The sequence below is a fragment of the Urtica dioica genome, chromosome 10, assembly GCF_054948205.1.
Source record: "Urtica dioica subsp. dioica isolate 48M chromosome 10, U.dioica_male_clone48M_v1_H2, whole genome shotgun sequence".
NCBI classification, from domain to species: Eukaryota; Viridiplantae; Streptophyta; class Magnoliopsida; order Rosales; family Urticaceae; genus Urtica; species Urtica dioica.
The window spans coordinates 6,575,890-6,636,837 of NC_142765.1; the positions used below are offsets into that span (position 1 = coordinate 6,575,890).

At 39.4% G+C, this 60,948-nt stretch overlaps 3 protein-coding genes and 1 pseudogene across 5 annotated transcripts; 1 reads left to right on the forward strand and 3 right to left on the reverse strand.

Moving 5' to 3' along the window:
* The first annotated feature begins 28,950 nt into the window (after nucleotides 1-28,950).
* CYP94B1 (cytochrome P450, family 94, subfamily B, polypeptide 1) lies at nucleotides 28,951-30,687 on the forward strand. Its single transcript, XM_089629069.1, has 2 exons — nucleotides 28,951-29,947; nucleotides 30,151-30,687. Exons 1-2 carry the CDS (start codon nucleotides 28,994-28,996, stop codon nucleotides 30,610-30,612), a joined length of 1,416 nt encoding a protein of 471 aa, XP_089485195.1. The 5' UTR covers nucleotides 28,951-28,993; the 3' UTR covers nucleotides 30,613-30,687.
* A 1,819-nt stretch (nucleotides 30,688-32,506) lies between these two features.
* Nucleotides 32,507-33,396, reverse strand: LOC149383288 (late embryogenesis abundant protein At1g64065-like). Its single transcript, XM_089627736.1, has 3 exons — nucleotides 33,384-33,396; nucleotides 32,679-33,042; nucleotides 32,507-32,633 (listed from the first exon to the last, which is right to left on the reverse strand). Exons 1-3 carry the CDS (start codon nucleotides 33,394-33,396, stop codon nucleotides 32,507-32,509), a joined length of 504 nt encoding a protein of 167 aa, XP_089483862.1.
* Nucleotides 33,397-34,636: 1,240 nt separating this feature from the next.
* Nucleotides 34,637-37,819, reverse strand: LOC149383289 (SWI/SNF complex component SNF12 homolog). Of its 2 annotated transcripts, XM_089628270.1 has the most exons (5): nucleotides 37,671-37,819; nucleotides 36,810-37,542; nucleotides 35,464-36,404; nucleotides 34,884-34,958; nucleotides 34,637-34,801 (listed from the first exon to the last, which is right to left on the reverse strand). In XM_089628270.1, the coding sequence occupies exons 2-4, from the start codon at nucleotides 37,305-37,307 to the stop codon at nucleotides 34,898-34,900; spliced, it is 1,500 nt and encodes a 499-aa protein (XP_089484396.1). In that variant the 5' UTR covers nucleotides 37,308-37,542; nucleotides 37,671-37,819; the 3' UTR covers nucleotides 34,637-34,801; nucleotides 34,884-34,897. The 2 variants fall into 2 exon arrangements, with proteins under 2 accessions (XP_089484396.1, XP_089484395.1); XM_089628269.1 differs by having other exon boundaries at nucleotides 34,637-34,958.
* Nucleotides 37,820-38,432: 613 nt separating this feature from the next.
* On the reverse strand, nucleotides 38,433-41,901 carry LOC149383290 (elongation factor 1-delta-like; annotated as a pseudogene). The gene is made up of 7 exons (XR_016301642.1): nucleotides 41,789-41,901; nucleotides 39,994-40,113; nucleotides 39,748-39,864; nucleotides 39,533-39,626; nucleotides 38,937-39,063; nucleotides 38,737-38,850; nucleotides 38,433-38,598 (listed from the first exon to the last, which is right to left on the reverse strand). The product of XR_016301642.1 is annotated as an elongation factor 1-delta-like (transcript).
* Nucleotides 41,902-60,948: the final 19,047 nt, after the last annotated feature.

Here is a 60,948-nt window from a genome sequence, read left to right on the forward strand (position 1 = left end):
AAACATTTCGCGCCGGTCGGACTTCGCCGGCCGGACCACCCAACGGGCCCCGACCAGTGCACGCACCGGGCCCGCGCACACCTAGCACTCCCGGCCAACCGGGCCAGTACGCCCTAGCGCCCCCGGACCACTGGGCCCACGCGCGCGCCCTCGGCCCTCCGGCCCGCGCGCGCCCCAGCGCACCCGGCCCACGCGCCCCAGTGCCCCTGGCCAACGCGCGCCCCTGCGCCACCGGCCCTCTGGCCCGCGCGCGCCCTCGCGCCCTTGGCCCTCTGGCCCGTGTGCATCCTGCGCCCGCACACGCCCAGCTCCCTCTCGCGCGCGCCCTTCTCGCTTGCTTGCACGCGCCCGGCCCTCTGGCCGAGCGCCCAGCTGCCTCGATCGAGCGCCCCAGCACCGACCGAGCCCCCATCAGTCGGCCAGGCCTCCCTCGGAGAGCACCGGCGCTCCTCTGCTGGTACGCCGGCCAGACATCGCTCTCGGCTGGTCTCCAAGCCCCGGCACGCCCCGTGCCTAGCAGGGCCTCACGCCCGCGCGCGCCCTGCGCCCGACCGGGTGTCACGCATCGCACGCCCTGCGTCCCGTGCGCACGCCGTGCCCCGTGTCCTGCCATCCGGTGGGCCTCAAGGGGGCCGACCCAAGGCTTCCTCCAAGCCTATAAATACCCCCCTCATTACCACTTGAGGGGGACCTTGATCTTGAACCTTTTGGAGAAACTCTTCTCTCCTCTCTCACCACGCCCTTGTGACATTCCAAGAGCGCGCTCTCCTCCTTTTCCGGCTCGGCTAAGAAATCTGGGAACCCCCCTCGATGAGAGGGAGCGCGTTCCCATTCTGCGACTCGAGTCTCCACAGTGCGCCTCTGCGCCCCCTTGGCCCTCTGGCCCGTGCGCATCCTGCGCCCGCGCGCGTCGAGCACCTCGCCCCCGCGCGCCCTCCAGTGCACGCCCAACTCCTTCCCGCACGCGCCCTTCTCCCTCACCCGCGCGCGCCCGGGTTCCTCGGCCGAGCGCCCCAGCACCGGCCAAGCCCCCATCTGCCGGCCGGGCCTCCCTCGGTGAGGACCGGCTCTCCTCTGCCGGGACGCCAACCAGACAACGCTCCCGGTCGGGCTCCAAGCCCCGGTACGCCCCGCGCCTGGCAGGGCCTCACGCCCGCGCGTGCTTCGCGCCCGACCGGGTGTCACGCCTCACGCACACCGCTCCCTGTGCGCACGCCGTACCCCGCGCCCTGCCATCCCGTGGCCCTCAAGGGGGCCGGCCCAAGGCTTCCTCCAAGCCTATAAATACCCCCCTCATTACCACTTGAGGGGGACCTTGATCTTGAACCTTTTGGAGAAACTCTTCTCTCCTCTCTCACCACGCCCTTGTGACATTCCAAGAGCGCACTCTCCTCCTTTCCTGGCTCGGCTTTGAAATCCGAGAACCCCCCTTGACGAGAGGGAACGCGTTCCCATTCAGCGACCCGAGTCTCCACATCGCACAAGCTGCGCCTCCGCTCCTTGGCCCTTGAGTTAGAACTATGAGCTACGAGTTAAGCGACCACGCTAAAGTCTTCACTAGAAGCTACGAGCCAGTTCCTTCTCTAAAGCCTTGGATTCTCAACCTCCGAGCCCAAGATAGCCCCCACACTCACATTGAACTACGTTCTGACCTGATCTCGGACGACGGGTACGTAGGCAGCCAGCCTTTGGCACGATCACGCCCTCCAACACACACCTCTGGGTCTGGAGGGCGCAACTCGGCCTTCGAGTTCACATTTTTTGTCCGGGTGAGGTCACTTGGTCTGGCCTTAGACTGAACCGCCCGAGGTACTAAATCGTTGTTCATTTTCATGTGACAACAGAATCTAGCCTTCCTAAAAGAAGGTAAATCTTCTCTCACCTAAGGGTTATTTCCAGAACCGATAGATTACCGGCACTCTCGAAGTAAGTAACGTTCGAGAGAATCTTTAGCTGGGAAAGCAACAATGCTTAGGGCTTATATGTATGAGAAAGGTATAACGGAATAATTGACATATTCTCGATACAGGTTGAACCTGGAGGATCTTGATCACGTACTGACTATATATTGTCAATGGTTCCCACAAGAAGAGTAATAGTATTTACTTATGTACATTTGATGTAATAAAGTCTCACGAAGACTCTTGCTTGTAACTGCCGAATCATTAATTAAAGTTGAAACGTTCATTCATTCTCCCTTGTCTGTTTGAAGCTTTATGATAAACTATAGTCTTTAGTCCTTAAACAAACCTAACAAGATATGAAGAGACAAATGTAGATTTGCGTGAACAAACTCTTCATGGTTTGCGTAAAACAATATATTCACAATCTAAGGATCAAAGGACTATTGATCTCAGTACGATTGTTAGGATAATCTATGATGTCTGGTTATCGGGCATAGAGAGTTGGAGACTCTATAGTTCTTCTAGGTATCTTCTGAAGGTATTGAATTGACCAGTGCACTTCTAGAGACAGAATAAGAATAAACCATTTAACCTTTTATGTCTCGAAGTCACTACGTATGAATTGCATCATGCTTACCTCAATCCTGAAATGAGACATGTCATTTCATAGCTTACGTATTCTCATTTGAGAAAGTTAGAGTTCGGACTCACTATGTGATTCTGAACAGGACCTATTGGTGAAGTACTAATTTATGAAGATGTCATGAGTAACTTTGTGAAGATCTCATAGAGAATTCATGTACAAGATTGCTGAAATGCAATGTATATCACCTCATGCTTTGTTCCATGGAATGTGAATAAATGAACTAGCCAGTGTCCAAATTGAGCCATGACTCTTTTGGATGAATCAATGTGACTTGTTAGCTCCTCTTCAATACATTGTTTCTAACTTATTCACAAGCGACAAATGAGTTGAGGAAATAACATCTAGAAGGGTAAAATGGTAATTTTGTAAATCCCATCTAGCTGATGATATTCATGAAGGCTAAACATAGATAATATTCAGTGGATCCACTCATCACAATTAAAGTAGAATTCTTGAATAGAAAATAAATTGATTTGAACCGAGAGATTCTCTGTGTCAACTCTTTACTGGAGTCAGTTGACATTAAGCTAAACTTGGAAAATGTTTGTGAAATTTTGAGTCCATGTATGTTAGCTCAAGCTTTATTCATTTGGATCCATGAGGTCACTGTCACAAGTCATTTCGAGTAGGATTAGTTAAACTAGAAGCTAAGCCGAAACAAGAACTAGACAAGTTTTACGAAAATTGTCAAAATGATATTTTTATCTTTTTGGACATAGGATGAAATGAATGTCAATAAATTAGTTTTTTGACATTGTCATATGATGACAAATGAATCAAGTCACTCGGCCATAACAAGTTATTTGGGCCTTGAGGATTAATTTCATTTCATGGAATTTTACTTGAAAATCCTTAATGGGCTTTTCTCATGTTGTCATGAACAAATGAAGAAACATCTAGAAGGTCCTTCTAGAAGCCTTCTACTCGTCCAACCTAAGCAAGAGAAGAGGAATTATTTTGTGCATTGATATATACTTGCCAAAAGAAAAAGAGGAAACAAATTTCCTATACAAGGAAACATGATGGGCGGCCAACAAAGGAGAAAACAAATGAGGAAACAAATCTACGGGCTTCTAGAAGCTTGTCTTGGCCGTGTGACATAAGAGGAAGAGAGGCAAAATTTGCTCATGAATATGTGATATTCTATAAAAGAGGAAACTACCTTTTGAAGGCAATTCTTCTCCTATAAATAGAGCTCTCATTCTCATTGTTTCTCATCCCAAAATTTTAGAGATTGAGAGCTTCTCTCCCTAGAATTGGCCACCCCTTTCTCTCTAACCCCTTTCGTTTTTCTTTTGGCACCTAGGTCCACACTTGACCTACCGTTTTGTTTTAGCTCTTCGACTCTAAGACTTGTTCTTAAGGCGTCGTGTTTAAAAGTGCCCACACACTAATTCCTTCATACCTCGAGTGATTTATGTGATAGAAACTTTCGTGGTTACTCGAGTTCCCGAAGAACAAAGAATGACGAGCTGTGTGGGAAGACGAGCGATACAACCTGCACAAGCTTCTCAACGATCAAGCTACATAAAGGTTAGTAAACGTGTAATTCCTCATAGATAGTTTCAATTTAAAAATAACATGTGCTTCCTCTTTGTCTAGGTTAGTAAAAAATCATTTTTACTTGTTTAAAGAAATTTTTTATTTTTCGCTGCTTGCTAGAAGCGTTAAATTTTTTCTTCATCTTAGATCAATTCCAACACTATATCAATGGACACTCGTCACGATGAGTAAATATAATTCTAGTATTAAAGGAGAGTTCAGTCTTAGCTTAAACGGTGGAGTATTGACTAAGATTAGACGAATCGTTCAAAAAAGAGAAATGACTTTTTTCGTCTTTTTTATCGGATTTGTTAAACTTCAAATACTAGGTCCATAGTCCCCGATTCGGCTTCGATAAAGACGAATAGGAACTTTCTAATAATAATGTTTTTATTATAATCTCACATGTTGTAATATGATTAGCAGCATACATTCGGAAATTTCTTTATTTGTCGAATTAACTATTTATAGTGGAATTAATTATTTGTTGTTGGATCAAGTAAATAATTAATTGAATTTTGAATTGAGCATTATGGGCATTGCAAAATTTGAAATTCCTTGGCCCATGGAGAAGCAATTAATTTGTCCATACCCACACTGGGTATATTGGGAAAACGCCCAAAAACGAAATCCTTTGCTCATGGGCACATGAAATTCGAAATACCCATAGTGGGTATATTGGGAAAACGCCCAATTTTTCTCTTTCATGATTTAAATAAAGAGAGAATAATATTTTAAAGGAAATAAGATATTTGCCTTTATTCTCTCTATATTTAAATTCCTAATATCTAAGAGATAATATTAGATTTGATATTATTTCACTATTTAAAAGGGAATAAGATATTGTCTTTTTAAATAGATTCCTTATTTAAAGGAAGATATTATGGAATAATATATCCTAGATTATGATCTAAGGGTTGAGAGAGAAAGTAGGAATTTAAATAAAGATCTAACGGTTGATCTTTAATTGGAGACTATGGTTTCCTAAAATCTCTACACTCCACAACTATAAATAGGGGTTCAATGGAAGAGAAAATTTAACCTAATCACTCTAGAAATTTCGTCCACCTCCTCTCTGTGGTGGCCAAAATATTTTCTCTTTCCATTTCCCCGGAATTCCGTGATTCCAATCTCATAAACACGGTGAGATCCGAAACACCATTGTTTCGAGATCGAAGTGAGATACAGAAAGCTGCCCACTTAGTTGTCCTATTTGTCTAGGAGATTACGTTTCGGAAGACTGCGGTGTCAGCATCGACGACTCGAAGCTGATCTGGAAGTCTTCTTCATCGATGAATGTTCAAGAACGAAGACGGATTTGACATGGCTTGAAGAATTCGGTTCGTGAGCCGAACCCGGAAGTCTCCTCAAACCTTTATTCTTATCGGTTGCTTGATTGCTTCTTCAACTTTATAGTACAAACTCGTAAAACTAGATCTTGTTTTAAATATACTCAATATTAATTAGCTTAAGATAGCGCAATTAATTTTTTCACATGATTATATATATGGGTTTAATTCTCAACAAGTGGTATCAGAGCTAGTCGTTTTACTTGTTTGTTTGATCCGTTCGTGCTTTTAAATATTTAATGGTTTGAATGAAATTATATATGATTATGTTTTTTATTCGATTCGATATTTGATATGCGAATTGCTTTTGGATTTGATCATAGAATATTTGATTCTCGCTTTATTAGAAAAATTTGTAAACCCGATCATAGAATACTAAATGAGACGTTTCGTCGAAAGACATAATTGATAGAGATATAAATTAAGGTGAGAATCCATAAGATGACAGTCTCAACCCTAATAAAAAATCTGAGCCGTCTGTTGTACGATGGAAAAGCATTAATTACGTGAAGGAATTGCCTTATCTTCTCTGGTCAAAATGGGAGGTTGTTAGAAATATTGCCCACTGAAGATAAATGATTATTGAATTCGATAAGAAGAACACTGTAGCATTTATGATTAGTGGGTTGAATTCTGATACTAATATATAGAATCAATAACAACTATCCACATAGCCTCCGTATTAAAATGGATTACATGTTGGGCATCTAAGTTCGGGCGGTATGCTAAAACATGGTCGATGATTGATACACGCTTGGGAAGCTGTATCTAAAATCCTATATGTGGAACACTAAGTAAGGGCTGATCACTTAGTGAGAGCATTCTACACTTTTGGTAAGTGTATGACCTGGACAGACCTTGCCTGAGATGTAACGTTTAAGCACCGTTACGACACACTAGCCGAGGTCACTATGATGGTCACAGTGAGACTTGATCTAAATCCTGAAGTGTTCATGGACTTCTAGGTCTTGTTACTTAGTTCTTTGATTCATCATGTTAAAGGCCAATTGAGGTTGCATAAACAGATATTTTGGGAACTCGATACTTGATCGTAGAAGAGAAATGTTTCACAGATACGGAATCCAGCATTCCTGAAAAAAGGTAAATGTTCTCTCACTTAAGGGTTGTTTTCAGAACCGATAGATTGCCAGAACTCTCGAAGTAAGTAACGTTCGAGAGAATCTTTCACTGGGGAAGCAACAATGCTTAGGGCTTATATGTATGAGAAAGGTATAACGGAATAATTGACCTTTTCTCGATACGGGTTGAACCTGGAGGATCTTGATCATGTACTGACTATATCAGTAGACAGTCGTCACGATGAGTAAATATAACTCTAGTATTAAAAGAGAGTTCAGCCTTAGCTTACACAGTGGAGTATTGACTAAGATTAGACGAATCGATCGAAAAAGAGAAATGACTTTTTCGTGTTTTTTATCGAATTTGTTAAGCTTCAAATACTAGGTCCATAGTCCCCGATTCGGCGTCGATAAAGACGAATAGGAACTTTCTAATAATAATGTTTTTATTATAATCTCACATGTTGTAATATGATTAGCAGCATACATTCGGAAATTTGTTTATTTGTCGAATTAACTATTTATAGTGAAATTAATTATTTGTTGTTGGACAAAGTAAATAATTAATTGAATTTTGAATTGAGCCTTATGGGAATTGCAAAATTCAAAATTCCTTGGCCCATGGAGAAGCAATTAATTTGTCCATACCCACAGTGGATATATTGGGAAAACGCCCGAAATCGAAATCCTTTGCTCATGGGCACATGAAATTTGAAATACCCATAGTGGGCATATTGGGAAAACGCCCAATTTTTCTCTTTCATGATTTAAATAAAGAGAGAATAATATTTAAAAGGAAATAAGATATTTGCCTGTATTCTCTCTATATTTAAATTCCTAATATCTAAGAGATAATATTAGATTTGATATTATTTCACTATTTAAAAGGGAATAAGATATTGTCTTTTTAAATAGATTCCTTATTTAAAGGAAGATATTATGGAATAATATATCCTAGATTATGATCTAAGGGTTGAGAGAGAAAGTAGGAATTTAAATAAAGATCTAACGGTTGATCTTTAATTGGAGACTATGGTTTCCTAAAACCTCTACACTCCACTACTATAAATAGGGGTTCAAGGGAAGAGAAAATTTAACCTAATCACTCTAGAAATTTCGTCCACCTCCTATCTGTGGTGGCCAAAATATTTTCTCTTTCCCTTTCCCTGGAATTTCGTGATTCCAATCCCATAAACACGGTGAGATCCGAAACACCATTGTTTCGAGATCGAAGTGAGATACAGAAAGCTGCCCACTTAGTTGTCCTATTTGTCTCGGAGATTACGTTTCAGAAGACTGTGGTGTTTTCAAGAACGAAGACGTATCTGACAAGGCTTGAAGAATTCGGTTCGTGAGCCCAACCCGTAAGTCTCCTCGAACCTTTATTCTTATTGGTTGCTTGATTGCTTCTCCAACTTTATACTACAAACTCGTAAAACTATATCTTGTTTTAAATATAATCAATATTAATTAGCTTAAGATAGCATGATTATAGTGCGCATGTGCGCTGAGTGCGCACGTGGTGGACGGTCCAGACGGTCTGGATGGGCCGGGCGCGCACATGGTGGATGGCCTGGATGGTCTGGGCGTGCACGTGATGGATACCCCAGACGGGTTGGGTGGCGTAAGCGGGCCGGATGCGCCCGTAGTAGACGGCCCAGATGGCCATGGATGGGCCGAGTGCGCACGTGGTGGAGGGGCTGGACGATCCCGGCGGCCTAGGTGGGTTGAGTGCGCGCATGGAGGATGGCCGAAACAGCCCAAGCGGGCCGGGCGGCGTTCCAAACTCCGATGGCCCAGGTGAGTTTCTCCACCCCTTGTTTTGGTTGGATGGCCTAGATACCTGCGAGCAATCGTTTGGTCCTTCCTAGGCCGTGCGTTCGGGGTCTGACACGCGTGGCGATTCTCGAGATCATTCTCCTGACGTACTGGCCACTGCCGTTGGCACCACTTATGCGCGCACTCTGACTTCCTGAAAAGAAGACCGGGCCTTGGCTTTCCCCGTCAAAGAATCAGCGATTCGCGGTGGCGTTGGCTGTTCGGGCGTTGACATTCCGAGTTCTCTCTCTCGCCAGCTTTGGGAGACTAAGGAAACAATACGGCATCCCCGAGTCCATATCGCTGCTGCGCCCGTTGCCCGACGATCTTCCTACCCACCCGCTGGAGGGGTATGCTGTCGTTCATGAAGCGAGCCTCCGCGGGGGCCTACGATTACCTTTTCAGCTGATAATCCAAGATTTGTTGGTCCGGTTGAATGTGCACGCGTTCCAGATGTGTCCATCCTTCTACCGTATAGTCACCACGTGTTACATGATGCTCCATCGTGCGAAGAAGAGGGCCGTAACCATCGATGACATCCGAAATCTCGCGTCTGTCCATGGCGTCCCTGAAAAACCCGGTTCCTATAAGATCCAACATCGCAAGCGTTTTTCCATCCTTAGTAGAGTTGCCTCGAAGCATCGATATCCCTGGGTGCGGGTATCCGAGTCTGCGTTTGGGGTGGCATCCCTTGTCTTTGGGCCCATTGCCGACTTACTAGCCGACGACGATGTTGAAAATTCTGAGCTCGCGCTCGTGGTAGAGGCCGTTCTGGATTTGAGGCAACATGGATCGCTCTTCGAGTCCCCGGACCGGATTGCAACCACCGGGTGGTTCATGGCTATCGACCCAACATCTCAGCGATTTTCTTCTCACAACGAGACTTCCTCAGAGTCGGAGTCCGAGGCGGAGGATTCCACTGCCCTTTCTCGAGGCGTGGGTGGTATATGACGTCTCGTGCTATACCATATTTTATTATCGTTATCTTTCATGCCTTGTTCTGTTCTAACCGCTTGATATTTTCCGTGACAGGTGCCATGGCCTGAGAGCATTCTCGTACGAGATTACCGAGAGTCCTGCCCTCTTCCGACGTCGTTGCCACAGCCTGATCCCGGATCGCGGCCCCCCAAGGGAAGTCGCCCGTGAAGGTTCTTCCCCCGACACAGAATGAGGTGTGCTCCTCTAGCAAACGACCCTCGTCGTCCGTGACGCACGACTCGCCTTCCTAATTGAAGCGCCCCCATGTTTCAGCGGTATGGGATGACTCGGAGTCGATGCTTCTAGCAGAAGCGGCCGAGCTGAGGGACCAATGTTCTCGAGGGATTTTGGAGTCCTCTGTGAAGGATTTCAAAGGTCTGCTAATGGTCGGCGACTTGGAGTATTTTCAGCACAGAATCGGCGACACCCGCAAGGTAAGATTTGCCTTTTAGTTCATGGTGTTTGTCATTATTGTCTTTATTGTAGTTGCACTTTCTCACGTTATCCATTGCCTCAGATGCTTGCGCGCTAGGAACCAGGAGATCGCATCCTCCAAGACATGCTGAGGCAGATGTAGAACATGAAGGCCGACATGGAGCGTGCCGCGACCGAGCACGTTGCCGCGCTGGCGAGAGCCTGGCCTGCTTAGGCGTTCGAAGCACTCGAGGAGTAGGTGAAGCGGGCTCGTGAGGACGCAAGTCGCCTGAGCGCAGAGCTGGCGGCCAAGAAAGCGTGTCTAGAGAAGGCTAAACAGTCCGCGGAGACTTTCTTCAGAGAGGCGAAGAAGCTTCAGACGGCGCTCTTAAGTCGGGACGATGAGCTGAAGATCGTCCACGCCCAATTATCTGCCAGCGAGATTTATTCCATCCAGATGGGAAGGGAGCGTGACTATTTGTTGGTGGAGATGCATGCCATCATCGAGGAGAAGGACAATGATGTACGAGCCAAGGCGGACTTGGAGGACGACTGGAACGTTGCCTTGGAGGAGCCCCGGTATGCCACCGCGGTTCGAGTGACGCGACCGCGGAGGAAAACGTGTCTCGTGGAACCATATTTGCCTTCTTCAACGACATGTTTCCCTCTCTGACGACGTACAATAGGTGGATAGCCCGCACGCTCATCTTCTTGATGAAGATGCTCAATTGACGAATCGTCCCCTCGGTGAGGCGTTAGCAGGGAGTCGGGCATTCCCTCACCTGGGGCCGATAAGGAGCAGATCGATTTTGGTTTTGAGTAGTTGGGTTTATTTGTTTTCGCGCATTTGTTTAGCGCCCCCATTTTAACGTACTTTGAACCTTTTGTGATTTCATTTTTCCGATGGATTTTGCTTGAACTTAGTTGAGTTGCATTTCACCTTATCAGGTTTATTTTTTTGGCACGTGTCTTATTTTCTTGATTTACCGATAGAGCTAAACGATTTGTACGATCCGAGCCTTGTGGAGCTGTGGTGTCACGCCGAATGGTTAGGTTTTTCGTTGACGCTGGCCAAACTAGTTATCCGTCATGCAGGCGCAAGCTATTGAACCCAACGAGATTCGTCGCCTGTCGGCGTACGAGTTGGGCGGCAAGCGAGCCACTTTCCCGATAGGCGCGATGCCTGTCGGTGCGCACGTTATGTGTCGGGATGGGCTTGTCGTAGACTTAGTTTCCGGCGAGCGTGGCACCTGGTGGTGCGCGTGTCGCGTATTGGGTTTTGTATGTTGCTTCAGGACTCACTTCCGGTCCGCAGATGTGACGCATGTGGACGCGCGAGTCACCTTTTGTTTTGGGTTGCGTAGACTGCCTTTGTTCCATGCGAGTATGTTGGACAGAGCAAAAACTTTGCATTGTGGATGTCTTATCCCTATTAGCCCCCCGAGTTTTTTGGGTACTAGCAGATGGACCTAAAAATTGTAAACGGGAAAAGAGGAAAATGAAGTGTAAACATGTTGTTAATGGTGCCCACAAGAAGAGTTGTAGTCTTTATTTTGTACATTTGATGTAATAAAGTCTCACGAAGACTCTTGCTTGTAATTGCTTATTCATTAAAAAGTTAAAACGTTCATTCATTCTTCCTTGTATGTTTGAAGCTTTATGATAAAACATTAGTCTTTAGTCCATAAACAAACTTAACGACTTACGAAGAGACAAATGTAGATTTGCATGAACAAACTCTTCGTAGTTTTCTTAAAACGATATATTCGCAATCTAAGGGTCAAAGGACTATTGTGGGGCATTGAGAGTTGGAGACTCTATAGTTCTTCTAGGTATCTTCCGAAGGTACTGAATTGACCAGTGCACTTCTAGAGACAAGATAAGAACAAACCATTTAACCTCTTATGTCTCGAAGTCACTACGTATGAATTGCATCATGCTTATCTTAATCCTGAAATGAGACATGTCATTTCACAACTTACGTATTCTCATTTGAGAAAGTCAGAGTTCGGACTCCCTATGTGATTCTGAACAGGGCCTATTGGTGAAGTACTAAGTTGTGAGAATGTCATGAGTAACTTTGTGAATTTCTCATAGATATGGAATTCATGTACAAGATTGCTGAAATGCAGTGTATATCACCTCATGCTTTGTTCCTTGGAATGTGAATAAATGAACTGGCCAGTGTCCAAATTGAGTCCTGACTCTTTTGGATGAAACAATGTGACTTGTTAGCTCCTCGTCAATACATTGTTTCTAACTTATTCACAAGCGACAAATGAGTTGAGGAAATAACAGCTAGAAAGGTAAAATGGTAATTTTGTAAATCCCGACTAGCTGATGATATTCATGAAGGGTAAACATAGATAATATTCAGTGGATCCGCTCATCATAATTTGGTTGAATTCTTGAGTAGAAAATAAATTCATTTGAACCGATAGATTTTCAGTGTCAACTCTTTAGTGGAGTCAGTTGACATTAAGCTAAACTTGGAAAAGGTTTGTGAACTTTTGAGTCCAAGTGTTTAGCTCAAGCTTTGTTCATTTAGATCCATGAGGTCACTGTCACAAATCACATCGAGTAGGAATAGTTAAACTAGAAGCTAAGTCAAAACAAGCTAAGTCATAACAATAAAAGGATAGGTCCATGCCAACACCAAAAATTAAACAAACTAAAAAACTAAAACTAAAACAAACTAAAAAAAGGCCAACACCCGCACCCAAGATCTACAGCGAGAACGGCCGCGTCGTGAACGTCGATGAGCCACATCTGTTATTCGGCATCAGGCATCGATGGCTCGAACCCGTGGCATGAAGCACCTCCAGCGATTCCATCCAAGAGGGACCAGAAGGATCGGGGTCGACGGGACCACGTCGGAGCTTCGGATCTACACACGAGAGGGTGGGATTCGCTGTGCTCCTTCGAAAAACGCTGGTCCACACCGTCGGGACAGAACCGGTGCCGGGGACGTCGACCGTAGAAGATCTCCGGCTTGGAGAACCCTCGCCGGCGAGGGTGGCTTCCGACGAGGGCGAGTGGGGCGTGAAGGAGCAGAAACCTCCGCTGCATCTTGATAGCTTGTCAACACCCAAGCCACCGAGATCGGTGAGGATTCGCGAGGACCTTCGGTGGAGGGGATTCAAGGCACCGGTGATCTCTCGGAAAGGCTCATCATTCGCTCTCGAGACCTGCAAAAACCAAGACCGGGAGGAGCACCCGAGCAAGACTACACGAGGACGGCCGGAGGAGCAGGCTCTCAGATCGGAGAAAAATGTCGCGGGGTAGCGCCAAGAACGAGAACGGAGATCGGAGGGGGGAAGGAGACGGTTGACCGGAGTTGGTGTCGAATGCCCTAAGGGCAGGGCCCCCCTAGGACTGACGCCGGGGCTAAGAGCACGCCGGCGAGCAGCATCCTGGGGGGGCGGCGGCGACTGCTTCAATGGAGGAGAAGAAGTTTAGGAGAAAACCCTAGTTTTTAGAGAGAGAAAAAAGAGGAGCCCTACATATAATGTATTAAGTTCTCATTTAACGTTGGCAAAAAAGAGGATTAATATTATTTATGATTTGAAAAATGTCCATTTAATTAAACCGGCGCCATTAAAAAAATTAAGCAAATTTTGATACTATTTTTTTGTAAGAAAAGGTCAATAGAGTGCACAAACACAAATTACGTCTGTCCGTTTGGTGAAAATTAGGAACAAAAATTACATCCATTTAAAGGCTGAGATAGATAAATTTCATTCCGGAAATTTAAATTCTAGAATGGGATGAATTTTAGTAGCTTCCATTCCTTCCATTCACTTTTTTAATCTCTATCGTCGGATGGCCTAACTTTTGGAGATCAATTAAGTAGCCAAAAACAATAACATTCGTTTTTTAGTAAATTATTGGTCATGTATAATTTATTTATTTATGCTCATTCTATATTGCTAGCCAATCAGTAGTTCCACTATTACATAATTAACAATGGAATACAATATGAAGATTTAGTCTAGTAATAATCAGGGTTTTAAATGCCGACGAAAATCGGAGAGTTTCGCCGGCGCCGTCGTTGCCGGTGATCTAGCGGTCAACGAATACTGTATTTTTCGTTTTGTCCTAAAATGTCGTTCGATAATCGCCGAAACGATGTGCCGTTTCGTAAAACAAAACAACCGAGCATTTTTTTTGTATGCAAGAGATAAAAACTGCAGAATCTCGGCGTTTTTTTTTTCTCTTACAGTAATACTTGTTTTTTTTTTCGGAGACCGGTTCTTTTGTTGAAGAAATTAACAATGAAAGGCCATTCAAGAAGAAGCAATGAGAGGCCATTTAATTAAGCATTTCACACCTAATGTCTTTAGCGACGGGTTTTTCGGTGCGACGCTGTCGCACCTAATATACTTTTAAGTGCGACATATGAAGTATTCGGTGCGACAATCGTCGCACCGGTTGACGTTTTTTGTCCTAGTGAGAGAGAATAGAAGTTATTAGCTTTTGATATTTTTTAAATAAAAAAATCAATTTTTCTTATGTCTGCTGCCTAGCGAGTGAGGAGATTACTAAGTTGAAATGACCTTTCATTTATTAATTAAAATAAAAATTCATTTGTATTTCCACTTAAATTTAATTATTTATCGTATTGATGAATGTCGCTTAGAGCAGTTCTTTTGTTTCCATCTGGTCTTTAGCTAAAGGCTTTAATTGTTTATCATATTGATGATTCCCACCCATGTACAGGACCGGCTTAACACTATCGGAGGCCTAAAGCGAAAATATAAATTAGACCTTTTTTTTACACACTTTTTTTCACACACAATTGTCACTATGTTTTTTCATTTAGATTGGTCAAATTATATTGATTTAGATTACTTCTATTTCCATTTCAATTTCTTCTTTTTCTTTTAGGATTTCTTCGTCTTTTTCTACCTCACTCTCACTTCCTAAATTACGAAGAAAAAAAATTCTAGATGTTATTTCACTTGAAATAATGACATGTTTCTTTGTGAGAAATTTTTCAAGTGTTCCTCGTTAAGATTGAATCAAGTTTTTTTTTTATTAATATATCATGATTGATATTTTTACTCGACATAATTAGACCAAAAAGCTAAGAAATATTCACAACACACTACAATTCCAAAAAAAAAAAAAAAAAAAAGAGACACACACACCAACTTATTTAAATATAGAAAGCAAGGAAAAAAATATATATAAGAAAATAGAAAGAAAAAAAAGTAGATAAAACTTGATTTTTTTTTAGTTGTATCTTCTTCAATGTAGTAAAAAAAAATAGTCTTCCTATTGTGATAAAAACTTCATATTTGGTGTGATGATCTAAATGCTGGAGAGAAGTTTTCCACAGTTGTTGCTTGTTTTTGCTATGGTACACCATACACTACACTTAGGTTGATGTTTTGTTTTTCTTTTAAAACCCATTGAATGACATAGGCCTGGTCGGATTTTGGAGACTTAAATTGAACTAGGCTGTACGTTACATTGATTATAGACTCTGAGCACATTTCAATTTTTTTTAATAATAAAAGGGATAAAAAAATTTTAGCCTTTTTCAAAATGGGGCTAAAGCAAATGTTGAGCGTTGTTTCAAAGTCTTCAGACTTCAAAATAGAAGATGAACATACATGTTTTTTCATATATTAGTTCATATACGTCTTGTACGTGTATAAAGCGGGATGTCAAGGAATTGGGCTTATACAATACTTATTTATTAATTGAGTGGTGTATATGGGCTTATAGCCTTTTAATTGATGGGAATGGGGAATTAATTATGTGTGGCAGGTGGACCCGGATTCCAACTTTTAAAAGACTTTTCAATTTTTTTCACTGCTACACATTGTACTAATTGAATGTTTTTTTTATTTTGTTTTTTTATATATAAAAGGAAATTTATTTTTTTGTGGGCTTTTTGAGAGTGGGCCTAAAGCTGTTGCTTTAGTTCCCTTGCGGATGGGCCGGGCCTGCCCATGTACTTATTATATGCATGTATTTATCTTATTATAATTGTTGTTTAAATTTTAAGCTAATATACAATATAAAAAAAAATTAAAAAGAAAAAAATAAGAAATTTGTTATATATTATGAATTAAATATAGAAATATTCAAATTTTGGAATATGGACCATATTTACAATTACAAGTACATTTTAATTAGTTTATTTTGCATCATTATTTATGTTCAATTTTTCATCGGCATATCGGTTTTCTATGGAAAACGTCATTTGAAAATGGCATATCAGTTGTCTTTTTCCACATTTTTTCGTTCTATTTTCTATTGACGTGTCGATTTTCCGTAAATTTAGACTCGAAACGGCGTCGAAAACGGAATGTCGAACCTTGGTCTTAACAGTATAGACAAAACAACACTTTATAGTTTATAGTATCCTAGTAGTTTATGAAATGCAAATGAAATATAATAATCATATTAAGTTTGGTCAATGGAAAAATAATTATTATTTATTATGATAATAGTCACCAAATACTCTAAGCGACCGTGTGATGTCAAAATCATTGTTAAATCTGAAAACACTAATTAAAATAAGCAAAAATTGGCCATGATTAATTAGGTCACAAAATAAGTAAGAATTGGTTCGACCATAATATGAAAGCGTAACAAAAATAGGTAACCAAAGCACACGACATTTTATATTTAAGATTTCAAAAAATTTAATGCATCTAATTTTTAATTTGTTTATTTATAATTACATTTTAAAGCAGACGTAGTTTATTGTTTGTTTTACATAAAAAAAACTCATATGTATGTTTATAACCTCAATTAATTAGTTGTATTCTGTTTATATATATAAAAAAGGGATATGAATTAAAGAAATGATTTAACAGACCAGTGTATAGTTTTTGGATAATATTTTGCTTTTACCAATATTTATTAGTTTATAAACAATTTTCATTGATATTCTGTATGTTTCTCATCAAAGGGAAAAAAATTATACGTCCATAAACAAAAAAGAAGGAAGAAATTGTGCTATAGGCGTAAATAAAAGAGGGTACAAAAAAAAAATTGAACCTGCAAAGAGGGAGAAATTAATTTTGAACTAATCTTATTAAGAAATAAATAGCTATCATCAAGTAAATATACTAAACAAATGTTGACAGTTATTTATGCATTGGCTGAAAAAGGAATAATATTGCTAAGTCAACATAAATTAACTACCAAATTTGGTATACAATTAAAATTTCCGTCTTGGCTAGTTATTTATGAAATAATAATAATAATTGAAATTTTGACCAGTTCTTATTTATATTTCTTTTAAAGTGGGCATGGAAGGAGAGAATTCTCTTGTGCTCATAAAAGTGGGGTTTCCACATATTACCAGTTATTGATATGATCTAGACTGTTAAGTTGCCTAACTTTGTCATGATTTCCATTGATAATATTGAATTCCTTTTAAGTTCGTATATCCTGGTGGAAAAATTATTGCATGTTTCTGGAATGTATTCAATTGCCAAATTTCTTTTCAAAATACCATACATCAGTTTTGACCGGAGACAAAACCATATTAACTAGGCTTGAACTAATACTCACGCTGATTTTTCAATTTAGATATGCATTTTTAGAACTATTTAACCGACATTCTTTATATAAATACTTACTTAAGAAACTCATTTTTGTGCAATTTGAATAAACTCGAAAGCAAGCAGAAACAAATACTCTCATATTAAATTCTAGACGCTAGTAGCAAAAGCGAATTAAATCTCCGTCCTTCGAAAAATAATTTCCACGCTTTAAAAAACATAACTGAAACTGAAAGTGGTCGGGCTTTTCTTCAAGTCGTCCATGATATATCTTGAATATGATAAACGTAGATAAATAAAAAAAAAAAAAAAAAAAAAAAAGGTCAACACTATCATTGAGATTCAGTTCAGGATATGATCTGTCAATTCAAAGTAACACTATATCACTAACCGTCCAAATTGCGGCTAAAATAAAAGAATATCCAAGAATAAATCAAATAACCCCCATTTTGACGGCTGTTTTTTGTGAACGGGATTACGTCATTGTCAACGTTTTAATTATGCCACGCCTTCAAACTGGATATTATGAACGAAGAGGTATACATGAATTTATGACCTTTCATGCATATCATTGGTTAGGGTTTTCTACCCAATTTTATGTTTCTAGTCTTATAAATGTATACTCATTTTTCTATCTTAACACTCTTTAACTTATTTAGTTAATTTACGATGTGTTTGATAAAACAAAATGATAATTAATAAATAATAATTTGTAATATAAGAAAAAAATGTCAGGAAGGAAATAAAAAATTGCTTAATAATATGCCATTTTATCCACTGTATTTATTCACGGGTAGTATGTAGAAATATTTACACATTTTTTTTTGTCACATGATCTTCCATCACTGTTTGCACATTTGATATGACATATGACCAATCTCATATCACGTTAGAATTTTATAATGTCATTTTAGAAATATATCAGTTTCTTTTGGTATTGTGGTTATGAGAAAGAGCCTTTAAGGCATGCAATAATTTAAAAGCAAGATTTCGCCCATATTCTTAATATATGCTATAAAATATTTTGAATGATCATTTTCAACTCATCACTCAATGTCGACAAGTGAATTATCACATGGCCACGAGCTGATTGGAAAAATATCACTATTCGAAATTGTATTCTTATCATTTTTTTTTTTGACGGAGTATTCTTTTTTTATAATAGGATGGTACAACAAATTAAAAACATGGAGTAAATTAAGACAAATATGGTTTTTTGGTTCGGACGGATGACTATCGGATGCGACTCGCATTCAATAGTCACATCTAAACGGGTCATCAAAAGACCAAAAAATCTCGGTGAGATTTAAGTGAAATTTTGAGATTAGGATGCGACAAAGTCGCATCTGATAGGTGTGACGCACTTTCAGATGCGACAAAGTCGTATCCGAAAGTTGAAATTCAAAGCGGGTTAAAATTTCTCCCATTTTTTTGTTCATTTAATGACGTGACATTTGCTTTTAATTTCATTGTTTTTATACTTTCTTATGCGACTTGTCGCTTCAATTTAGTGTTTGGAAGTAACTAGTCGCATCCGATAATACATTTTGGATGCGCTTTGTTGCATCCAAAAATTAGGTCAAGTCTTTTTTAACTCATTCTCTCCGCCTTCCTCTTCGAAGAACAGAAACCCATTTCACCAGAAACTACCCCAATTTCTCTCTCTCTCTCTCTCTCTCTCTCTCTCTCTCTCTCTCTCTCTCTCTCTCTCTCTCTCTTCTCTCTCTCTCTCTCTCTCTCTCTCTCTCTCTCTCTCTCTCTCTCTCTCTCTCTATTTATCTTCTCTCCATTTCACTATCTCCGCCCCTCTCTCTCTCCATTTCTCTTTTCTTCGACCACCACCACCATCGTCTCCACTTCCTTCACTCAGAAACCCAAAATCCACGTGCGCTCTGCTCTGTTCCAATTGTTCTCCACCGAAGACCACTGTGCGCTCTACTCTCTGCTCCGATCGTGCTCCACCGAAGACCATTGGCGTCTCTTTTAATTTTGCGCGAGACTATTGGCACTCTCGCTCTTCCACTACAACATATTCAACAATTACCGACGATTTTTTTCATCGGTAATAACCCGATAATCATCGCTAAATGTATTTAGCGACGATTATTATCGTCGCTAAATGTCCGTGCCTAAATATATTTAGCGACGATTTATTCGTCGCTAAATATTTACCGACGATATTAGCGACGATAATTTCGTCCCTAAATGTTGTGACGAGAAGTTTTTTTCATTTTGAAACAGGTAATTAGCGACGATTTTGTCGTCGCTAATTAGCGCGGGAAAATTTCCCGCGTGAATTAGCGACGACAAAGTCGTCGCTAATACCTTCTGTGTAATAATAATTAGCGATTATTATTTTTTATTTATTTTTTTCGTCGTTAATTATTAATTTTTTATGGTTTTTTTATTATGAAATTCTAAAATGAAAAATCAAATAAAAACTAAATTATATTATCCAAATCAAAAAATATATAAAATCCGGTTACGTACGTTTTTGGTTATCGAGAAATATGTAAATAATAATCTACTATACACAAAATATCTAATAAAACACTAGTCGCGACGTTTGCTTTGTCGTCCCGGCGCTCGTTTTCCCCCTCCTCGGCGTGAAACGCTCTTCTGCTGGCGCTGAAACTCTGCAGGCTGCGGCGAAACAATGTGCTGATCAGTAGACTGACTTGGTCCGCCGGGCGTCGTCTGCTGGCTAGCGTCGGGAGTCCTCTGCTGGCCGCCCGTCGGAGTGTGGACGCCGGCCGTCGGAGTTTGCTGGCTGTGGGATGACGGAGCGTGCTACGAACTCGGCGGAAATTGAGGCATAAACGAGCTCAGGTTGAGGCCGGGCACCTGACTCTGTATTGCCTCGGCGAACGAGGCGATGGTCGACGTGAACACCTCCTGGGAGATATATCCTGGATGCGACATCCCAGCCTCCGAACTACCGTAGACTTCGGCGACTTCAGCCGCCATCCGTGCTCCCTGTGGCACCAAACGTCCGACGCCGGTCAAGTGATCAGTCCGTGAACCCATAATATCGCGGATCGCGTGCTGCTCTAGGACGGAAATATCAACGTCCGCTCCTTGTTGCTCAGCCTCCGCTCGCAACGTGTTGAACCTATCGACCAGTCGATCCTGATATAATTAACTAGTTAGTATATATTAATCGAAAAATAAGAAAAATAAATGTAAACTTACATAACGTGCGGAGGCTTCAGGAGTCAGCCATTCGGACTTATCGGACTGATGTTAGCGCTTGTAGTTCGCAAACAAGCTCTCGAAAGCACCTGTCTCGGCGCTCTTCTGCATGTAAACAAAACTTCAAGTGTTAGATAATTTTAACGATTTGATGTATCATATAAACATAAAACTTACGTTCTTCATGCGGTGGGTCGAGAACCCAATCGTCCCCTGTCGAGTCTTCGTCTTCTTCTTCGCGCGATTCGCCTTGTTCTTCGCTTGTATGGCCTGTAATATAAGTAAACGAACACGTAAATAACAAATCGTTTAATAAAAGGGTAAACACATATTTAACGTAAATGATTTGATTACCTTAAACTCATCGCTCGTATATCGTTCTATCAGCGTCTCCCATTCGGTGTCGAGCTTAACGGTCCTCGGTTTCATCGACCGCGCCACCTGTACGCTGCTCTTGCAGTCGATGTCGAACCATGACCGCAAGGTATGCCTCCAATCGCGAAGACGAGTCTTCGGGTCTCGAATGATTACCGCATCAACAATCGCCTTCTTCTTCCCGGTTGCATCACCATCGACTCGAATGTCGTACTTGTCTCGAATCGCTGCTCGGATCTCGGCCTCCTTCGCCGGCCCCACGTTCGCATTCGTCCACCTTGGGACCGTAGGCGAGATCTTGTCTCGGACGACCAACCCGAGCGTGTTCGCGAACGTCGCGAGATCCGGATCCATCTCACGCTCTGGCTGCAAGAACGACTGAAACTCCTCGTTATATATAACGACTTCCTTCACCCCGGGGCGCCGTGCACGCTCAGATCAAAGCCCGACCGTCGGCCCATGCACGGCCGGTTCGATATCCTCGTCTTCTTCTTCGACGCCATCACGTACGGGCGCCGACTGGCAATAATTCGGGAGACGGGCTAAGTAGTCATCCCCGCCTCCACTGCCTCCAGCTCCTGTAGCCGCAGCCATATGAAATTCAAAACAAAATTTATTTAGTTATGCATTCGTAATGATTTAAATCAGTTAATTTAGTAAGTAAATGAAAAACGTTACATACTATCAATCATCTGTTGGTGGATCGAGCGCGCATCGGACGCGAACGATCGCTCCGACGCGCCTCTTTTGAGATGATTCCACCATATAACCATATTAATGCGGAAAAATAATTAATTACGCTGATCATAAGCTAATTAAATTATGGTTATAATTAACAAGATCTAGTTATGTTTAATTAATTTAATTCACGAGAGCATATAAGTCAAGCAACCGATATAGAGCGAAAACGAATACTTACAGTTTTTGGCTCACGTACTGAAAGCTTTCACAATCCGTCTTCGTCTTGAACGTCTTGATGAAGGACTCGAGGATGACACCTTAGTCTTTCGAAACGTAATCTCCGAGGCGAATAAGAAAGATGAGTGGGCACAGTCTTTATCTCACTAGATCGCGAAACTAGGTGTTTCGAGATCTCTCTCTTATTTTACTAAGAATGGAAACAAATTTCCGAGGGGCAGAAGCAGCAAATTTCGCACGGCCAAGAGGGAGGGCCACAAAATTTCTAGGTCAAAATCCTTCATTTTTTTGCCTTCTCATGAACCCCTATTTATAGTAGTAAAAAGGAGATATTCATGGAATCTTCCAGAATATTTTATTTCCTTTTATTGTGTTCACACTAGTGGATTAAATCTAGGCCATTGGATCTCAACAAGTGAATCCTACTTTTTCTCTCATCCATCAAATCAATATCTATGGGATATTTAAATAGAGAATAATTTATTTAGTGAGATAATAAAGGAGAATATATTATTCTCCTAAATTTTCTCCTAAATATTCTCCTAAATACTCTCCTTTAAATAAGGAGAAAATATAGGAAAATATCTTATATTATTCTCTCTCCTTTATTTAAACAACTAAAGAGAAAATATTGGTAAATACCAATATTATAAAAATCGGTTTTTAGGCACACGGCCAAGGGGATTTGCGCAAACCCTAGTGCCAAAACCCTAAATCCGACTTTCATATTTTGTGCAAGGCCCAATTGCTTAAAACCCAATTAATTATTTATTTACTTGGTCCAACAATAAACAAATAATTAATAATTGTTTATTTACTTGATCAAACAATAAATAAACAATTCTACCATAAATATTTATTTAATTCTGCGAATACCCGTTTTCCAGAATTAATGCTGTCAATCACAATTACAGCAAGTGAGATTAATAATGATAAACATTATTATAAGAAAGTTCTTATCCGCCTTTATCAGAGTCGAATCGGGGACTATGGACCTAGTAATAGGAGCTTAACAAATCCGATGAAAAAGACGAAATAGTCCTTTCTCTTTTGTCCATCGATTCGTCTAATCTTGGTCAAATACTCCACCTTGTAAGCCAAGACTGAACTCTCCTTTATACTAGAATTATATTTATTCATCGTGACGAGTGTCCACTGATATAGTCAGTTCGTGATCAAGATCCTCCAGGTTCAACCCGTGTCAAGAGAAGTCAATTTATCCGTTATACTTCTCTTGATACATATCAGCCCTAAGCATTGTTGCTTCCCCAGCGAAAGATTCTTTCGAACGTTACTTACTTCGAAAGTGCTAGCAATCTATCGGTTCTGGAATCAACCCTTAGGTGAGTGAACATTAACCTTCTTTCAGGAAGGCTGGATTCCGTATCTGTAAATCACTTCCCACTCGAATCATGCTCTGAGAAAACTCCCAAGACATAAGCTGTGATTAGCATGAATAGCCTTTTAGCGAATGAGTCAAAGAGCCCAGTAACATAACCCAGTGTCCATGATCACTTCAGGATTTAGATCAAGTCTCACTGTGACCATCATAGTGGCCTCAGTTAGTGTGTCGTAACGGTCCTTAAACGACACATCTACACCAAGACATGTCCGGGTCGTACACTTACCACAAGTGTAGAATGCTCCCACATAGTGATCAGCCTTCACTCATGTGTTCCACATATATGACTTTAGATATAGCTTTCCAGGCGCATATCAGTCATCGACCTCGTTTTAGCTCACCGCCCGAACTCAGGTGCCCAGCACGTGACTCAGTTTAATACGGAGGCTATGGAAGATAGTTGTTATTGATTCTAATTATTTAGAACTCAACCCACTAATCATATAATGCTAATAAAGTAATCTTATTTATCGAATTTAGTAATCATTTATTCATTATCTTCAAGTGGGCAATATTCCTAACATCATCGTCGTCTGACAAATCATCTTCTTCCATCAAATCTTCGTCCTCAGTTTCTTCGTCATCGATAAACTCTTCTTCTTCAATATTTTCCAAGTTCACTGCGTCGTTGCTCACGGGCTCTGGTATCGCAGACTGATGACGCGTCGACAGTGAATCTAAATCTGATGGTTCTACTGACAACTGAACTGAAGACGAAGATTGACCAAGAATGAGGTCAATATCAGGAAGATCCCACACATTTCGATGATTACACTCTTCGACGATTTGCCAATCAGGACCATTCAAGTTATCTTCCAAGTAGAAAACTTGTTTCGCCTGAGTTGCCAAAATAAATGGTTCGTCTTTGTACCATTCTTTTGCCACATACACGCTTGTCAAGTTATTGTCATTGCGTCTCCTTTTCCGCGGATCTTGGTCACCGAACCAACGACATTGAAATAAGACGACACGACAATTTTTCTGATACGTCAAGACAATGACATTTTCTACTTGACCGTAGAAGTCGTGACCTCCTTCACTTGGTACACATACCCCGCTATTCTGAGTCGTTCTTCTGCTATCACGTTGACGGGAGATAAATTTAACTCCGTTCACTACACAACACGGATACGTCTGTGGTGTGAAATGTGGTCCCAATGCCAATGCATATAATTCGGAGGATACGGATAATCCGTCTTGGCTCATGCGAAATACCTACATACAACCATTAACGAGTCGGTTAGTGTCGAAGCGAGTTTAATCATATTCTTTGAGTTAATTAGTCAAATACATTTTCCCACAACCATTTTGGGAACTCAAGTCGATGCGCTTCTTCAACATCTGGCCGACCTTCTAATTCCATGAGATCTATGTGTTCACTGAAATAAAATTCATGTTCATTTAATACATCACTTCGTATAAATAATTCAAGTTCATTTATTTCACTCATTTACCTCATGAAATCGTCAATTTCGGGACAATTTCGTAAAATGTACCACTCAGCGAGCAATCGTATATTCTCATCTAAGCGTATCGTGGTCATCTTCCCGTAAGGCCGACAACTTGAAGACTGAAACACCGATAACTCCCGTTCGACACCTTCGAAGTTAGACGCGACGTCTGTTCGTTAGGGCATGTTGAAACGATTCTCAATGCCTTCCAGATAACTTGAGCAGAATGTCAATGCTTCGTCTACAACATAGGCTTCGGCAATTGAACCCTCTGGTCTAGCTCGATTACGCACAAAGTTCTTGAGCGTTCCAAGGTATCTCTCAAATGGATACATCCACCGCATATGAACTGGACCTCCGTTAATTGCCTCCTCCGGTAGATGCATTACCAAATGAACCATGATTGTGAAGAAATCAGGCGGGAAAATTCGTTCCAGCTTACACAATATAAGCTTCACATCCTCTTGCGCCTTCTCAATGTCTGAAATTACCAGCGTTCTAGAGCAAATAAGTCTGAAGAAGTTGCAGAGCTCTATTATGGCATCTCGAATGGTTCGATCCAGAAAAGGACGAATAGCAGGAGCCAATAAGCGCTGCATAATCACGTGACAATCGTGAGACTTCAAACCCGTCAACCTCCCATCCGCGGTAACATTCTTCTTCAAATTCCCCGCAAAACCATCGGGAAATCTGACAGATCTCAAGAACTCAGTAAACCGCTTCCGTTCTGAAGGTGTCAGAGTGTATGACGACGGCGGTTTCATCCATCTATCTCCTTCTTGGTACAAATGAAGCTCGTGCCTTATGTTCCAGTCCGCCAAAGTCAACCGCGCCTTATCTGTGTCTTTCGTCTTCCCCTCGATGTTCAGCAAGGTACCCAGAAGATTCTCGCATACATTCTTTTCTATATGCATTACATCGAGGTTATGCTTCAGCGTAAGACTCGACCAATACGGCAACTCGAAGAAAATACTTTTCTTGGTCCAATTCAGCTCACTCGCATCGCGCTTTCGTTTCTTCCCGCCGAAGTTAGGGTGCTTCCCCGGGGTTGCATTTCCCACTAATCGCAATTGTCGAAGTATGTCACTCGCTGATTTTTTCACTGGTGGTGGTCGTTTCTCATTTCGTACCTTGTACAGTTTGCTCTTCCTCATCGGGTGTAACAACGGTAAGAATCGACGATGATCGCAGTAAACAATCTTGTTTCGAGCCTTGAAAGACGGTGTGTCGTTGTTACACGTCGGACAAGCAAGGTACCCTTGACCACTCCATCCCGACAAACTGCTTCTCGTTGGAAAATCATTCACCGTCCATAGAAGTACGGAAAACAACCTGAATAGCTCACTGGTCGAACCATCTCTCAACACAACACCGGTTTTCCACAATTCCTTCAGCTCATCAATCAGCTGTCGTAAGAAAACATCCATGTCTTTTCCCGGCGCACTACGACCTGGTATAAGCAATGTTAACATCAAGTACGATGTTTTCATGCACAACCACAGCGGTAAATTGTACGCAGTCAAGACTACCGGCCACATACTGTACGATAAACTCATGTCACCAAATGGGTTGAAACCATCGGCGGCAAGTCCAAGCCGGACGTTCCTCGGTTCTGCCGCAAACATGGGATATTTTCGGTCGATTTCCTTCCACGTTGCTCCGTCTGCAGGATGTCGCAGTACACCATCCTCCTTAATGTGTTCATTCTCGTGCCACTGCATCTCTAGAGCTGTGTACCGACTCGCGTACAGTCGCTTAAGTCGATCTTTGAGTGGAAAGTAGCGCAACACTTTATGCGCTACTTTTTTTCCACCGTCTTTCTTCAGCCACCGGCTCTCATTACAAACTGGACACTCGTCTAGATTGGCGTTGTCCTTCCAAAACAACGCGCAATCGTGTTTGCAGACGTGAATCGACTCGTAACTCATACCAAATCGACGCAATTTCGCCTTTGCTTCATAGTGTGACTCTGGAATCGTGTTGCCGATCGGATGAGACTTTTTCAGTACTTTCCGTAGCTGATCAAACGACTTATTCGTCCACTTGTTCATCACTTTCAAATGCATCAACGTGACAACAAAGGAGAGTGACGAATACTCCGTACAACCCGGCCATAATTCTGTGTTCAGGTCGCTGAAAAGGCCATCGAACTGTCCACTCTGGTATTCTGCATTCGGGTCAATACTGTCATCGTCACCGTCTACGTCATTGTGATCTAAGATAACGTGTACAGCATCAAACATCCCGCCTCCTCCTCTGTAATTCGTCTGATACTGCATTACGCCATCTTCTTCCTCCCCGTGAAAGTTCCACCTCGTGTAATTCCTCTTAAATCCTCTGATAAAGAGATGATTCTCTATATCAGGAATTTTTTGCATCAACACGTTGTTACACCTCTTGCATGGACACTTAACTCGTCCTTCGACATTTACGTGTTGTCGGGCCATTGCCATGAACTCTGTCATGCCAGCCGCAAACTCAACGCTTAAACGTTGGTCCTCAATTATCCAATTCCTATTTGGATAACTCATTTTACCTATAGATTGAACATTTCAAAATTTAGTAGTTTCGGATTTTATTTTATAATTTCACGATCCTACCGAAATTTCGGCAGAACCTCCCCTATAAACTTAACAACCCAGCATCAAGCCTTTAACTTTAAAACTTGCATAGAAACATCCTAAAACTAACAATAAATCCAACCTCAGTGGTTCGATATTAAAATTCATAATCCATATCAACTAATTAATTTCACATTTTTAATCATTTCTAACAAGAATTAAATACAATTCCATTTAATTTACATAAACTAACTAATTGTTTTTACATGTTTTTACATAATTTTACCTAATATAAATATTTATAACTAATTTTAATATTTATACCTAATATTAAAATTTATAACGAATTTAAATATTTGTGTAAACAAAACTAATTTAAATATTTATAAAATTTATAACAAATATATAACTCATTTATAACTACTTAATTCATTTATAATTTATAAAATTTATAACAAATATAACTAATTAATTCATTTACATTTACATATAATTCTATAAATATAAATTATGTAAATATAACTAATTAATTCATTTACATTTATAACTAATTAATTCATTTATATTTATAACTAATATATAAATAAAGTTATATATATATATATAACTAATATATATAACTAATATATTAATTATATATATATAAATAACTAATATATATAACTAATATATATATATATAATATATATATATAATATATATATATATATATATAATTGGAGATATAGTTGACCAAATAATATTAAATTGGCTTCAAGTTATACATTAGAGACACGATTTTAACATATAAGTCGAAAAAGCACCCGACCATCAATTTTTCACATGCGAAGCAGAGTATGTATGTCGTGCTAGTTAGCGATTTAGTTCACGAAACTGTTTTTTTTTTAGTAACTAATATTATTTTTGCAATATGAGTTATTGGCGGCAGAAATACTCAATATTTTATTTGTTGCAGTTATACACTCAATATTTTAATATTATGGGAAAATACTCAATGTTATAAAAAATTTATCACCGTACGTACCTGAATCGTTATAAGTGGATAAGATGACACGTGTAAGTATCTGATCATATTGGTAATACTAAAAATAAATAAATTGTTTTTATTATGTTTAAATATAAAAAATTAATAATAATTTCATCGAGCGATAGGGTTTGGGAATAAAATGCCAGATATATCGCCGGAGAAGAACTTCGGTTGACGCCGCGTGTTTTTACTACAGAATTTTTATTTAGAAGTTTATTTTTATAAATCTACAAAGTTGTGCAACGGGTGATGATAAGCATAGTATCCATATTTAGGGAAAAGATATCGTAAATAGCTATAGCTTCTAGATTGAAGTTGCAACGAAGGAAAAGAATCATAATCGTCAATTAGTTAAACTCACGTTGCGATGAAATAATACGATAATCGTTTTTGGAGTAAATGTTACTAAGTATAAATATATAAAATAATTATGTCTCTTTTTTTCTAATACCAAAAAAAAAAACACGAATTATATTTCTAAATTCAACGAGCACATTTTTGCAACAAGAAAAAAAGAAGTCAAATTAAAGATATGCAAGCACTCTTTCTTCACGTATTTCAGACACGTGACTAATATACAACACCTGTGTCTTTCTTTTCTTCTCTCTCTAACGCACAAACAATATCGTCTTGTCGTTTTCATTGCCACCGATAAGCCCTAAACACGCAGTAATTCTCCCCAGAACGACCCACACGAATAAACCACGCTCTCTATAAATACCCACTCACTCTTTTCTCTCTTCTCTTCCAAATCACTCCAAAACACATTCATACAATTATAAACACACACACATTCATACAGAAACTAACGATGGTGATGATGATATTAATCATCTGTGTTTTCTTTGCGTTCTTGTCTTTCGCTTATCACTCCAAAATACAATGCCTTATCTCATTCAACAAGAATCGCCACCGTCTTCTCGACTGGTACACCCAGATGCTTGCCACGTCACCGTCTCAGACCGTCGTGATCCACCGCCTCGGCGCTCGCAGGACGGTGGTGACGGCTAATCCGGCGAACGTGGAGTATGTTCTCAAGACGAACTTCGGAAACTTTCCGAAGGGAAAGGCGTTCACGGATATTCTCGGCGACCTCCTCGGCGGCGGAATCTTCAACTCCGATGGCGAGCTCTGGTCGTCGCAGAGGAAGCTCGCGAGCCACGAGTTCACGGCGCGGTCTCTCAGGGAGATCGTCGCCGGAGCTCTGGAAGCCGAGGTGACCGGAAAACTCATCCCGGAGTTGGAGAAGGCCTGCGAGGAAGCTAGGGTTTTGGATTTGCAGGAGGTTCTGAGGAGGTTCGCCTTCGACGTCATCTGCCGAGTCTCGCTCGGGATCGACACGTGTCGCGTCGATCTCTCTCGGCTCGTGGCGGCCTTCGACGGAGCCGCGGCGATCTCGGCACGCCGCGGCGCCGCCCCAGTGTTTCTGGTGTGGAAGCTGAAGCGGTGGCTCGGGATCGGCTCGGAGAAGGAGCTGAGAGACGAGGTGTGTTTGATTCGGAGAACGGTCGGAGAGATCATCACCGAGAAGAGGAATCTCGGCGGCGGAACCGATCAGAAGGACTTGCTTTCGAGGCTTCTGGCGGCGGGGCACGATGACGTGGCGGCCACAGACATGGCGGTCAGCTTCATCATGGCCGGAAGAGACACCACATCAGCGGCGATGACATGGCTCTTCTGGCTCCTCTCTCGGAATCCGGCGGCGGAATCTGCCGCGGTGGAGGAAGCGAGAAGAACGCCGATCATCAGCTACGAGGGTTTAAAGGTAGCCTGAATTTAAATTTTCAAAAAATTATTGCTATATTTGACTTCCTCTCTCTCTCTCTCTATTACATTATAACCCCTCAAAAAGTATTTCTTCTACATTTTTTTCTAGTTTTAACTTTTTTAATCTTACAAATTTATAAATTCTTTTATTGCATATTAAGCGTTTTAATTTACATTTCTGGATCTGCCTCTGCATTACAGGACATGAGATTCGTGAAGGCGTGTCTATGCGAGTCGATGAGGCTGTTCCCTCCGGTGCCGTGGGACTCGAAGCACGCGGCAAAGGACGACGTGCTTCCAGACGGGACAGCTGTACAGTCAGGCGATAGGGTTACATATTTCCCTTACGGAATGGGGAGAATGGAGAGTGTGTGGGGAAAAGACTGCTTCGAGTTTAGGCCCGACAGGTGGTTTCTTGACTCCGCTGTGGGCCCGGATTCGGGCCTCCGGCACGTCAGCCCGTTTAGGTTCCCGGTCTTCCAGGCGGGGCCCAGGGTTTGTTTGGGAAAGGAGATGGCATTTGCTCAGATGAAGTACGTCGTCGCGGCGGTGCTAACCAGGTTCCAGATTACGCCGGTCGGGTCGGACCCGCCGGTTTTTGTACCGCTTTTGACGGCTCATATGGCTGGTGGGTTCAAGGTTTTGGTAAAGAGGAGGAAATAGACGGTGGACATTGTAATGTTAAATTGTGATATTCTAAGGGTAGTATTGTCTTTACAACTTATATTTTTCTTTTTATTATTGTTATTATATATTATATGTTACACTTAATCATATATATTGCCTGAATATATATAATAATCATATATATCATGATGCATATTGCCTGAATATATGTAATAATTATATATTCGTAATAATCATGATGCATATCACCTGAATATGTAATAATACATACATATATATATATATATATATATATATATCGCCTGAAATAATAAAGATATACACCTGGGTCCGCCGCCACTGACCTGAATAATATTCTTATTATGATTATATATAGGTAGCATGGGATTTATCTCAAAATTAATTAGACAAAATAAAATAACGGATGACCTTATAGCCTTTGCCGTTTATTTCTCCTTAATGGTATGTAATATAAGTAGAAAGTAAATATGTTTTTTTATGATTTATTAATCATGAATGCAAAGTACGTAGCACGTTATTGGGTTCGGTTACGTTTGGACATAAATTCCATAAATTCTCGTAATTTACCAAGTATTTAATTATTAATTATGCACGAGCTTGTGAAGTTATGATTACTACTTTACGCTCTCCAAGATTAGTGTTAGACATTTAGAGATGTGTTCCAGTATGGATTGGAAATAGATGTATGTGCTTCAATTTAAAATATAATATACGATTTCAGAATCAGAAGGCAGACAAGAAATCGAATCAGATAAGTTTGGGATATACGGTACGTATATAACTAATAATTGAGATCTGATTTTTTTTCTTTTTTTGGCACGTGGTCCATTTTAAAACGACATGATCTAATTTGGCCTTAATGCCAAAACTTTTTTTTTAAATACAGAGTTTGCTTTACAGAGCACAGTGTTTTGTCAACGACTAGTTGCTCTGCTCAATTCGGTAGTTTGGAACGACTAATAATACAATAACAATCCAAATATAATCGGTACAACAAAACAAGAATACATTTTACTCCTCCGTTGTTAATAACAAATTTTCAAATATCGAGTCAAAAATTAATAGCCCACGTGGTGAACATATTTGGAAATTATTGGATATATAGTTTTATATATTCACTTACTTGTATACAAGCCCCAAGAGAAGATGTAGGAGTTGAATTTGGTAAGAATATATTTTCGTTTGAACAGGAAAAGACAAATGTAGTCATAAAAAATCAAAAAAATTAAATAAATAGTGAATTAAAACGTTTGAAATTAGTATATAATCAATATTTCGTAAATATTAAATAATTAACCATAAAGATGATGTGATCTAATAAATAGAACTGACAATTTATTTAAGATTTACATATAAAAATATATGAAGGTAGTTATTTATCTAAGATTTACGAAACGTTGTTATTTAGTAATGTCAAACTGTAAATGTGACTATTTACTTATTAGAACCTAAAAAAATTTACAATCGCAAAAGAAGTTAAACACTATCCATATATTATGCAATGTACGTACGTACCAGAGTTGCAATTTAATTACTTAACGTTTGACCTATTTTGTACCCTTTCTTTATTTTATTACATCTTTCTTTTTGGTTATTTATTTTTAGCAGTCATATTGCTCAGTCTCAATGTAACGGTTTAAAATATATATATATATGGATAATTTACATTAATTCCCCCTGAACTCTCGGTCGAATCACAATTCACCACCTAAATTCTCATTTTCCACAAAATCAGTGTCTGAACTCTCCTTTTGTTACATAAATGCCCATTCCGTCAAACTTTTTACCATTCCGTCTATTTTTAAGTCATGTGATAAACATGTGCGGCATAAATAGAGGGTAATATGGTAAACTAACACATCTAAGACCAAATATCAAAATTATAATAGTAATAATAATAATAAATTGTTTAATATTTAGATAAATTACTAATTGCAAATCTGAGATTCTTGATTTGCCTAGTCTTGAGCACCAAAGTCATTTGACAACTCATCTTCGTCGTCTTCCGGGTCTTGAAAGCCCCGATCATATGAACACTACCACTGAACCTCGAAAAGCTCGTGAGATTCAACATCCCCTACCCCAAATCCCTCTCCAGATAATTCTTCCCCTCCGGCAACAGACTCGACCGGAGATCCATCGTCACGTTCACCGTCTTCGTCGCTCTCACCTTCACGTTCCCACCGGAGAGTCTCCTCTCGCCGACCTTTCCGCCGCCGTAAAACACCGCCGCCGAGTTGTTCGCCTCGTACCGGAACCGACCGAAGTTAGGGTTTCGGATCGAGACCTCGGCGACGAGAGTGAGGTTGAAGGAGTTCGCGGTGTAGCGGAGCCGGGTGACGTGGACGGCTCTGAGCTTGAAAGCTGGCGGCTTCGCTCGGAGCGCGACGAGGGAGAAGTTTTGATTATTTAAAAACTTCTGATGAGCACCACAACACCAATACTCTTCACACCCTCACGAACCTCTCCGCAGCTCGCTTCTTCGGCGATCACATGGCGGCTTTCGAAGCCCCTTCAATGCTCTCCCATTTCAGCAACGACTGGTAAGTTTTTATTATTCACAGAGATCCCAAAAAAAAAATGCACAACTGTTTGGATCGTTGACTGACCCGGGATCAGCGAATTCCACGGACGATGACGTGGCAGGGATATTATGCGAGCCTTGCAATGGAAGAGGATTTTTGAAGGCTGGGTTTTCCTGAATATTCTTAATTTAAGAAATAAAATAAAATAAAAATTAGATCTGGTCCATGTTTCGATTCCCATTCTTTCTCTAAAGTTCTCACTGAAGTTCCCCATTCTTTCTTTTTCTATGGGGTGTTTTGTCGAACACCTGGTGGGTTTCTGATTCCCACGTTTTTGAACTCAAAGATGTCTCTAAAATCTGATTATGTTGAATTGCAGAGGGAGGCAATTTATTTTTTTAATTTTGATAACTAAAACTTAATTTTTAGAAAGCTCCAGTGAGTAGGTACTCCGTCGGTTGAAGGATTGTAGCCATGGAAACTGGGACAGAGCTACAGGATGATAAAACCAGTGAAGATGTAGGAGAGGAATCATAAGAAGATAAGAAAAGAGATGATGTAGAAGAGAAAGCTGAGAAGAAGAAGATAACTTCCCCCAATTTCATGTTTAAATAATAATAATAATAATAACAACTTAGGGTAATTTGATGATTAAACATGTTTTTAATCACATTAATAATAATAATAATAATAATAAACAACTTAGGGTAGTTTGATAATTAAACATGTTTTAAATCACATTTGATATCCACGTCACCAAAATTTTAACAGAGTTAGAATAAATTTGATAGAAGGGGCAACGCCGCAGCAAAACAATAGTTCATGGCAGTTTTTGTGGAAAAATGAAGTTGAAGGGGTGGTTTGTGATTCAACCTAGAGTTTGGGGGGGATTCTTGTAAATTATCATATATATATATATATATAAGCACACAGAATATGTATCCATAATCTAACTTGTACCAAATTTAAGCTAAAAAAGAGAGAGCGACAATCAACCAGATGTGCGAAACGCGTGAATAGATATGCGCTTCTGAGAAAACGGCATCATTTTTTGTGTTTAAGATGATGGCAAAAAGATGGTGTTCCGTTTTAGTGAAAAAGTTTATATAAGAGACTGATTACTGTAGAGTCTACAGTGATATGGGGTTCCGTTTTAGTATAGTAGGATAATGTGTCTATCTTCAAAGATGTAATAAATAAATAAACTACATGTGTTTCTTCCTCAATAAATTGTTTTATATAAACAAAGTGTACCAACCACGTGGACTAATTAGAGTAGAGACACAAAACTAGAGTCCAGAGAGCTTCTGCTTTTGGTTAAACAAAGATCTCTCTGTGAGCACAGTGAGGCCAATGATTTGCCAAATTAAGAGCTTAATTATTTGCTCACGTTATATTTAGGCCCACCTGTCTAGTTACTATTACACACAACCGCTCATACGAAGACTAAGTTCCAAATGCAAAAAAACCAATCAATGGTTTCGATGACAGAGAAAAGACTAACTTCTGAAGCATAAAGAAAAAATCCACGGCTTTATTCCAGATTCGCAATGCTTTTTTCACTAGAATAATAAACATTGTACATTTTTTTGTTATATCTCGTCGTTTCGAAAATCGAATCGAGCTACAATTGCTGCCTAAGTATGAAACCAAAGAAAAATCTGCAAGTTTTCCTATTACTGCCAAAAGAAAAGAACAGGGTGTTATATAGAGCAAGGATTCATGGAAACTAAACCAGGCTGTAATGAGCTCAGAGCGTACTTTGTTCAAATGCTTCAAGGTGCATCAGTTCCGGTGGACCTGCGGTTCAGGTACCGAATCACAGCATCATCGACCCTGTGAATTCAAGCAAAAAAGAATTAGTTTGAGAAGAGAGCCGAGTCGGAACATGAAACTTTTTAGGCTTGTCTAAACTATACTATACCAGTGACATTTTTTGTCCCTTAAGAATTTATTTTAGCGAATTATCGTCAAACTATTGATTTTGTAGCATAACTTAATTAATCAACGCCTAACTAATTTAATACATATTGACAAATTTAAATTGGTTGTTCATAATCTTAGAATACAAGAGACATTTCCTAAAGTAAATATTTTTAGCGAAATGATTGTCAAAACTGTTGATTTTGTAGCATAACTTGATTTTTCTACACCTATATAATTGAATACAATATTTACAAATTTTTAAATAAGTTCTTATAAGTTATATCCTAAAACCCAAAATTGTTTGACGCTTCAGGGACTAAATGAGCTAAGAAGCCACCCATACACGAAATATAGAAAACATTCATTAAGAAAATATATATACATATATATATATATATATATATATATAACATACCAAGGTTGGTTGTAGAAATCGGACCGCCTCTCCTTGTCCGAGTCACGCGCAGAGTCTCCGGCAACGAGCTTCAGATCTTTGCTCTGCGACGCGACGAGCGTGTTGATGAACTCCGCCGGAGACTGGCTGAACCCGAGGAAGAAAGCCCTTCTCCTCCGGTGCTCGTGAATCTTCTTTATCGACGCCGAAATCAGCTCATCATAAGAATCAATCTTCTTGTTCTCCTCGGTGTTGGCCAAGAAAGACCTCATCTCCTTCTCGAGCCTGAGCGGCAAATCCACGAGCACGTCGTAGCAGCTCGTCCCGGCCGGCGAATCCCCCGAGAGCTTGACCACGTGCTCGATGTGGACCGGCTGAGGCGGAGTGAGATGCTGAGTCAGCCTCGGCGGGACCGAAGCGAACCTAACCCGATCTTCACCAAAGACCCTCTTCAGAGTCGGGTCGCAGAAGAAGCTCGTGGGATCTCCCGGGACTTGAAGCCTCTTGGCCTTGACGTACTGCCATATCGCGGCCGCGACTCTCGCCCGAGTCTCGGCCTCGATCCCGCCCAGAGCCTCGCTCAGGGGCTGCGAAAGCTTGTACTTCTCGGGGGAATAGTTCATCTCGAGCCGAATCGCGGCGGTGAATTCCTTGTTCCCTTTCCTCTTCACCTCGAAACCATCGTTGAGGGCCGGGGATCGAGAGCTCTCCCACGCGATCACGTTGTTTTCAGGGTATAGCTTCTGGTCGAGGTAGATCGTGACCTTCTTGAAGAAAGACGAGAACTTCGTGCCCGGCTTGATCGTGGGGTCTTTTCCGTCCTCCTCCAAGAGCCGTCCGATTATCCTGAGCGACCAAGTGGGCGGATGATCTGAGCCGCTCGTCTCGCTCTGGTTCGAGAATGTGTTGAAGACGTATATTCTCAGAGTCCTCTGGATCCGCGGAGAGGCCTTGAAGGACTCCTAGATGTGTAGATGAATTTTAGCTTAGCCTTTATCGAAATTTTCGATTTAAGACTAAATCTATGTTCGCTTACAAAGTGACCAAAGTTCATTCTTTTTGGTTAGTTTCAATTAAACAAAAATCAAAATTAACTCTTCAGCAGTTTCTTCTAGAGCCCAGGAGAGGCCTTGAAGGACTCCAAGATGTAAAGATCAATTTCAGGTTTACCTTTATCGGAACGAGTAACTGTTAAAAAATTCAGTTAGGCTAACCAAAACTAACTGAAATTCTCTAAAAAAAAAAAAAAAAATTGAAACTATAATCATTTGTATTAACGGGGGCCGAAAAGCCCAATTACAAAAAATCGGAAATTCTCTAATTTTTACATGCTAACCTTTTCTCGATTAAAAAAATAAATTGTTTACCTGAATGTCCATCTTCTTGCGGGCCAAAGCGGCATCGATTCGGGCCTCGTACTCGAGGAGCTGAGTGTAGAGAGCGGATTCGGGGAGGAGCGAGGCAACCTTCTCCGGGATGACTTTCTCTGCCGACTCGGGAAGCTTCTGCTTTTTCCGGCGAGCCGCCGGAGCGAGCTCCATGGTCTTGAACGGCGATCCGGCGTTGGCGTTCGAGGAACCCGGCGCCCGGGACGGAGGCCTCGGGTTGGCCCTCTTCGCCGGAGACGGGGCCGCCATTTGGGCCTGAGCCAATTGGGCCTGAGCCAATTGGGCCTGGGCTTGGGCGGTGGCGTATTGGGACTGAGCGAGGGCTTGGACTTGGGGCTCGGAGAGCTGAAAGTGGCCGGGGAAATGGGACGGGCCCGCTTGCTGGTGGATGAGCTGAGGTGGCGCGCCTGGGGTCACGAAATGGGCCGGGAAACCGACCACATTCTTCGCCTGCCCCGCGTTGTTGTTCATCGACATTCTTTTCTATCACACTTTCATCACACACACTCCTCTCTTTTTTTTTCCTTTTTTTTTTCTTCTGTTACACTAAGGAACCAACTGAAAACCCCAATCTCCAAACCCTACTCTTTTTTTTTTTGGCTTTTTTTTTTCTGGTTGAATTTCTCCGAGCCCCAATCTTCCTACCTAATTACCAATGCTTATAATCAAATTCTCCGATTGGACTAAACGCCTCTTCCGATTTCGCTGAAACCTACAAATTCCAAACCCTAATTACGAATGCTTAAAATCAAATTCGCCCACTGGACCGATTTCGCTGAACCCTAAGGTATATATATTAAAAAAAATCCTAAGGTATACATCGAAACGAAACGTCCTTACAATTAGAAAACGGAAAACTTGTCTTCTATTTCGTTCGTTCTTCTCTGGCTTCAAGAAGATCCGTCAATGGACCCAGTTTGCTTCTCTCTCTCCTTCTCTCTCTGTCTCTCACTCATCGTCGTTTTTTTTTATGTATTTTAGAGTGGAGTTACGATATTACCCTACATACCCAGAATTAAGGCCCAATTAATTAAAATTGGGCCAAAGCGTTAATGAAAAAGCGTGGGCCAGGCAAAAATAACCTCGACTAATTCTGGTTCAGGCCCATTATAAGAGTTGTTGATTTTTTATTTATTTTTCTTATATTCAAACTCTTGAGTCTTGCGTGTGCTAATCAATATCAATATGCAACCAACTGGTTTAGGGCCTAGGCTGATTGGGAATGAAATTAATAAGATCTTTTATAAATATTTAATTTTGTATACCATCATTGTGTCACTAGGCTAAGCCATTTGAAAAGGAATTAATTTCATATTGCAAAGAAGCCTAGATCTCTTCTCTCTTATTACTAATTAGGTCCCCAAAAAAAACACCACAACACTCAACTGAAAACCCATCATAAAATACATAATGAAATTAAACCATGCCATAGGAATAATTTAATTAAGTACGTAAAAAAAGACTATGCAGATGTTTTATTTCAATCTCTCCCCTCAACTCTGCAATCCTGAAAATGGACACAAAAGAGTTCTCAGTTAGTAACTTAGTATAATTTCAAAAATAAAATAAAATAGATAAAAATTTGAATATATTAGTCGAAACTTACAGATTTTGTTAAACGCAACAATGTCGCAGCTCTGGACATACTCGTTAATTGGCTCAACGGTGAGACGCTCTTCGATAAGGTTGTCGACAGAGACGAGGTCATCCACGATCGTGAGCATGATCGTCAATTTCTTGATTCCGTACCCGACTGGCACAAGTTTGGCTGTAAAATCAAAATCAAAATCAAAATCAAAATCAAAATTAAAATTAAAATTAATCCAAATCAACAAAACAAAATAATAATAGTGATGAATTATTTTTAGAAAAATAAAAAATAAAAATTGGATAGGAATGAACTAACATGCTCCCCAAAGAAGACCCTCCATCTCGACGCTCCTCACGGCCTCCTCGAGCTTCTTCATGTCAGTCTCGTCGTCCCATGGCTTCACGTCTAACAGAACCGATGACTTTCCACCTATAATAATACACTTATTTAATTCAAATACACAAGAAATAAAGAGAATAATTTTTTTAAAAAAAATATTCATTTATATAACTTACTCTCTTTCTTCTTGCCGGAAGCCTTGACCGCGGCGGCACGTTCCTCGGCAGCCTTCTTCTCTTCCTCGGTCTCTTCTCCGAACAAATCAACGTCGGAGTCGTCATCTTCCTCATCAGCAACCGCGGCCTAAAAGTCATCGGAGAGAATATTATTCAGCCATTTTAAATAGACATTTTAATTGAGCCGAAACAAAAAAAAAACATACTCGCTTATGCTAGGCATTTATCAAACTACTGACTTTTTAGCAGTTTAGCACCTTTCATGAAAATTCTTAAACCTTTCAAAAAATGAAATCTAGGACCCAAACAACTTGAAGTAAAATAAATTTACACACACTTAAATAGCTTCCTTGTAATTTCAAAAAGTTTCAGGAAAATGGAATGTTAATCGAAAGTGCTTTTTTATTAAGTGATTTATGGTTAGATTGTAATTCTAATTAGTCTTCTTTTTACAACATTAAAAACCTATTTAAGTTGGTATATTTGTTTTTAAGTTCCATACCTGATATATATCATTCCATAAATATTTTTAACAAAAATGATACAATTGGTAAGAAAATTGACTTAATGAACTGAAAATTACAACAAAGACTTGCCTTAGAGTCATCGGCGGGCGGAGTAGCAACAGCCTCCTCGTCGATCGGAGCGCAACCCTCGACAACGACGCCGCTCCCTTCTCCGGCAACACCGCTAATAACACAAAATATCACATAATTAGCAACATATAATATAGATATATATATATATATATATATATATATATATTATATACATGGATATCCATAGAGTATAATGATGTGAGCAAACTTACGAGATCCTCAGAAGCGCCTCGATGTGGTTGAACCAGCGAGACACATTCACGTACTCAGCGGAGGGAGCTCCGGCGAGAGCAGCGTGCACAGTGATGTCATCCTTGGATGCTTGGTATCTGTACGGATAAAAAAATAAGGGTACGTTTAGGTTAACACCGTGAATGAATAACGTGTTATATATATATATATATATATATATATATATATATATTATATTAGAAGCGAAGCTTAATTAAAACACAAACCCGGTGATGTAACTGCGGGACAAAAGGTAATCGTCGAGTTTCTTCAGGCCAGCGGCAGAAGTGAGCTCATAGAATGTGACAGCCATTGAAGAAGTGTTTCCTTTTTGTTTGTTTACTTTTCTGATGAACAATAAATAAACACATGTGAATTGACATTCCTAATCTCTTATACGTTATTTTGTTTGTAAGAGTGCGTCACATCTATAATTCAAATTGATCTACATATTAAATAATTTTCAAACTTATGTAATCGATCACGTCCCACAGATTTGCTTCATCGGGAAGATTGAGACTCTGACTCATCACTATCCGCGCTGTCAAACTCGGATCTAGTTCACATATCTTATTAGCTTTATCAAAATATAATAATGACAAGACAAAATTGTAGAAAAACATACTGACCCTTTGCGCTAACCCATCACACGGGATTTTCTCCGACTACAACCACATCACTCTGACCGCGTAACTCAAAAAACTCAACTTCTCGATTCTTTGAAGCTTATTTAAGCTGCGTTTCTGCTGCTAGGTGCTATTTTTCCTGTTCGCCCCAGGAAGAAATGATGACTTATTAGATGATATTGTCTATTGAAGATTATTAGATGATATTGCAGTAGATTGAAGAGGAGTCTCACCGTCGAGAGTCATTGTGATCTAAGCCGAAACTTCAAGCTTTGAGATAATAATGCGATCTGATGTGCTCTCTGTTCTCTCAAGTACCCAATGACTGTCCACGGTGAGCTTTCTCTTCAATCTAATGAAATCTCATCTAAAAATCTTCACTAGCCTATGTTGTCATTATTTATTCTTGTGGAAAACATGAAAAATAGCTATCAGAGGACACTCGGCCTGGATAAGCAGCAAAGAATCGAGATTTTTGAGTTTTTGAGTTACGGGCTCAGAGTGATGCAGTTATTGTTGGAGGAAATACCGTGTGAAGGGTCAGTAAGTTTTTCTACAGCTCTGTCTCATCAGTACTAAATATTGTAATTATTGTTGATAAAGCTACAAATATGTGTTATTGAATCATATCCGAGACTGATTGCTCGCGCGGAGGCGGGCATATGCTGATGCGGATAGTAATGAGTAAGAAGCGAATCTGTGGGACATGAGATTACATAAGTTTGAAAATTATAAAATAGTCTATAGATATAAAAGATAAAGCTTCAAGCTTTGACAAAAATAGCTCAAAATAAAAAAAAATATATATCAATCTACAGAGTACAGACCAAGTTTTAAACCCAAGTTTAAAAAAAACGTATATATTGTTTAGTTTTATGAAATCTCGCAAGATTCAGATGATATCCCGGAGAAAAGACCGTTTTATAGAATCGAGTTAAATCGCAGGAAAAATATAAAAGAGCGCTTAACAAAAATCGCTCATGAACACATAAATGTCCACGATCAAACAAAAACATATGAAAACATAAATAAAAAATCAAACAATTTAATAAAAAAAAAAAAAAAAGATAGGTATAATTGCTTAGGTTCTAAGACCAAAATTCCACAAGCTTACGTTCCAAACATTAACATTATTAACAATGAATAGATAATTGTTCAAAATAAGGGGACGCGGAAATACTTCCCAGACCAAAGCAGATCATTTCACACCATAGATATATATGCCACATAAAACAAAACAAAAACAAAAAACAAAAAACAAAAAAAAGGAGAAGCAAATAAATATATCAACGTAGACAAAACATAAAATTGAGATTCGTGAAAAATATATATATATATATATATATATACAAAAAAAAAAAAAAAAACAGACATTCGATCGAAGAAAAAAAAATACCGGCGAAAGAGGAAGCTTTGAGACTCAAAATGTTGAACCGTAGATAGGAAAGCAAAGAAAGCAGTGTAGGTTCGAGACGTTTTTATCTAACGAACTGGTCGTTGGGCCGTTTTTGAGCTTTTTATGAGCTCACAATTTGGGCTTGTCTTTAATAGCCTAGCTCGCAAACTAGAAAGGAAAGAGTAATACAAATACATCTTTTCCCTGCTTTGTTTAAAAAAATAATAATAACTCATTTATTAATTCTCTGAATAACCCAAAACTTCAAATCTTCAACAAATAATATATTTTAGGGTCAAGCGGCTATATAGCCAAATAGAACTTAAGCTTTTGCAAAATAACCATAGTTTGTCAACTATAAACAAACTAACCAAAGTAAGATTAATCTAGGTTGGATTAAATTTAATCCTAACAAACTATAAAGACAGAATGTAAGGTTTATGACGGCTGGTTTAAAATTAATCGAGGCAGGATTAAAAGTCGTAGTACTCTCAATTGGCTATTTTGATATACCTAATAAAACTATGACTATTTTTCAAAAGTCATAGTTTGAATTGGCTATTTCATACCATTTTTCCTATATTTTACATGAAATGTAAATAGCAAGTTAAATGAAATTAATAAAAAAAAAATATATACATATATATTTCCTCAAAAAAAAAAAAAATATATATATATATATATATATATATGTATCTTAAACGATGAAAGGAAACGTATTCGTTCGCGAAGAGTATAGATCCATAAACCATGTCTTTGGGATTTCGCGAAGTTCGTCGTCCACAATCCCTTAGGCTCCGTTTGGAACCCGAAAAATAAGAGGGAAAGGAAAATGGAAATCCCTCATATTTTACTTAGGTTGTTTCGATTGAGGAAAATATGGTAGAAAAAAATATGATGGAAAATGCGAGGGAAAGTGTATAACTAAAATGAGGATTTCATTTTCCTTCGAAAATCAAATGGAAAATGAGAATCTCTCCACATTTGTCTATGAGGGGATCACATTTGTCTAGGGTAAAAATGTAAAACTTTTTTAAAATGGGCAAAAAATGTAAATAAAAAAATTTAAGGGTGGTTAATTAAAAAAAATCATGGTAAAAATGAAAATTTAAAAAAAAAATGGGTCAAAAGTGTAAATTTTTTAGGGTAAAAATGTAAAATTTTTTAAAAATGGGCAAAAAATGTAAATAAAAAAATGTAGGGGGGCTAATTAAAAAAATCATGGTAAAAATGAAATTTTTTTAAAAAATTGGTCAAAAGTGTAAATTTTTTAGGGTAAAAATGTAAAACTTTTTAAAAATGGGCAAAAAATATAAATAAAAAAAATTCATGGTAAAAATGAAATTTTTAAAAAAAATGGGTCAAAAGTGTAAATATTTTAGGGTAAAAATGTAAAATTTTTTAAAAATGAGCAAAAAATGTAAATAAATAAAAATTGAGGCGGAGGGGGCTAGAGCCCACCCTGGACTTGAGTTAGCTCCGTCTCTAGTCTCATCGTTACTTTCCCGTCAATTTTCTCTCATATTTTCTATGACTTTCAAACACAATTAGAATTTTGACTTTTTTTTATTATTTTCTCTTATATTTTCATTTTCTCTATTATTTTCATTTTCTCTCTTATTTTCCGGGTTCCAAACGGAGCCTTAGTGTCATGGTGTTTTTCTGACCATATCACTGAAGCCGAGCCCATACTCTCATCTTCATTTCGCTGTAATTTTTCAACATTAAAATATGAATCACATATATATTGCATCTTAATATTAAGCGACTTACAATCCTCGAGCGATGACCAAAAAAACTAAGCGAACCTTGTCTCGCCTTCGTCTTCTTCTTCTTCGAATTTTCCCGGTTGCAGAGAGACTTCGCCTGCGAGACATAAATTCGTTAAATTCAATATTAAGAAATTCAAATAACCCTCAAAAGTTCAACTCATACCTTATGCTTCGGCGAGTCGAACGTCTCTATTGCCTTCAACCAGGCTTCCTAGTTATAGCCTTCGAGAGTTTTGTTTTTAGCGAGATCCTTACTCTCACAAAACGTCTTGAAGAAGAGATGCGACAATCTTGACTTTTGGCCACGGCGCATCCTCTTCGCATCGCAAATGATAGCCATATCAATCTCGTTGCGAATAGGATCTGCTGACACAAGCTCTCCAGTGTCAGGATGAGCATAAACGAAGCGGTACTCGTTATGAATCGAGCTCATAAGAGCCGTTACACTCTGAGCAGGCACGTGATTCCAGTCAGGGAGGTCGACTGGAATGGTACTCTTGATCAGGTTTCCTATGCGGTTTTGGAACGTCCCGATCAATAGATTTTGCTCCCTAACGTCTTGGTAGAACGCCTGCTGTGTCTGATCGTAACGAACTATGTTCGCTCCAGGAGTCCCAACACCAGCTCTCGCGGAAACGAGGCCAGTCGTTGGTCCCCGCTTCTTCCTTGACATCTGCGGGGGATCACGATCTCCTCCTGATGGGTCCCGACCTGAAGTCGACATCCTGCAAAATGAATTGTAGTTAGTATTTATTATTTAATTAGTATTCGACGATTGTGGTTATTACATGGTGTTAGTCATTCATCGTCGTCACTCGATGTAATGTTAGTATCGACATCAACATCGTCTCCCTAAAAAATGGTGCATGCCTCATCTTCTTCATCCACTTCTTCATCATCGTCAACAACAGTAACAAGCTCGACCGTAGAGGTTTCGTGTCGATGATTAAGATGGTCGATATTTGACAATTCTATTGTCAACGGAATCGATGCTGAAATGGTCTGGTCAACTTCGGGAATGTCCCATATCCCTCGATGATTCCATTCCTGAACGATTTCTCATTCGCGACCCTTAACGAGATCTTGGATGTAAAACACTTGTTTTGCTTGAGTCGCGAGTATATACGACTCTTCAGTAAACCACTCTTTGGCGATATACGAACTCGTTGCTCCGGTGGTCTTATCAACGTGCAGTATACCTCTTGCATAATTGTACTTGTCACCATACCATATGCATTTGAATAGTACGATACGACAGTTATGTCTATAATTCAGCACGACGATGTCTTCCATTCGATCGTAAAAGTTGAACTCATTCACGGGCACACATACACCGTTGTTCTGGGTGATTTGTTGGTTATCACGATGACAGTGATGAACTTCACGCCATTCACAAAACAGCTCGGATAGTGATGAGCAATTTGCAAGGATCCGACAGACAATGCGTAAAGCTCTTCGGACACGTCGGAACCAATAACTTTCATGTCATAAATCTAGATACGAAACAAAGCAAATGAAGATGATGTCATTAGCATTTTTAGTATGCTTTCAGCAAATGAATCCTTTTATTTTACCTTTTTCGCAAACCAAATTTTGAATTCTTTTCTATGCATTGCTTCGATATCAGAATCTTTAGTTCCCGCTTCAGAGTTATTTTGAATAAGTTCTAAATGCTCACTGTTAACATTACGTAATTAGATGTAAATCAATGAGCTAGGTAATGTACATATTTAAATGAACGATTCACTTACATCAAATATGGATCGATTTATGGACAATTGGTATAAATGTACCACTCCGCCTTCTCTTTCTGGTCGTCGTCTAAAACTATCGGCTTCATCATCCCGTAAGGCACACAGTTTTCGGACCGCAGAACATAAAGTTCCCGCACTTGAACTTCATCGACAGTTTTCTTGTCTTCGAAATACCTTGCAACAAATGGCAATGCCTCTTCTACAACGTACTTCTGCAATGGAGTCTTCTGGCCTAGCTCTATTTCTGACAAATTGTTTTAACATTCCAAGGTATTTCTCAACTGGGTACATCCATTGCATATGCACCGGACCGCCACACAACGCTTCATCTAGTAGATGAATTGCCACGTGAACCATGATCGTGAAAAAAGCTGGCGAAAAAATCATCTCAAGCTTACACAATATCTCAATAATGGAATCTTGCGCTTTTTCGAGATCTTCCACTCTCAGGGTTCTAGAACTTATCAACTTGAAAAGTTGCAAAGCTCGGAGATCGTCTGTATCGGTTTTGGCACAAAAGAGCGAATACCATAAGCCAACAGCCTCTACAAGATCACGTTACAGTCTTGTGAGCTTCCCGTCAGCATTCATATTTTTCTTCAAATTTCTAGCGACCCCGTCAGGGAATTTGACAGATTGAAGGAACTCGGTAAACCGATGTCTCTGCTCAAGGGTTAACGTGTACACTGCTGGCGGTTTGTACCACTCATTCCTTTGTTGTCTCAAGTGTAGAGAAGACTTGATTTTCAAGTCCATCAAGTCAAATCTCGACTTCTCCGTATCATAGTTCATCTTTTCCAAGCTGAGCATCGTCCCAAGAAGATTCTCGCACACGTTCTTCTCTATATGCATGACGTCCATGTTGTGCTTCAACTCCAACTCTGACCAGTAAGACAACTCATAGAAGATGCTCTTTTTGGTCCAATTCAATTCGCACTCAGCACGTTTTCGTTTACCGGCATGTTTGCTAGTTGTTGTGCAATAAACACTAGCCAACTTATAGAGTATGTCTTGCGCAGTCAACTTGATAGGTTTACGGCGTTTCTCGTGGATAGTGATCAATGTCTTTCCTCAATCGGTGCGGCGTAGGCAAGAATCGACGATGGTCATAGTAGATGATCTTGTTTTTTACTTTCACAGATGGTGTCCCAAGGTTGCACGTGGGGCACGTAAGATACTCTTGGCCACTCTATCCTGACAAATACGATCGAGCCAGAAAGTCGTTTATCGTCCATAGAAGCGCGGCATGCAATCGAAACACTTCATCATTCGCCCCATCTCGCACTTGGAACCCAGTATCCCACAGTTCTTTCTGCTCTTCAACTACTGGTTGTAAGAACACGTCCATGTCTTTTCCAAGTGAGCTCGTGTTAGGAATATTGCCCACTGAAGATAAATGATTATTGAATTCGATAAGAAGAACACTGTAGCATTTATGATTAGTGGGTTGATTATGATATTAGTATATAGAATCAATAACAATTATCCTCATCGCCTTCGTATTAAACTGGATTACATGTTGGGCAACTAAGTTCGGGCGGTATACTAAAACATGGTCGATGATTGATACACGCATGTGAAGCTGTATCTAAAATCATATATGTGGAACACTAATTGAAGACTGGTCACTTAGTGGGAGCATTCTACACTTTTGGTAAGTGTACGACCTGGACAGACCTTGCCTGAGATGTGACGTTTAAGCACCATTACGACACACTAGCCGAGGTCACTATGATGGTCACAGTGAGACTTAATCTAAATCTTGAAGTGTTCATGGACTTCTAGGTCTTGTTACTTAGTTCTTTGATTCATCACGTTAAAGGCCAATTGAGGTTGCATAAACAGATGTTTTGGGAACTTGGGACACAGATACGGAATCCAGCCTTCCTGAAAGAAGGTAAATATTCTCTCACCTAAGGGTTGTTTCCAGAACCGATACATTGTCGACACTCTCGAAGTAAGTAACGTTCGAGAGAATCTTTCGCTGGGGAAGCAACAATGCTTAGGGCTTATATGTATGAGAAAGGTATAACAGAGCAATTGACCTTTACTCGATACAAGTTGAACCTGGAGGATCTTGATCACGTACTGACTATATCAGTGGATACTCGTCACGATGAGTAAATATAATTCTAGTATTAAAGGAGAGTTCAGTCTTAGCTTACACGGTGGAGTATTGACTAAGATTAGACGAATCGATCGAAAAAGAGAAATGACTTTTTTCGTCTTTTGATCGGATTTGTTAAGCTTCAAATACTAGGTCCATAGTCCCCGGTTCGGCTTCGATAAAGACGAATAGGAACTTTCTAATAATAATGTTTTTATTATAATCTCACATGTTGTAATATGAATAGCAACATACATTCGGAAATTTGTTTATTTGTCGAATTAACTATTTATAGTGGAATTAATTATTTGTTGTTGGATCAAGTAAATAATTAATTGAATTTTGAATTTGGCCTTATGGGCATTGCAAAATTCGAAATTTCTTGGCCCATGAAGAAGCAATTAATTTGTCCATACCCACAGTGGTTATATTGGGAAAACGCCCAAAAACGAAATCATTTGCTCATGGGCGCATGGAATTCGAAATACCCATAGTTGGTATATTTGGAAAACGCCCAATTTTTCTCTTTCATGATTTAAATAAAGAGAGAATAATATTTAAAAGGAAATAAGATATTTTCATTTATCATCTCTATATTTAAATTCCTATTATCTATGAGATAATATTAGATTTGATATTATTTCACTATTTAAAAGTGAATAAGATATTGCATTTTTAAATAGATTCCTTATTTAAAGGAAGATATTATGGAATAATATATCCTAGATTATGATCTAAGGGTTGAGAGAGAAAGTATGAATTTAATAAAGATCTAACGGTTGATCTTTAATTGGAGACTAGGGTTTCCTAAAACCTCTCCACTCCACTGCTATAAATAGGGGTTCAAGGGAAAAGAAAATTTAACCTAATCACTCTAGAAATTTCGTCCACCTCTTCTCTGTGGTGGCCGAAATATTTTCTCTTTCCCTCTCCTCAGAATTCTATGATTCCATTACCATAAACACGGTGCGATCTGAATACGATATTCGAGATGGTAGTGAGATAGAGAAAGCTGCCCACTCATATGTCCTATTTGTCTCTGAGATTACGTTTCGGAAGACTACGGTGTCATCAAGACTACATGAAGAAGATCCGAGAGATTCAGAGACATACCGAAGGAGTAGTTTTTTTATTAGACTGAAGACGGATTTGTCAAAGCTTGAAGATTTAGTTCATGAGCCCAACCCGTAAGTCTCCTCTTTACTCTTATTGGTGCTTGATTGCTTCTCCAAGTTTATAGTACAAACTCGTAAAACTAGATCTTGTTTTAAATATAATAAATATTAATTAGGTTAAGATAGCGTAATTAAATCTTCCGCATGATTACATATATGGGTTTAATTCCCAACAAGTGGTATCAGAGCTAGTCGTTTTACTTGTTTGTTTGATCCGTTTGTGCTTTTAAATATTTAATGGTTTGAATGAAATTATATATGATTATGTTTTTCATTCGATTCGATAATTATTTATGCAAATTGTTTTCGGGTTTGATCGTGAAATATTTGATTCTCACTTTATTAGAAAAATTATTGTACACCCGATTACGGTGGGTATAGGCTTTATGTAATTTTATTTTCCTGTAAAATAAATATTGTTGTAAATCCCGACGTGATCACGACGATCGACGAGACGCTTGACCACGAACAACCGAAGAAGCCGCTGCACCACCGTGCAGTGCATCTCCCACACGATCGAGCAGAACAGCGGGGGAGCTGCACGCGCGGCCCCGCTCCAGCCGACCCAGCGCCGCCGTCAGCCCAACCGAGCCGCGCCCAGTCTGCCGAGGCCGCGGCCTCCTGCTCCGCGTGCACCTGTGTCCCGCGGCTAGCCTTGTTGCCTTGAGGGCAGCCTTAGCCATGGCGGGCTGAGGCCTCGATGATTTTATTTTAAACATGAAAAATAAATAATTTGGATATTGATTTATTTTTCTAAGGGACATAGTTATGGGCCCTAATGAAATTTATTTTAAATGAAAAAAAAATAATTTGGATAATTGATTTATTTTTTATGGGACATTGTTCATGGGCCCAATAAGAATCCATGGGCCAATATGATTGGGCTCATCTCAATTTCTTTATAGGATCAAATAGGAAACGATCAAAACCGAAACAAACCATACTTGCTTGTTTATTTAATTGCTTTGCCATATATGCTTGCTATGCTTGGATATTGTATTGTGGGTTTCTTGCTTATGGGTTTTCATTCATATTAAAATATCTAAACGGATTAGGATAGTTTTAATGAATGAGTTGAACGGATCGGAGAGCTTTATCACCAATCCGATAAGAGGCTAAGAGGGGAGGTTATTAAAACTTCCCTCCCTACTGGAAGCTCATCCGAGAAGGGATGCTATTAGGTTAATCAAGACTAGTTGTCACGAAAACCTAATTACTAAACTATATCGAAACTTAATTGTTTTTAAGGGTAGTTGAGAAACACTCTTGAGTTTTTAATATGATTTAGTAAACTCGAGTGGATCACCTAGATTAATGTTAATGCTGAGAAAATTAAAATACTAAGAGTATATTGAGTCTTAGGCCTCCAACATTGGCACAACACCGTGATGATGATGGATCCCTGCTTGATCGGCGGTCTTATTTAAGACATGGTGATCTGCTCCTAAGGACATGCTTTTCTTGATTCCAATATCAAGGTTGTGTCTCTGACGATAGGTGGGAGGGTCGAATCCGGCGTGTACTACCTAAGTCAGTGCGTTTAGGCTAGGCTTCTTTCATCGAAATGTTGGGTCGACTCAAGCATGAACCAACCTTTGGTTGTTCATGTGGCCAATGATTCCTATAAAACTGGGTAGTTAGTGAGCATAGTTATGAATGTACATGAACCATGATTGCTCATTAATCTGAGATGGTACTCATTTTCACTAGGTGCACTTCGTTACGCCACCATAGTGGGACGGACTTTGGCTATTAGTGGATTACCTTGGAATATAAAAACTGGGTTCTTTTGTCTTGGTGTTTTATCCCGTGCTTGTTTGCATTATGTTTTTATTTCCTAAACTTGTTAGATAGTTGTTTCTTTTCATATTGCTAATAGAAGTTCTTTTATATATTCAGTAATCATGTCAAACCCTATTATGGCCTTGTTATCAAAAGACGTACTTACTAGTGAAAACTTCCCTAAGTGAAAGTCAAACCTGAACATTGTGCTGGTGAGTGAAAGAATTCGCTTTATCCTCACTGAAGACAGACCTCCGCTTCCTGGTCCTAATGCCTCTAGAAACCTAAAAGAGGATTATGACAAGTGGGAAGTCCTCTCACTTGTCCTATTTGTCTCGGAGATTATGTTTCGGAAGACTGCGGTGTCATCATCGACGACTCGAAGCTGATCTGGAAGTTCTCTTCATCGATGAACGTTCAAGAACGAAGACGGATCTGACAAGGCTTGAAGAATTCGGTTCGTGAGCTCAACCCGTAAGTCTCCTCGAACCTTTATTCTTATCGGTTGCTTGATTGCTTCTCCAACTTTATAGTACAAACTCGTAAAACTAGATCTTGTTTTAAATATAATCAATCTTATTAGCTTAAGATATCATAGTTAATTATTCCGCATGATTATATATAGGGGTTTAATTCCCAAAAACTCGGTCAAGGTATCAGAAGCGTCAACATCAAGTACTCCTTTTTCATGCACAACCAAGGTGGCAAGTTGTACGCAATTAGTACCATGGGCCACATACTGTACGCTAGACTTATTTCCCCAAATGGGTTGAACCCATCAGAAGCTACTCCCAGACGTACGTTACGAGGCTCTGCAGCAAAATTTGGGTATCTCTTGTCTAGATTCTTCCACGTCGAACCATCCGTAGGATGTCGCAATACGTCTTCTTCCTTGATGCAATCTTGTTCATGTCACTGCATCTCAAGCGACGTATGTCAAGAAGCGTACAATTGCTTCAATCGATCTTTCAAGGGAAAGTATCGCCATATCTTTTGTGATACATTCTTCCCGATTGGCTTCCATCTGCTCTCATTGCATATTGGGCACACTACAGCTTTCTCGAGATCTTTTCAAAATAACACACAATTGTTGATGCACGCGTCGATCATATCGTATCCCATGCCGAAACGCTTCAACTTTGCCTTGGCCTCGTAGTGTTTTTTCGGAATTCGATTACCAATTGAATGAGACTTCCTAAAGAGCTGTAAAAATTCTGTAAATGACTTGTTCGTCCAATGGTTCGTGACTTTGATGAGCATCAACGAAACCATGAACGACAAAGACGAAAACTCTTTGCATCCAGGGTACAATTCCGCTTCCAACTCGACGAATAAGTCTTCCACTTGCTCCTTGCACGCACTTCATGTTGTCAATGGTGCCCACAAGAAGAGTCGTAATCTCTATTTATGCACATTTGATGTAATATAGTCTTACGAAGACTCTTGCTTGTAATTGATTATTTATTAATAAAATTTGAAATGTTCATTCATCCTTCCTTGTCTGAAGCTTTATGATAAAACCTTAGTCTTTAGTCCATAAACAAACCTAACAACATATGAAGAGACAAATGTAGATTTGCATGAACGAACTCTTCATGGTTTGCTTAAAAAAATATATTCGCAATCTAAGGATCAAATGACTATTGATCTCAGTACTATTGTTAGGAGAATCTATGATGTCCGGTTATGAGACATTGAGAGTTGGAGACTCTATAGCTCTTCTAGGTATCTTCCGAATGTACTGAATTGACCAGTGCACTTGTAGAGACAAGATAAGAATAAACCATTTAACCTTTTATGTCTCGAGGTCACTACGTATGAATTGCATCATGCTTACCTCAATCCTGAAATGAGACATGTCATTTCATAGCTTACGTATTCTCATTTGAGAAAGTCAGAGTTCGGATTCACTATGTGATTCTTAACAGGACCTATTGATGAAGTACTAAGTTATGAAGATGTCATGAGTAACTTTGTGAAGATCTCATAGATATGGAATTCATGTACAAGATTGCTGAAATGCAATGTATATCACATCATGCTTTGTTCCTTGGAATGTGAATAAGTGAACTGGCCAGTGTCCAAATTGAGTCGTGACTCTTTTGGATGAAACAATGTGACTTGTTAGCTCCTCGTCAATACATTATTTCTAACTTATTCACAAACGACAAATGAGTTGAGGAAATAACAGCTAGAAGGGTAAAATGGTAATTTTGTAAATCCCGACTAGCTGATGATATTAATGAAGGGTAAACATAGATAATATTCAATGGATCCACTCATCACAATTTAGTTGAATTCTTGAGTAGAAAATAAATTCATTTGAACCTAGAGATTCTCAGTGTCAACTCTTTAGTGGAGTCAGTTGACATTAAACTAAACTTGGAAAAGATTTGTGAACTTTTGAGTCCGAGCATTTTAGCACAAGCTTTGTTCATTTGGATCCATGAGGTCACTGTCACAAATCATATCGAGTAGGAATAGTTAAACTAGAAGCTAAGGCAAAACAAGAACGAGACAAGTTTCACGAAAATTGTCTAAATGGTATTTTTGTCGTTTTGGACATAGGATGAAATGAATGTCAATAATTTTTTTGACATTGTCATATGATGACATATTAACACTCGGCCATGATAAGATTTTGGGCCTTGAGGATTAATTTCATATCATGGAATTTTACTTGAAAATTCTGAATGGGCCTTTCTTATGTTGTCATGAACAAATGAAGAAAAATCTAGAAACACCTTCTAGAAGGTGTCTTGGCCGTCCAAATAAGAGAAAAAGGGGAGACCTGCATGTCATAGTGTGAAAGAGATTAATTTTTGCCTTGAAGTATAAAGATACTTGTCAAAAGAAAAAGAGGAAACAAATTTCTTCTATGAGGAAACAGATCACACGGCCAAGGCAAGGAGAAGGCAAGCAAAAGAGGAAACTATTTTGCTTCTAGAAGGCTTACCTTGCACGTCCAAATGAGAGAAGGAAATAAGGAATATTTGCTCATGAATATGTGATACTCTATAGAAGAGGAAACTACCTTTATGAAGGTCATCTCTCTCCTATAAATAGAGCCCTCATTCCTCTCATTTTATTCATTCCAAAGTTTTAGAGATTGAGAGCTTCTCTCTCTAGCTTGGCCGCCCATCTCTTTTTTCTCTTTCTCTCTCTCTCTCTCTCTCTCTCTCTCTCCAAGTTTTCTTTCATTTTTGTTTTGGCACCTAGGTGCACATTTGACCTAGTGTTTTAGCTCTTCGACTTTGAGACTTGTTCTTGAGTCGTCGTGTTTAAAAGTGCCCACACACTAATTCCTTTCTTTCTCGAGTGATTATTGTGATAGAAACTTTCGTGGTTGCTTGAGTTCCCGAGGAAAGAAGAGAGACGTGCTGCGATGGGAGACGAACGTTTCAACCTTCCTAAGGCTTCTCAACGTTCAAGCTTCTCAAAGATTAGTAAACATATAATGCTCATTTATAGTTTTAATTTATATGTACTTGTTCTTTGTCTAGGTTAGTAAAAACGTTTTACTTGTTTTTAAAGAAAATTTTTAAATTCTGCTGCTTGCTCGAAGCGTTAAATCTTTTCTTAACCCTAGATCAATTCCAACACTTCACTCGGAGTCGGATCCGCAAAGTCGTTGAAGTCCTCGTGATCCATTATATCATGGAGAGCATCGTGCAATCCACCGACTCCTCTCTGGTTAGTTTCGCTGGCATCTTCTACTTGGGTAAGCACATGACGTTCGCCGTGATGATAACATTTGGTGTATCCCGGGGTAAACCCCTTGTTCAAAAGGTGATTCTTTACGACCCCGATGTCCTGCCATCTCACGTTATTGCAAGACTTAAAAGGACAATGATATTGATCATTTTCGTTCGGGACTCTGCTTGCAAGGTGGATAAACTCGTTAACCCCTGTTTTATACTGCAAACTCAACCGATTGTTCTCGGTAATCCAATCTCTACTTGGATTTGACATTCTACCGAATGAGATGGGAAGTTGAGAGATCAAATGAATCGTTAGAATTCATTTTGTAGAGTGAATTGTTAGGAAATTGAGAGGTAAAAATGAATGGTTAGGATCCGTTTCATAAGGAATTTGAGATGAAAACTTGAGTCGTTAATATTTGAAAGAGTCGGGGCAGCGGGGCTAGTCACGGGGCGGGCGGGGCAGCATGGCTGGTCGCGGGGCGGCGGGGTAGCGGGGCTGGTCGCGGGGCGATGGGGCGAAAAGGGAGAGGCTGGTCACGGTGGCGGGGCGGGGTTGGTTGCGGGCGGCAGGGCGGGGCGACCTGGTCGGAGAGGAAAAGGATGAGATGGAGAGAGAGGTAAGACAGAGAGAGAGGCGTACTGGGGCGGTGCGAAGAGGACGTGGTGGTCACCGGAGATGGGCCGAGGGGCCGGAGATGGGTCGGAGAGAGAGATAGTGAGATTGAGAGAGAGAGAGAGAGAGAGAGAGATACAGACAGATTTAGAAGCTCGGGCGAGGAAGAAGGGGGTTCGGGGCTTCATAATATCCTAAAACTATTGGGTGCGACATTGTCGCACCTAATACTCCTATTTGGTGCGACATGTCGCACCCAATGTCGCACCGAATATGAAATCACACAGCCAAAAATTTTCGGGGGGATTTTTCTGACCGTTTTGAATTTTAAAACCATTAGGTGCGACAGTTGTCACACCTAAAAGTATTGGGTGCGACAAAGTCGCACCTAAAAGTATTAGGTACGACACTGTCGCACCGAATATCACTAAACATTAGCGAAATTTTTAGTCATCTGGAGGAGTATCTAGTGCGACATGTCGCACCTAATATGTGCTTAGGTGCGACATTTAGGTGCGACATGTCGCACCTAATACCCTTCCGCACTAGAAATGTGAATTTGTAGTAGTGTACAGGTCTTAAATAAGGTTTAATTTCTGAAAGACCCGAAATTAATAAATTAAATACTCGAACATCGAACCGACTTGCGAAAAATCCCGACAATGTACCCCAAACTCGTTAACATTCTTGAATCAAATAACTAACGGAATCTCAGCTACGAATCCTAACTCTCTCGGCGTACTCCAGGACATGTCATGTAATCTCAGGAAGCATAAATGGACTCTCGAATTCGAATATAGGATAGAAGTACTGGGAGTCACATCTCGAATCTTCAACTTAAAATACTTAACGAGCGTAAAATGGAAATGATAATTCTTATGGGGGTTTATCCGGAGATGCTTTCTTGTAAGTAGCATAGGTGTTTACTCTTTGTGCTGCAGAATACGCAAATTTTAATGAAACCATTATCAGTGGTACCTTCAAGTCATTGACTTGTATCGAGGATCATACCGATCCGAATGGCGATGAGTACTCAAGTCGTAGCCACGAGCAACCCGTTCGCAATGGGTGAAGGCTGGAAACTCAATCGGGAGCCTTGAACGCGCCGTGCAACAATGGGTGAAGGTCGTAAATTGCGAGCTCATTGCCGCAAGAGAACAGCATGTGTCGATGTCACAATGAAGACGGTACCACTAGTGAGTCCCAGATAAGCGTTAAAACACTTAGGCCGCTGAAGGACTGTTGCTCGAAGTCTAATACTAGTCTCTTGTCGTTCCGAAGGTTAACCTTGCGGACGACAAGTACTAGTTAGAGTGTGCACACATTAATCGTGCTCTAGAACTAGTTAGATATGCATCATGCATTCTTATATGTTTGTTTGCACGTCACATGTCATTAGATTGTTTTTCTTTTCTATGTTAGACTCATGCTTACTAAGTCAATCAACTCATAGCTTTATGACGCTTTGTGATGTAGATAAGGGCAAGATGACTATGTAAGTGAAGAAATCAAAGACCGAGACCGGACTGTTAGGAATTCTTGCCCACAAGAAGATTTTATTTGTAAATTCTCGCTGAAATTATTAATAAAATAAAGTTCGACATTTATTATCTATTTGAATTGAAAGCAGTTATTTCTTATAAAAGATTTATCAAACATTCATCAATCCGTCGTCTTCGTATTAAACTGAATCGCATCCTAGGCATCCGAGTTCGTGCGGTGAACTAAAACGTGGTGGATGATTGAATCATGCCTGGATAGTTGAATCTAAAATCATATATGTAGAACACAAGTGAAGGTTGATCATTTAGTGAGAGCATTCTGCACTTGTGGTAAATGTACAACATGGACAGACTTTGGTTGTAGATGTGTCGTTTAAGTACCGTTACGATACACTAGCCGAGATCGCTATGATGGTCACAATGAGACTTGATCTAAATCATGAAGGGATCATGGACTTCCAGTTCATATCGCCTGGTTCTTTGACTCATTTCGTTAAAGGCTACTGAGACGCTGATTAAACTTATGTCTTGGGAATTCGAAATATGATCTGAGCGGAAAATGATTCACAGATACGGAATCCAGCCTTCTTGAAAAAAGGTAAATGTTCAATCATCTAAGGGTTGATTCCATAACCGATAGATTGCGACACTTCCGAAGTAAGTAACGTTCGAAAGAATCTTTCGCTGGAGAAGCAACAGTGCTTAGGGAATATAAGTATCAAGAAAGGTATAACAGAATAATTGACCTTTTCTCGATACAGATTGAAATTGGAAGATCTTGATCACGAACTGACTATATCAATGGATACTCGTCACGATGAGTAAATATAATTCTAGTATAAAGGAGAGTTCAGTCTTGGCTTACATAGTGGAGTATTTGACCAAGATTAAACGAATCGATGGAAAAAGAGAAATGACTATTTCGTCTTTTTTATCGGATTAGTTAAGCTTCTATTACTAGGTCCATAGCCCCTGATTCGGGTATGATAAAGATGGATAAGAACTATCTGGTAATAATGAATATTATTATTACAATCTCACAGCTGTAAATTGTTTAGCAGCATTCATTTAGAAATTTGTCTATTTGCCAAATTAAATATTTATTGCGGACTTAATTTTTTATTGTTGGATCAAGTAAATAATTAATTGAATTTTAAGTTGGCCCTTATGGACTCTGTAAAATTCAAAATTCCTTGGCACAGTACTAGCAATAATGGGCGCCTACTTTGGGTAGATAATACTCAATATTCTCTCTTTAATTAGTTGCTAGATCTGTGGAAAATAAATCAAGTAACTAATTAAATAAGATAGAGAATAATAATGGTAGATATAATTTCTCCATTAAAATAAGGAAATAAGATATTGTCATTTATTCTCTCTAATAATTAATTTCCTAATATCTATGAGAATAATAATGTAGAGATATCTCCATTAAATAAGAAAATAAGATATTGTCCTCATTATTCTCAAATATCTAGATTCCTTAAATATATGAGAAAAATAAGGAAATAAATATTCTAGATTGTGATCTGATGTATGAGAGAAAAAGTATGATTTGTAGTCAAGATCCAACGATTCATGCTTAACTACAAAATATGAAATAATAAAGGAGAATAAAATATATCTAGGAGATTCCTAGAATATCTCATTTCTACCACTATAAATAGGGGTCTAAGAGAAAGCAAAAAACACACAATTGTTGAAGCAAAATTTCTCCCATCACACCTGGTGCGGACGAAATTCTCTCTCTCTCTCCATCTCCCTCGGAATTCCGTGATTTCATTCCCAAAACACGGTACGATATGAAGTCATAAATCAGAGTCGTAGTGAGATTCAGAGTGTGCCCACACTTTCCTCTTATTCGTCTTGGAGATTACGGTTCGAAAGACTATAGTGTCATCTTAAGAGTGCCATACGATGAGAGTAATAAAGCCATTCCCGGAGATCTAATTGTGGGAATTAAAGCTAGAAGATCGAGTTATTGGAGCTCATAACGGGATCTTAAAGAATTCGATTAAAGTTTCTGTAGCTAAGGAGAAGCCCGTAAGTTTTTCTAATGACTCTTCTGTTTAATTCGGATGCTTGATATTGCTCTCACGCTTAATATTAATTAAAGTAAATCTAGATCTTGTTATATAACCTTAATTAATTAGCTAAGTAGCGTAATTAATTATTCTGCTTGATTATATGGGTGCACAATCACCAACACGGTGTGTATCTCTCGACCTATGGGCTAATGAGGTCTCACCCGAGAACAAAACTACTATAAAATAGTATTTTGTCGAACTCTTTTCTAATCTACGCTCCTAAACTATCTCTTGTATATATACGTAAAGCCAAGAGTTTGTATATATAATAGTCATTATAAGACTCAAAGTTTGAAAACTAAAAACGAAAAATTTCTTGGAATTTTTGTATAACCACTTTTACCTTGTTTACCTATCGCCTTATGTTTAATATAAGTATTTACTTTTATTATGTCCGTTGATTTATTTATCTGCTTTGATATTTATATATGATTGCATGATATTCGAGCCGACCAGTCGCGGCTCGTGGGCGAACAGACGCTCGCGGGTCGTGACATGGTCAATGTATAAAGGGTTGTAAAATAACTTTTCATTCGCATATAAGTAATTTGTAAATTAAAATAAATAACTAAATTCAAAACTCAAATTTTGAGTATGCGAGCATGTTAGTTGTCACATGTCCTCGAGATACAAGTCATACATATTCGTAATGATCATGCACATATGTTACGATGTGGTACGACTCTCTCAATAATTTTCAACTCATATAATCAAATGAATTTCATTTAATAGAATGATATACAACCACTAATGTTATGTAGGCATTGCAAGTATAAATAAATATGATTATTTAGCCAATATAGACAAAAACCTAACACGATACCAAATCAAGGATAATGAAATGTGGCTAATTTGTCTTGAATCAAAACCAAAATAAGTCGTAATGAAAAAAGATTTAAAACCAAAATTAACTTGAAAAAGAAAAAGAAAACCAAAAATACATAGAGATAGAGATATCGCCACCGATATATCATTGTTGTCAAAGGAGCGAGTGAGACCGAGACTCGACTCTTGTCACACGTGACCACCGATGACATGAAATTTCCAGGCATCACTTTTGATGACCGCATCGCATCTGCCCCCGTCGGCCTTTATCGTCACTTTCACTTTGCTGCCGTTGGAAAATCAACGGAACTGTATAATTTCGCATTGCCATTGTCTCTAATGACTATCGTCCCCGTCTAACCAAACCGTAAAAAAAAAAATCAACCTACTATGCGTTTCGCCTATCTTGATTTATGCTTAGTAGCTTGAAATTCACGCTTAGTTCTCCTCTCTCAAAGTCGAAGGCTAGACGACGAGCAGCTAATGTCTCTGCCGCAACAGCCGGAAGAAGTATAGAGCCGCAAACCTCCTTTGTGTTCTTTGTTGCAAAGTGAAATTTTATAAGATTTTGTTGTCCTTCAATAAACTGATAAATTAACTTATTCTATTTTGTTTTTGAAGCTGACTTATATTATTATTGTTATCATTACGTTTTCTTTTCCATTGTCGATATGATTATGTTTTGTCTTTAATATACGAATAATATTGCCTGATTGAACAAATCAAAAGGTATATAAGATCACAAAACAAACAGTAAACACTGTCTTATAAATTATAATACGCCTGAGCAACCCTGAATATATATGTGTGTATGTACATACATATATATATATATATATATATATATATATATATATATATATATATCACTCGGAGTACTTTTAATTAGGATATGATTTTTTGAACTCCCAATCAATTTTAGAAAAACGCCTTTTTACGGTCATATTTTGACTATCTTCCATGATCAACTGCGTTTGAGTTTTTTTATTTATTTATTTTTTATTTCCTATTTGGAACTTTTCAAAATAAAGGAACTTCTTTAGAAAGGTAATTTGCATTTCCATTCATTTATTTAAATATATTATCCTGATGTGAGGACGTGACCATCATTTGACTAATGATAAGCTTCCTCTCAGGAGAAGGAAAATTGGTAAAGTTGATATATGCATGAATATTTAATCAATTAAATGTTATGCACTATTTGCATTAACCGACATTCACATTCAACAAATTAGTCAGTCTAGTTGATCTCCTTAAGTTGTATTCAAAGATTTTATTTCAATTGATTTCGACCATTTTTTTTAAAGGTTTTAGCGATCCAAACCTTTCAATTTCTAATGTTTCTGCTGGGCAATTCTCCGTTGATTGATTTTTAGTAATAAGTATTACACACACACACACACACACACATATATATATATATATATATATATATATATATATATATATATATGTAGAATTCTGGAAAAAGATTAAGAGAATTCTCGATATATTTTCAGATACTCAAATGAGTCTTTTTATACAGGGAAATGACGAATAATAAAACTTAAATACCATAATCATAGCCTATTATTCCGATATCTTAACAGCCAAGATATTCGGAGCTAAACATGCCTAAAGACTCGGTAACTTAATTACCAGGCTAACTAATAGCAGAAAATAAAGGAACAGTATTAATAAAACGAAACAAGGCTCGCAGCTCGCAGTTCGGAGATCGCTCAACTCGCAGATCGCACAACTCCTCAGCGAGCTTTGCTCCAGCTCGCTCAGCTCGCAGTTCGGAGATCGCTCAACTCCTCAGCTACGCTCCAGCTCGCTTCAGCTCGCTCCAGCTCACTC

What these genes read in the sequence shown, in the direction of transcription:
- CYP94B1 (XM_089629069.1), top strand. Translation starts at nt 28,994, where the DNA reads ATGGTGATGATGATATTAATCATCTGTGTTTTCTTTGCGTTCTTGTCT. An exon ending in TCAGCTACGAGGGTTTAAAG is followed by an intron (nt 29,948 to 30,150) that starts GTAGCCTGAATT and finishes TCTGCATTACAG; the next exon opens with GACATGAGATTCGTGAAGGC.
- LOC149383288 (XM_089627736.1), bottom strand. An exon ending in TATCTGGAGAGGGATTTGGG is followed by an intron (nt 32,634 to 32,678) that starts GTAGGGGATGTT and finishes GTTCAGTGGTAG; the next exon opens with TGTTCATATGATCGGGGCTT.
- LOC149383289 (XM_089628270.1), bottom strand. Translation starts at nt 37,307, where the DNA reads ATGTCGATGAACAACAACGCGGGGCAGGCGAAGAATGTGGTCGGTTTC. An exon ending in GCAAGAAGATGGACATTCAG is followed by an intron (nt 36,405 to 36,809) that starts GTAAACAATTTA and finishes CTACACATCTAG; the next exon opens with GAGTCCTTCAAGGCCTCTCC. An exon ending in GATTTCTACAACCAACCTTG is followed by an intron (nt 34,959 to 35,463) that starts GTATGTTATATA and finishes TTGAATTCACAG; the next exon opens with GGTCGATGATGCTGTGATTC.